Here is a 71,435-nt window from a genome sequence, read left to right as displayed (position 1 = left end):
AAAAAATCTTCCCCTTGATTTCTTCGGCCTTGGGGAGTATATGGCCGAAAGAAAGTTGAATCATCTTCTCGGCCAAGAGTTGATCAAAGATCAAATCGGCCTTAGCTATATTGAAAGTGTAAGTGCGTGCATTAGTTTTTGTTGTGCTTGTGCTTTAGGCTGGTGGTGGTTTGGCTTGTTTTGGGTCAACCCGTTCCAAAGCTTTGCACACACGGGGTTGCTTAATCACCATTTCGGCCGAATCCACTTCAACCGAGTCCTCGTTTAAATCCACTCCAAACCTGTCGACCGCATTAACGGCCTGATTCTTGTAATACGTACCCTTTGATGCTGCCCGTTTTTGAGCTGCCTCCCTCGAGATGGCATCATACCGATCAATTCTTGTCTCGAGCTCGAATAGATCATTGGAGGTAACACCCTCAAAATGTTCTCTGAATTTGAAGCTCAAACCAGCTACAGCCATATCTACAAACTCTGATTCAGGCAATCTTACTCAGCATCGTGCTCTAGCTAGTTTGAAGCGGCTTAAGTATTCTTGTGCAGTCTCATGACTCATCTGCGATGTCTTGGCCAGGTCAGCCAACCTAATCTCTTGTTGTGCTCGATAATATTGGTCATGGAAAGCTCGTTCCATTTCCCTCCAATTATTGACTGAGTTGGGCGGGAGATTGATGAACCAAGTGAAGGCTGGTCCCGTGAGGGAGTGGACGAATAGCCTTAGCTTGTTGTCGTCAGAGCTAGCCTCTCCGCACTGGGCCTTGAATCGGCCAATGTGTTCTATAGTGGATTGATATGCATCTCCAGAGAACAATGTGAATGAGGGAATGCGATATCCTGCTGGGTACGGGATGGTATCAATATATGCAGGATATGGTTTAGCATAACTTGGTCTTTCTACCCGTCTTGGTAAGACTCCTATAAGATCTTCAACTAAATTTTGAAACTCATTGAGCCGAACTGGTCGGTCTTGACCTCCTCCTTGATGATTGTTCTGCTGATGGTTTTGAGCCACATTGTTGTTTACTTGATTCGGCTGAGGGATGAATCCTTGGCCGAATCCCATTTCGGGTGGCATGCCATAAAGCGGATATGGCATCCTTGGCTGCTGTTGCATATTCATCTGGTTTGTAGCAGCCATGTTGACTTTGAGCTTGCCTGTTATGCTGATGTCCCACGATTTCGTGCGCTCCATTATTCCCGTTAGCTAACAATTGTTGGTAGATGAGGAGTATGGTGTTATTGAGATTTCCCATTTGGGTACTAGTGTTATTGTTGATGCTTGTTGCCAAGTCTCGACCCAAACCATCTACTGAGAGCCTTAACTCATGGACAGTCCTCCTAGACTCATCGGCCATCATTCGAGCAATCTCCTCAGCCGAAGGGTTGAAATTTGGATAAATCCCCCATTGGTTTTGTCCAGACTGTGATAAGTTTTGATGCGAAAGAACCATTTGTCTGGAAGACATTCCAAATGGTGTCACCGACGTAGATTCGGTCTGAATGCTTGGTACGATCATGGCCATACTTGACATTCCTATGGTTGAGGTGTTGGTAACCCCTAGGACTGCCTGGGTTGCGGCCGTAGTTCCATGACCAGTCGTGACCGCAGACGTGGCCGGGGTTAAGGTACGTGATGGTGTCACACTACCTGACGTCCCTGGTCCACTACTCATGGCTGAAGTTGTTCTTGTATACTTTCGCTTCGGACACTCGGTCGAGGTATGGCCGACTTCGTTACACTTAAGACAAGTATTTCCCCGATATTTTGAGTATGGATTGGGGTGCATCCAAAAATGACGCCTTAGTGTTTAAGTCCCACTGGGCCTGCCAAAAGATGTTTGCCTCAAAATCGTCTCGGCCGAAATAAGGGCCGAGAGACCTGTGGTTGAATCGTCCTTCTGAAATTGCACGGGCGTGCCAACTCGCGGCCGAATGGCCGAACGAGGTTCAGATCTGATTTGTGCTTGTATCTGACTTCTTATCAAATGATTGTCGGCCGAGGAAGGAACCCTCTCGGCCGTTGAGTTCTAATGCCTCTGTTGCAAGGACTTTGGTTAGGCGTCAATCCTGAACGTGATTCACTTCTTGGGTAAACTCAAAGGTTTGGGTGACAAGAGAGAGATCTATCGGGTGAAGGTACTCGCAAATCACGGTGAAGACGAAGGTGAAGTGGACTCAGTTGTCAAAGTGTTGTGAGATTATGTGTGTGTGAACAGCGAATCACATCGACCCAATCCGGACTGGCCGAAAGAGATCAATGGATGATAATTCTATGTTACGAACTACTCCTAAATGTGAAAACTAAAGTGCATATAAAATAAATGAACAAGAAAGCAAGATGCTTGAATGTAAAGTACTGAATTGAAATAGAAAACTAGAAATGAAAACAAATTATGAAAGTTGAATTGAAGGTAGAGTACCTAAGAGAAAAGTTTGAGAGTAAAAGTTGTATATTGATTTGTTTGTGTGGTGCAGGACCTTTTTACAATGAGTTACAATGTGCTATATATACAAGTCAAAACCCTAGCTAACTTGTCCTCCAAGACGTGGAATTGAAGTAGGATTCTCCTTCCTTCTAGGATTGATTCGTCTCATAAAATCCTAACTTGGCTGATATCTGAAATCTTCACAATCGAAATCCATAATTGATTTGAACTCCTTCCTTGTGAGGATTCCTTTCTAGAATGAACTCTTCGGCCGACGTTACTACTTGGGTTCGGCCGAACTACTCCACTCTGCCTCGCAGCCCAATTGTATAGTTACTCATGTGGACTCAGGCCATCTAACTTTATGTCTATGAGATCCGTTTTTCTTCATATTTTGGGTCAATTGACCCAAAAACTCAAACCTCCATCGGCCATCCATCTCAACCATACATCTCGAAAACTTCTAATCTCGGCCGAATAGCTGAACACTACTTTTATTTCGGTCGAATGACTCAATGCCTCTCTGATCAAACCTCAAATCAACACACATGGGAGTTGCTAAAATCAAGTCCAAACATTATCGAGGATCAACAAGAAAAGCACTATATTTTCCTCATCTATCGGCATCTATCGGCCAATTGATTTACGGGCCGGTTTACCAATAATAGGTACAAACATAGCCCCCCTAGTTCCTTGAGCCTCGGCTTGAGCCAAGTGGTTTTAAGGAACTAGGGAATAATGTCGGCCTCGTTGTCAAGTGAACTCTTGTGCAAGAGAAGAAAATTACTCTTGGCCTAACATCAAAAATATTTTCCAGCCATAATCATAGAGAACCATGGCCTTTTACGGCTGCCGAATCACAAGACGGCTGCCGAAAAACAATTCTTTCTCCTCTTGGTGGTATGCTTATAAATGTTTAGCTCCAAAACTTTCAAATTTACAAATGCTTGCTGCATGATAGCACTTTTGCAATTGAAAATTAAAATGAGATTCATACCTTTATTGGCTACATGTCTCCATTCCACAATTAATAAGCCATCAAGGTCACCATTCACCTTTAAATATCGGCTCTAGTTTTGCAGCAGCATGCTTACTGTTTTTACAACCATGCATCACCAACTTCTCCTTTTTATAAAAGCTCTCGGCCGCTTTACTCTCTTTTGGCCGTAAATAATCGCTTGTATATATATATATTTTTTTTTGGGAAATGAAAGCAAGAAAACATAACGTAAAAATTATCGTGGCCAATTTGGAGGAGGCCAACGATGTTTTACTGCAAACTTGGAATTTCTTTTGTTTGTGGCCTTTGATTCAAGCAAATGGAGGCACTGTAACATTGAATTTGAATAACTTATATCTTCTTGATCTTCAACCACTACGTAGGCTGAACGTTGAAGCTCACCAAGTGTATTTAAATGACCCACTTCGGCTTTCATTTCAAACTTGGCCGATTTTGATTTTTCTAGGTCGGTTTTATCTCCGACAATCATGTCAAAGTGTACAAGCTCCTCACTTAAATAATCTACTTCTTGATGGTGCATTAGCCCTCCAAGTGGATCAAAGCTATGAATTCCGTCATCTTCATATGTCTCATAAATAGGCTCAATGTCGAAATTAAATTTGGGCTCACCATCTGGAGGAAAATCAACCTCCTTGTCAAAAATGCAACAATATTGAGGTTGCGTTTTGGGTGTTTGTAAATTCCATGCGGCGTGGCTATTGAAATCAACAAAACTTTTGCACGCAGCATAATTGTACCTCCCATTAACACCATATATTGAACTTGAGCCGTTTGAATTCGGCTCAAAGAAACTCATTGTGAATACGCCTAAAACATTAGTATCCCACCAGGCGTGCCAAAAGATGTTTGCCTCAAAATCGTCTCGGCTCAAATTAGTAGCCGAGGGATTTGAAGTCCAATTGTCCTTCTTGATACGCAGGAGTGCCAACTCGCGGCCAATTGGCCAAGTGAGGTTTTGATAAGATTTGCGCTTGATCTGACTTCTTTCAAGTGACTGTGGGCCGAGGAGGGAACCGTCTCGGCCGCTGGGTTCTCTTGCCTTTGTTGCAAGGACTTTCGGCGTCTTCACCGATGTTGCTTTTCTTTTTTTTCTTTTTTGATGTAGGTTGCAGAAACTAAAGTGCGAAAAGTGAAAGAACAAGAATCTAAATGCGAATGAATTAAATTGCATGAAATTTAAAGAGACTGAAGAGTAAATTGTAGGAAAGATAAAGTGCAGAAGGTAAAGAAAACGATACTAGAGAAAGAATGAAAAGATTGATACTTATGCATTTACTTCTTACCTACCTGACACTCTTTCAACATTAGTACATTGACTGACTAGGCATCGGAGGAGCGAAGACCGTGGAAACGATCTCCCTCTTGACACTGGTGTATTACATTTGATAGGTGACGGCAACATACTCCTTCACTAAATCAGCTGAGACACCAGACCCCTTCCGCGTTAACGAGACCAGACAACATTTAAATCTTGAGTATTAACAAATGTATTGAGCTGACATTTGATGCCATGCTGTTTGGCAGTATACATGAGTCCTGTTCCGTCCTAAACTTTGTGGTAGTCATAAGTCATAACAACTTTTCCAAATCTATTTTTCAATGCTAACACTAAATCCTTTTAATGTAGTCCAAATCCCATTTCCATGTTTTTTGGGTTAAGTGAGATATTCAACAATTTCATGTCCATAAAAAGAATATGTTATAAAAAAAAAAATAAAAAAAAACACCTAATTTGGTTTTTTAAGTGACCTCATTAAGGATACGTTCTCAATTCTCACATTTCATTTCCCTATTGATCAACACGTCAAAGACTCATTGTCCCACCAAGTTGATGTTTGGATCCATCTCTGCAAAGAGTACAGAAATCTCATTATTCTTGTTAGGTTCTACTTCCAACGTATATCTAAACTTGGATGATCGGTTACGCGATTTGATAGATTGCTAATATATAGGAATTAGAGGCTAGAGAAATGTTGGAGGTGAGTTGTAGATAAAGATTTCCCGATAGCATTGTCTACGCTAGCTCCAAAATGGGTCTCCTCCCCGTTCATCTGCTCCTAAAGAAGACTCGTACTTTTCATCATCCGTACCAAAGTTTACACGAACCATTCCTGTGGGTTGCGCTTGGTCTATCGGGTGTTATGAATTTTGATGGACTTGGTGAAAGGTAGCCCTGAAATGGCTGGATCCTTATGAGGCCATGACTAGCATAACTGGTAAAAACAAATCGTCATCGAACTTGAATCGGTATAAGTGAATATGAAATAAGCCTCAACGAATGAAGTTGCAGCCTTCACGCTCCACACATGCTTAAGAGAAGTGACTCAATAATAATGCTGAGAAAAGGATTAAAAATTGACCGTGTATTTTTTGAATGACCCGCTGCTATTACGCGAGCCGATATAAAGTTATAAACACAGGTGGGCTCCCCTTAAATAATCTTGGGTTCGAGGTGAGTTGACCTTGTTACTCTAAATCAGCATATGCCATTCTCGTTTATAACTTGATATTAAACTTTTGTCATTTCATTTCGCCTCTCGCTCTTTCCCTCTCTGAAAAGAGCTTTCTTCTCTTCGTCTCTCTTCTCTTTCTTCTCTTCTCTAGTCGCCTCTCTTCTCTTATCTTCATCAAGAAGGACCAGATCGGGTTGATGTATCAATCCTCTTCTCTGGGTCATGGGGTTTCGTTTGAAAGCTCAGTATGGTGCCATGGTGGTTGAAGTGTGAGTGCGACCTCTGCCACTGTAAGGAGGATCAGATCGATTTATTTTTCTGAGACTTTGGGTATGATTAAGCATGAAGACTCGCGCTTGATCAGGATCTCAATTGGGGGTGAGCTTTACACACTGCTATTAATACTTTAGCTTATACAAGAATCTTTGTTTGTTTTTTGAAGAATCGTTGCTTATAAGAATCTTTGCTTATGTGGTTTTGATGCAATTGTTTTTGTTTGGTGTTTTAGATAGGTTTACTGCTTTAGTCTAAAGTTGATAGTAATCTCAGGAACTATCAAAAGCAAAGCAAAGCTGTCCCAAGCTCTTAACCAATTCTCAGGTAATCAATATTCCCAAAACCTTTTCTTTTTTTCTCTCAATTCCTTATAAACTAAATTCTACAACTCTGAATCGATATACTGACTTATGATGACGACGAAGTTATAATATGGATGAAATTATGGAGCTTGGTGACTAAAGTTTGATCTTTTTGGTGAATAAATTGGTTCATGTGCTTCTTACAGTACCTAACTTCAGATCTGGCTTGCATTGATTTTCTGTCCTCAGATCTGAAATTTTTTGGAATTACTTTGTTCAGAAAGCATTGATGATTGCTGGTTCAAGAGGTATTGATCTCGTTGCGTCTATTGTTAAATTATTTCTTTGTTAAGATAATTAACAGTATACTTTTCAACTTACATTGCAAAGGATGCCGGATAATGTTTAAAGTTTTCTAAAGTTTATTGTTTTAATGCTGTAAATCCGAGACACTGCATGCTAGAATTTTTCTAAAGTTTATTGATTTAATACTGTTTTGATTATCTCGCTCTTCATGTTTTGTTGGTAATTAAACAAGGATAGTAGCGACCCATCATTATATACAAGTTTATCTCATAAGAACTCAGAACTGAAAGAAGTCAAAAGCTGCAATAATGGGTTGTACCAAAAAAAGAAAGAAAAAAAACAGAAGCTGCAATAATGGGATAATGGGTTGTACCAGAAAAAAAAAAAAAAAAGGAGCTGCAATAATGGGATATACAATATGAATAACTCTACAGACCCATGCATTTTCCCAAAACAACAAAAACTAGATGGTAATAAATCCACATAAAATGAAATTGTACACACCCCGCGAGTATAGTCATTTTATATTTATTTTTCCTTTCAAAAAAAAAAAGTCTTTTTTATTTTCTTTGCTTCAGTGGGAACAATAATATGCAAGAAAATAGAAATTGCATATGCTTGAATTCTTGGGCCTCAAAAGTACTGTCGTGATATTAAGGCCAATATTATGTGCTCTCGATAATTATAATTGCATATAGGTAAACACACGGCTGCATAGTGCTTTAATTTTCAGTTATTAAATAAGTATTTGTTGATTTTGGTTCCAGCTAATAATCTTTGATCATTCTTGATCGTGATCAACCATTGTAATCACAACAATAGATCAAGGGGAAAATCCGAAAATGGAAGCAAGTATTCAATTAGCTGCTCCAAATGACATAGATAACGGGTGCACGTCAGCATTAGAAACTTCGATGATGGAGAAGTTAGATAAGTTGTTTGCTATGTCTCCTTCGCGTTGCATCTACCGGGTCCCTCATCGACTACGATCTGTATGTGAAAAGGCCTACACACCTCAGGTAGTCTCTATAGGCCCACTTCATCATGGAAAAGAGACCTTGAAAGCCATGGAAGAACAGAAATGGAGGTACCTACGATGTTTTATACGTCGCAACAATTTAAGCCTTAAGGATTGTATAAAAATAGTGAGGGACCAAGAAACAAGATTGCGAAGTTGTTACTCGGAGGCCATTGAGCTTCAAAGTGATGAATTGATAAGTATCATTCTAGTGGATGCTGTCTTCATCATTGAGTTCCTACTTAGGTACTCGTACCTTGAATTGCGAAATGAAAATGACTGCATATTTGGAACTCCAAAGATGATAGATGATGTATGGCCTGACTTGGTGATGCTTGAAAATCAGCTGCCCTTCTTCATTCTTGAGCACCTATTCGGTTTAAACACATTTTTAGCCCCTTCTGAGGACACCGACACACTTGATTTTGGGAGGCTTTCAATATTGCATCTTTGTCACCAGTTTTTGAATCAAGACGTAAGACGTATCGGGGGAACGTTAGATAATTTGAAGGCTGTGTCCGAAGAAGAAGTGCAACATCTTGTTGATTTCTTTAGAAAGCTTTATATAGCACCCCTATTTAAACCACAATCTGCAGGACAACCCAAACAAGTAACAGCACCTAGCATCGAAGAGCTACACCGGGCAGGGGTCAAGTTTAAATTCAGATCCACCAAAAACTTGTTTGACATAAGATTCAAAGATGGGATTCTGGAAATTCCAAAATTAGAGATATCGGATTCAACGGAGCTTATACTTAGAAATTTAATTGCCTTTGAACAATGCATTTGGAAAGGTAATTACATTAGTGATTATGTTGGCATCATGGATCAATTTGTGAACACCCCAAAAGATGTGGAGTTGCTTGTTCATTACGGAATTGTTGAACATATGCTAGGAGGTGGCAACGATGAATTGTGTACCATGATTAACAGCCTTACAACTGAGGTTAAGATTTACCCAACGAAGTTCTATTATGGTACTGTTTGTGAAGATTTGAACAAGTTTTGCAGTTTGCTGTGGCACAAAAGAATGGCAAATTTGAGACACAATTATTTCAACACACCTTGGAAAACTATTTCTTTCATTGCAGCAGTTTTTCTACTCATATTCACTGCTGTTCAAACGATCTGCTCAATTATTTCTCTGAAGCCTTAACCATAGAAATGCACCTCCTTTGTTGCATCATGTGCTCATCCTTTTCCATTACTTCAGAGGTAATACAGAAGTCTTGCTTCTCTCGTTTATGTACTCTTTTTGCATGACGAGGCTCGTCAGCTTCACTTGAAGTGAATGGAAGTGTGCGTGGGCAGACTGATATCAAGTATTGTTGAGTGATTGAATTAGTCTTCTTCATGTGTTGTAATGAGATTCGTATTGTCTTGTTTCTTTTACGTGTGTAACGAGATTCGTATGTACGTCTTGTTGAAGTTATTGATAAGTAACATAATTTGTTGTTACTAATTCAACTTGTTCATTGGTATCTTCTATATATTTCATGTCAGATGTACCTGCATCTGTATGGTACGGTCCAGATCATTAATCATTTAATATCCTTATATTGTCGTCTGATTCATACCAGACTGCACTCGAATCTTATGGCATGATGAGACTAAACTAGAAATTTAGATAGTATGATTGCCTTTTTAGAGGAAATTCGACCATATGGTACTGGCATGGTGATGGTAGAACGTCTCTAATTGTGGATTAATCAATAATAGAACTTGGAGCAACTCCAGCTGTTTACAAATTCGTGGATCAGCATAAGCTCTTTCACTGGGTTTCTTGACCGTCCTAGAGATCTGTGATGTGTGTATATTCAATCTCACTGCCTTAATTGTAAAGTTTCTTCTTGAAGTTTTCACCTAGATGAACTGAAAATCATATGACAAACACGTTTAATTTTCTAAGAATATTTGGTAGGTAGCTACCATGTATCAGACCGACTTGACCAACAGATTTTGCCAGTAAGGTGTGAATTTGGACAAGAGATAAGCCTTATAAGCACATGTTGATAGTGGTGGTTTCAGTGACCTTTAATTATCATCGTCATTAACCATTACAATCACAATAATACACCAAGTGGAAAATGGAAGGAAGATTCAAGCTGCTCCTAGTGATATAGAAAACCCGTACACTCGATCAACTAGAAACCTCGATGATGGAGGAGTTGCAGTTGGATAGCTTGTTTCCCCTGTCCCCTTCCCGCTGTATCTACAAGGTTCCTGATCGACTCCGGAGTGTACGCGAAGAGGCCTGCACACCTCGTGTTATCTCTACTAGCCTTCCTGCACGGGCGAAAGTGCAGTCGCTGCATCTACTGACATGGAATAATTCCAAATGCCCTGAGTTCAACAGCTTAATCTATTAAGCAGCAGACTTTCAAAAAACTAAAGCTTTCAGTCAAACAAACATTTACTTTCTTGCTCAAAGAGTGTATACAGTTCTTGAAGTAACAACAAATACGACCTCAATGAAAGGTTGGGTGTGAAGAGCACTCCCACCATACAATAGAAGGTGAAGTACAGAAATGTGAAATACATGAAAAATAGGTACCATAAGAATTTAGCCACAGTCCACTCAAATCTGGTGATTGCATAAACTATGACACCATAGAGAAGGGCAAAAACTTAAGGGAGCTCAATTGCAACCTGCAAAAAAAGTGTGCATCCATTTTTTAAATTGGACATGCATTTTCCAAATAAAGGAAAAAAAAATGAAGCAGAGAGTTATTGTAGAGAATGACAAAGATTTCCAACATATAAAAGCAGTAAATTTTACGGATCTACTATTTAATTTACGTTGAATTTGAATATATCATTTTCATTTTTTTTTTCTGGTCGGAGTATGCCATACATTTGCTGCTAGTCAGTTTTGCCTAGCTAGGTAGCTTGTCTCCTATTCCTCTTATGATGTTCCATTAACTAAAATAATTTGTATTATATTATATTTTTGTAGTGTAACTACTTTTCTAAAGTATTTGAAAGCTGCTCTATAGCGAAAGCACAATCGGAAACGAAGTGATTGCTACTACCCAGGTCAAAGTTTAGCTCCCCATTTCCATCATTTGAAACGTTGGCTATAACAATATTGTTGTAATGTACTTGATATTCAAATTCATATCCGAGATCAATATGAACTATATCAAGATACTCATTGGCTACAACAATCATCTAAAACAGTATCAAGCTATTCAATTCTGAAAGTAGTACAGGATATGCAATATAATATAATCACCTTAAATTGATACTACATTGGTCGAGTGAAATAGATCCACAGACATTATATGATAGTGAATATATTAATGATGATTCTACTGATGATATATCATCATATGTTGTTGTATAACAGAGCTCCTAGTGAAGAAGAATTAATGGTTGATAGTGGCTAGAATTATGACCCAAGTTAATTAAATTATAAGATAATCTATGTTGTTCGGTATTTTTGACGCTCAGATTCAATCAATAAAATTCATAAATTGGGTTTATTCTTTTTCGACTTCTACTGTGAGTTATATATAGGGTTTTTTACTTCAAGAGTGTCTGAACTCTTCGAGGACTTTTGAAATGATACCTGAACTCATTTTTTTGTATCAACGTCGTACCTGCGGTCGATTTCCGTCACAGAACCGTTAACTATGACCACGTGCCCAGCACTTGAGGCATAAAATAAGGGTAAAAATGACCTTTCCCAGTTCCTTTAGTTCTTCACGAGGTTTTTTACTTCAACAGTGTCTGAACTCTTCGAGGACTTTTGAAATGATACCTGAACTTTCAAAGTTATCAATGTGATACCTGGACTCATTTTTTCGTATCAACATCGTACCTGCGGTCGATTTCCGTCACAGAACCATTAACTATGACCACGTGCCCAACACGTGAGGCACTTAATGAGGTTAAAAGACTAATTTACCCTCAAAAGTATTGTTTTTTATTTTTTTTGCTTTCTTTCTTTCTTTTTTTCTTTCTTGTTTTTCTTTTTCGACGTCTTCTTCCCTCTGATTTGTCCCCTTCGATTGGAAGCCATGGCCGCAAATCAGATCTCACCTTCTCTCTCAACCACCCAACACTTTCCAAGCACTACCTGACTACAACCACATTGAACTCAGCTAGATCGATTTGGCTACCTTGCAAAAATTCAAGCTCCTCGCACCTCAATGCCCCGTCGTCGCCTGAAGCCCCACGCGCAGCCCATTTGCTAGCCCCGTCATCCACTTCCGCCGCCGTAAAACCCTCAGATTGTTCCTCACCCGCCCCGACCGCCGCCGTTTGCCTCGCCGGAGTACCTCGTCCGATGCTCCCACTAAGTACTGATATTACAGCTGCAAATAACCAAAGGCCGGTTCTTTTTTGGACAAATTGATTAGAAGCTGGAATCAGTGAAATGATCATTGCCCCATTGTTCGATAAATCATATACAGATAGATATAGTTAGTTATACACAGACACGCAGTCGCGGAAAAATCAGTTTTGGGTTTTCTCCCATCATCACCATCCTTCGCCTTTTCGCAATTGTTGAGAGAGAGAAAGAGAGTTGCAGAGAGAGAAAGAGAGAGATTCTCAGTCTCCTTCACTTTTGTAGATTTTGATTCAATTACAAAGACACGGACTATTTTTGAAATTCATGAACTTATGCTGTGATGTTAGTTGCGGTGAGGAAGCCGAGTGCCACTACGGCGTGGCCCGCCTCCGTCATATCTCCGGCAAGCTGCACAAGAAGGTCTGGATTGCCGCCGACCATATTCTCTCTCTCTCTCTCTGATCCCTCTGTCTGAAATCTCAGGTAAATTCCAAGTCTCAGATCTGGAGGTCAAGAGTCATGAAACCGTCTACACCGTTCCGGCCTGCAATAAATTCAGAGAAGCAAAGCCGTCGAGCAAGTTGTGCTTGGAGAACTCCGACGAGATGGAGTCCCGGCGGTGTCCGTCCATCAGAGAATTGGATTCAAGTTTTGCTTTGGGTTTTGCATTTTTCTAGGAAATGTCATCATCCATCTGATTGCATTTTGCAGATGAAAAAGGAAATAGAAATGGAGAAGAAGAACTGAAGGTACGACAGGACACATGAAGAACTAAAGGAAGTGGGAAAGGTCATTTTTACCCTTATTTTGTGCCTCACGTGCTGGGCACGTGGTCATAGTTAACGGTTCTGTGATGGAAATCGACCGCAGGTACGACGTTGATACGAAAAAATGAGTTCAGGTATCACATTGATAACATTGAAAGTTCAGGTATCATTTCAAAAGTCCTCGAGGAGTTCAGACACTGTTGAAGTATATACTTTTGAGGGTAAATTAGTCTTTTAACCTCATTAAGTGCTTCACGTGCTGAGCACGTGGTCATAATTAACGGTTCTGTGACGGAAATCGACCGTAGGTACGACGTTGATACGAAAAAATGAGTCCAGGTATCACATTGATAACTTTAAAAGTTCAGGTATCATTTCAAAAGTCCTCGAAGAGTTCATACACTGTTGAAGTAAAAAACCCTTATTTGTTATTTTTTACTTATCTTTTTGTTTTTTAACTGTTGTCTTATTTTTTTAGAATATTTTTTTAAGTTAGGTAAGTGTAATGAAAAATATGATACTTATACAAATGTAGAGTAGTGCAATTGGTTTTGTCTTTTTTTTTTTTTTTTAAGGGAAATTTTTAAGAACAGTACATGAACTCAAGGCCACTCCGAATTAAGGTGCCCAACTTTTATATAACCCAACATAAGTACATGGGCTTTGAAACCCGACCCAACTTCCGTACATGCCGTTACCTCCTCCGTTACGGAGGGTGCCAGCTGTCTACTGAATTGCCCTTGTAAATATGACACGTGGCACCTTCCATAACGGAGGAGATAACGGCATGTACGGAAGGTGGGTCAGGTTTCAAAGCCCATGTACTTATGTTGGGTTATATAAAAGTTGGGCACCTTAATTCGGAGTGGCCTTAAGTTCATGTACTGTTCTTAAAAATTTCTCTTTTTTTAATATGGTTGTGGTCCTGGGTTCGATGTGTTTTTTTTTTTCCCCTTTCTTTCTACTGTATAGTATGTACTGTGTTTTGGTTTTTTTTTAGAATAAACAAAGATATTGCTTTTTTTTTTGTCTGTATATAGAAGTTAATTATGGTTGTGATTCCTTAATCACGAGTATCGTTTTCTTGATTGATATATAACTAGCCCCTTAACATGTGCTCTGCACATGTCAATTGGTTTTTATTTTTATTTTTTTAAATTAAAAAAAGTTACAGCAATTTCTCTCCTCATTTTGAGGAAGTTTCTCCTTTTTTCATGGGAGGAATTGCAATCTTTTGAAATATAATATAGTCAATTGACTATCTTATTTTCATATAGAAATAATTTATAAATTTATTTATTAATATCTATATTATGTGAGGGCATACATGGTAGTTCAAAAATTTAACCATTCCCTCAAGAATTGGCTTAATTATATAAGATTATGGTTTTGATTATCGTTTCCTAAATCTTTTAAATCTAATATTTTTTTCCTATATTTTCTCTATTATCTATAACTTCGTTAAAAAGCAAAAGAACCCAAAATATAAGAAACTTGCATTATTTTGAAAAGTATTTTCTTTTCTTCTTCTTTTCTCTCTTTTTTGTTCCATCTTGATCGAAAAAGATCAGCATCAGTTGTTTTTCTTACTATGTTGTAATCATAAGTTAAACAATATATATGTATACCGTAAACAAAATAGATTCGATCGTACTAGAAACAACAAAAACAAAGAGAAAAAGTTTTCTTAGATTGTAAATTTTACTCACAAAAGTTTACAAAGATGACAAAAATTTACAAGAGACTACTTGCTAATTTTTTATGCTTTATCTCGCAAACTTTGACAGTAGATAAACTTTATCTTTTGACAGAAACATGGGTTGCATGGTTTCAAAACACTCTTCGAACTTGTCGCTCAAGGGGACAACCGCTCTTGCTTTTTTCCACAAAGAGCGCATTGTAGTTGCAGTTGACTCCAGGGCTTCCAACGAAGAGGATGAGCTTGAAAAAGAGCTTGATGGTAATCTTTCTCGAGTTTAGATTCGCCCGATGAGTTTGTAATTAATTTAAGTTTTATTCCTAATGGTTGGTATTTTCAGTTGTAGACGACGAAGTCAAAATGCATCCAATATCTCTTAAAATAATTTCCTTACTTGTGGGGGGACGTAATTACTGTCGAGTGTTGAGCTTTCATATACAAAAGAAGTTTCCATACTGGGTAGGGCACCTATATATAACCATGATCTAAAGTTTGATTTGAATTTAGAAAAATATATATAGCTTAACCACTTGCTTGACATATCAAGGATGAATATGCTGGCAATGAACCTAGAGTTTCAGATGTAGCAGAAACAATTTATAAGTATTTAAATGGTCTTCGTGGCGAGAATAAAAGGTTTGGAATCCTGGTCGCGGGATGGGATGCAGAGAGGTAATGAAAACACACTTCGTCACTTGAAAATTTTCGTTAATTTTTCTTTTACTCATTTAGCTTCTACCTTTTGGTTATTGCAGGGTCACGATCAAATTTATCGTCTGTTTATAAGAGATGATGTTGTTGTGAAACAAAAAGTAACTTCCTCACGATTTGGAGTACTAGGATCTGGGCATGTCTATGCTGCTACTGGTCTTAAAAATGAGAACCGGTGGTATGTACTTCTACACTCTCTAATTTCTATTTACTGTTTATACAACAGTAACAGTAACAGTAACAGTAAGATTTGCATTTGATGGTTTCATATAGGGGTCGTCAACGGGCCGGGCCGGGCCTTGCCATATTTTTAAATAATTGCGGGCCGGGCCGGGCCGGGCTTTATTAAAAATCAAAGGATCCAAGCCCGTCCATATAAAGCGGGCCTTGCGGGCTTTTTCGGGCCGGGCCGGGCTTGGCCTTGCGGGCTTTTTTGGGCCGGGCCTTGCGGGCTTTATTTATAAATAAATATTTAAAGACACAAGTTTTTTTTTTTTAATCAAGCTTTGGAAATTCAATGGATAATGATCAAATACAACCAAAGATAATAGATCTATATAACTATATTGTACCAAAAAAAATCTATATTTATATATAGATACTAATTTATTGATAAATAAATTTTTAAAGACACTAATTTTTTATAAACCTATATTTATATATCATACACTCCAAAGAGCAACCCCTATCAATTCAAAGAAAATGGAAAAACCGACCGTTGGATGAGTTTATTACAATAAATTATGAGTATGGTAAAAAATTTAGCCAATTTCACCATATTTTAGAATCCGATCGGATTGGTCAACCGTAGTCACTTATATGTTTTATTGTTTGACCGATGGCGTGGCAACCGCGAAACGTGCTTATTTTTTCACATCACGTTTGTATATATTCCATCGATGGATGTGCGTGGACATAAGATAAAAAAAAATTAATTTTAATTACAAACACATTGGTGTATACCAATTTTATTCCTTTAGTTGTATGACTTATACATTGCATTTAAATTGTTTAGGTTCATTCTAAAGCAATCCATGAAGTAGAAAATGAATTCGGAGAAACCAACCGCTCGATGGAGAGATTGTAATGTTTTATGGTGATTGTAGAAAATCTAGCCAATTTCGTTATTGTTTCGAATTCGATCAACTAGGTCAAACGTAGTTACTCTTATAAACCTATATTTATATATCATACACTCCAAAGAGCAACCCCTATCAATTCAAAGAAAATGAAAAAACCGACCGTTGGATGAGTTTATTACAATAAATTATGAGTGTGGTAAAAAATTTAGCCAATTTCACCATATTTTCGAATCCGATCGGATTGGTCAACCGTACTCACTTATATGTTTTATTGGTTGACCGATGGTGTGGCAACCGCGAAACGTGCTTATTTTTTCACATCACGTTTGTATATATTCCATCGATGGATGTGCGTGGACATAAGATAAAAAAAATTAATTTTAATTACAAACACATTGGTGTATACCAATTTTATTCCTTTAGTTGTATGACTTATACATTGCATTTAAATTGTTTAGGTTCATTCTAAAGCAATCCATGAAGTAGAAAATGAATTCGGAGAAACCAACCGCTCGATGGAGAGATTGTAATGTTTTATGGTGATTGTAGAAAATCTAGCCAATTTCGTTATTGTTTCGAATTCGATCAACTAGGTCAAACGTAGTTACTCTTATAAACCTATATTTATATATCATACACTCCAAAGAGCAACCCCTATCAATTCAAAGAAAATGAAAAAACCGACCGTTGGATGAGTTTATTACAATAAATTATGAGTGTGGTAAAAAATTTAGCCAATTTCACCATATTTTCGAATCCGATCGGATTGGTCAACCGTAGTCACTTATATGTTTTATTGGTTGACCGATGGCGTGGCAACCGCGAAACGTGCTTATTTTTTCACATCACGTTTGCATATATTCCATCGATGGATGTGCGTGGACATAAGATAAAAAAAAAAATTTTAATTACAAACACATTGGTGTATACCAATTTTATTCCTTTAGTTGTATGACTTATACATTGCATTTAAATTGTTTAGGTTCATTCTAAAGCAACCATGAAGTAGAAAATGAATTCGGAGAAACCAACCGCTCGATGGAGAGATTGTAATGTTTTATGGTGATTGTAGAAAATCTAGCCAATTTCGTTATTGTTTCGAATTCGATCAACTAGGTCAAACTTAGTTACTCTTATAAACCTATATTTATATATCATACACTCCAAAGAGCAACCCCTATCAATTCAAAGAAAATGGAAAAACCGACCGTTGGATGAGTTTATTACAATAAATTATGCGTGTGGTTAAAAATTTAGTCAATTTCACCATAGTTTTGAACCCGATCTAATTGGTCAACCGATTACCGATATGTAGAATATATATATATATGCACATATTCTATATAGAATAATAGAAGTATAAGAACTTCCACACACACACACACATATATATATATATATATATATATCTCTATATATATATATCTCTCTCTATATATATTATTATATTATATATATAAACACACACATATATAAATATATATACATATATATAAACACACACACACACATATATATATCTCTATATATATATTATATATATAAACAAACACACACACACATATATATATATATCTCTATATATATATCCTCTATATAAACACACACACACACACACACACATATATATATATATATATATATCTCTATATATATATTATATATATATATATTATATATATAAACACTCACACATATATAAATATATATATACATATATATAAACACACACACATATATAAATATATATATACATATATATAAACACACACACACACACATATATATATATCTCTATATATATATTATATATATAAACACACACACATATATAAATATATATACATATATATATATAAACACACACACACACACACACATATATATATATATATAAACACACACAAATATATATATCTATGTGTGTGTGTGTGTGTGTATATATTTATAAACACACACACACATAACTACAAATATATATATATATATATATATATATAATATTTTACGGGCTTTTACGGGCCGGGCCTAGCGGGCCTTTGGCGGGCCGGGCCTACGGGCCGGGCCGGGTTTTTGCGGGCTTTAGGCGGGCCGGCCCTCGGCCCACCAAGGCGGGCTTTTGCGGGTTTTTTGACGGGCCGGCGGGCCTCCATCGGCCCACTTGATCCGCGGGCTTTTTGATGAGGCCTAGTTTCATACTACTAATCTGAGGTGTTTGTTGCTAGTTACAACTACGACATGTCCACCGACGATGATACTAAGTTGGCGCTAGAAGCATTATTTAATGCAACCGTCCATGATAGGTTCAGTGGTGGACTTTTACGAGGTTATCTCTTTAAATTAATACAATATACAACATCACGTATACTTTTGTCATTCTCACTTTTATCTTATGTTTTTTATCCAGTTTTTCACGTGAATAAATTTGGATGGCGCCCCGAAACTGTCCAAGATCCTTTAGAAGCCTACTCAATATATTACGAACATTATGAAGAAGAGAGAACGCTTTTCTTAGTTGTTTCTTCTCCTTCAAAAATCTCCCCTATTCCTGCCCAGAAGCTTATACGACACTTCTGGTATAAATCAACATTTTTCCGTTTGAAGAGCATATAAAATGTTTATTTGTTAATTAGTTTATTTATTTTTTTAAATAGGAAAACATATAAAAGGGAGTAAAAATATTTGTCTTGTATAATTTTTTTTTTTTAAATGTTTATAGGCAGAAAGGTATTACGGTAACAGCAGCCCATTGTGTAGCCCATCGTGTATTGAAGGAGCAGCATTGTGTAGCCAATGCTGTATTGGAGGAGCAGCGGTTATCCTTCCACCGCCTTATATTCATTTTATTTATCATCTACTCGTCGATACAAGCATTTTGATATTTAATACATATTTTTTGGAGTTCATATGATTTTGTTAGGGTTTTCACCGTTTTCGATTGTCTTGGTTTTCGATTCATGAGGACCCGGCAGTTCGATCGACTTGTACCTTTGACATATTGATCATAGGAGTGTTCCGAAGACTTTGGTGGTCTCGGACGAAGTTTTGCCTCGATTGACGTATTATTCAATTTATAGTTCAAGTGCTTCGAATTTAAGTGTTTGTGTACTTTGTGTCGTATTGAGTGTGACCTTGATGTGATTAGGTGATTGAATGGAGTTTGATGATTCTATGTTTGTCTCGGTTATGTGTGAAGACGCAGCGGGATTTTGAGGTGAGTAAATCTCACATTGTTTTGGGTGATAAATTAGTTGAGTGATAGTTAGTAGAATAAATTGTTAGCTGTAAAATCATATATGTCGCAAAACTTATTTTGAAATATATGAACTTGATCGTCAACGGTTCGTGGGTAAGTAAAAACAAGGATTTGTTACAAATGATTTTCGGTTTGAGTAGATTATGAAATATAGTTAATTGTTTAGAGAAGTAAAAAACATTATTTTGCGTGATTTTATCACTATTGGGTTGAGTGGTGATTTTGAAGAAAATAAATGAATTTGAAAAGGGAAATGACGGTGTTGTTAGATTTATGTTTTGAAAGGAATATGCACGATTAGTTATAATGTTGTGGTGTGCAAATAATATTTTGAAAAAGGTTTTCGATATTGTTTTGAGAATGGTGAAAGTTGTGTTTGAGAGTGTGATTAAATATATAGTGTGGTGTAATAGGACCTGTGTGGTGATCTATGTGACGATTATTATGAAAAGGATATGGTTTATTATTGAGTAATTGATGTTTGAAATTGGTGATGTGGTGTTTGGTGTTATCAGTAGATGAATGTGTATTGATTTTCTTGTTTATTCTTATTAATGAATTGCTTGTTTTTCTTTTGTAATCTCCTGAACTACACTATATGCAAAGATTACTGTTTTCTAAATTGATTGGTTTTAATGTAATCTCCTGAACTAAACGATATGTAGGGATTACTATGAATTCTATTGATTGTTTTAATGTAATCTCATGAACTAAATGACATGCAGGGATTACTATAATTTGCTTGATGTGTTTTTGATGTGATCTCCTGAACTAATTCACATGCAGGGATTACTATGATTTGCTTGATGTGCTTTTTGTTGGTATACATATACCCGGAAGCACAAGGCTCGTCTAGCTTTCACAAAGTAATGAAAGAGCTCCCAGCCAGGGATTCCGATACCCCTTGGGGCAGTATCGGGAACCTAAACGTCCCACACCGAAGGAAAGGAAACCAAGCTCCTACAAACCCACTACATAAAGGTCATCTCCAATGACCAAAAGAGGTAACTGTTTACTATCACTTTCCATTATCATTATCTTATAATGATACTGACTTAGGCATCGGAGCGTCGAAGGCCGGCACACCCGGTCTTCCCTCTGACCTTCGTTTGTTTTACAGATAAGCGAGACCGATAGCGATAGTGCAGGTTGAGACTCCCCGTGGTTTAGCTGGACTGAACCCCTCTCGAGACAGCTGAAACACTTTTGATGTGATCTCCTAGGGATTACTATGATTTGCTTGATGTGCTTTTGATGTGATCTATTGAACTAATTCACATGCAGGGATTACTTTTTACTTGATTTTAAATTACAAGTGCTTTATTTTTTTGAGAAGTGGTTGTTGAGATTTCAATGATTTTGAAATGTCACTGAGGTGACAACTATTCGGTTGAGATAAAAGGATCATGATTTTGGATTATTAGAGTTTTAAATGTCTTACAACATTACTGGAGTTTGATTGATAGTTGTACATTTGTGAAATTAATTGCATCAGTTGAGAGTCAAAGCATGTGAGTTTTAAAATTTGAATTAACGTATGTGAGCATGGTATGGTAGGATATGAACTTGATGTTTTTGTTATGATATTTGTATAACGATTTTGTTAGGTTGAGATGGTTTAAGCATGTGTTTCTTCTTTATTGTTTTGGGTTTACTCACACGAGCTTTCATAAGCTTACCGGGTTTATTATTTCAACCCGGTGCACTATTCAATGGTGTAGGAGTCTATCCTGTAGGTTGGGGTGAACGTGATGGAGCTGTGGTCCCTTTCTGTTGCAGTCATGAATTTAGGAACTTAATTGTTATACGCACTTGATAGTCTTCCACTGTGTAGTGAGTGGGGTGGGGCTGTTTACTTATTGAATTGGTATTCAGTTTAGTTTGTAAACTTGGTATAATGTAATATAAGACTCTAAAGAATGAGTCTGTATTGACATGTGGGTTCAGGACATCTTTAATTGTTGTTCTTTAAAGAAAAATTTTCCTAGTGTTTTGTATTGATGTCTGAACTATCACGCCGGAGTAATTGTGATTGTTATTTGTTTATACTACGCAACCAAATATGCGTAAGTGTGAAATGTCAGGCAATGGTTGGCTAGCAGAGGGTCTGCAACGAATAAGTAAAGCTGCGTGCAATACTGCATAACCCCAGGCATATTTAGGCAAGTTAGTGCGCATAACTAGTGCCTTATCCACCATTTGTAGCCTTTTGATGGTGGTTTCTGCGAGCCATTTTGTGTATGCACATGGAGTACAGGATGCTCTACATCGATCCCAATATACATGCAATAATCATCAAATGCTTTTGATGTAAACTCTCCAGCGTTATCAAGCCTTATAGACTTGATAGGGTGATCAGGGTGGTGAGCCCTTAAACCTATAATCTGTGCTAGGAGTTTTGCAAATGCAGCATTTCTTATGGACAATAATGCGACATGTAACCAGTTGTCGAAGCATCCACCAGAACCATAAAGTACTTGAATGGTCTACATTCTGGATGGATAGGTCCACATATATCTCCTTGTATCCTTTGTAAGAATGGAATGTTTTGTTTTGTATCTTTAGCATAGGAAGGTTTTTGCTAAAGAGCAGGCTTTGCAAAACGAGTGATGTGCCTTTGAAATAGTCAATGAGGCATAATGGGAGGGAGGTAGTGCTTCTGGTACATCAGAAGGCAATGGCTGCATTTGAGCAGTACTAGGACCGACACCTTTCAGTGTGGCAGATTTTTGTCCCATTTTCTTTTTCACTCGAAAGAAGGGATGTCCGTGTGAGTTCTTTAAAACGGATCATTATGTCACGACCAGGGTGCCCTAGGCGCTCATGTCATAGCCTGTATGAGTCAGTGTCCTAAATTTCATTGTTGGGGACAACATAGGATTCAATGATCGGAATAATAGTGAGGTACAGTCCATTCGATTGACTCATTAGTTTCTCTAAAATACGTTTCCTTTCACATTCATTAGAGGTAATATAAAGGTATTCGGTTCCATTCTCACAGTGGGTTTCTATATGATAACCGTTGGCACAAATATTTTTGAAACTTAACAAGGTTCAATTAACTTTTGGTGCATACAGAGCGTTTGTGAATTTAAACATTGTGCCGTTAGGCAGCAAAAATTTGGTAGTTCCTCGCCCTTTTATTGCTTGTAATAATCCAATCATCGTAGTCACAGACAAATTATAGGCTATTTATTCAATGAATAATTGCATATTCCTTAATATGGTGTGGATAGTCCCCCGATCAACTAAGCACTCAAGTTCTCCTCGATTCATTCCTACAAGTAAATGAGAGGTATTATTAAATAATTCGGAAAAAATATATCTCATATTCTTTTTTTCTTTTTTTTGAATTCTTTAGAGTATATCGATTTAGGTAGAATGATAATCTTTTCATTCTAATAATTTTTCTTGATTTTTCAAGATGTATTGCTTTACATCTTTATAGTGCCACTTCGAACCATGTATATATGTGTAGTAAATAAAATCGAATAAATTCAATGCTTCAGAATAAAATCCGAAATTTATTAATAAGCCAACGATAATCAAATCAAGGTCTTGCTAAGAAACCTAATTCATCAAACCATTATTTTAAAAAACTTTAAGACCAAGCAATAGTCTAATTAAAAAAAAATGAGGCATTATGCCTTCACAAATGTCTTTGGAAAATAAAATAAATAAATAAAGCAGATCAGTCATAATCTGGAGCATCCATTGACTGAGCAAGTTCCTTGTTGCCATTGAAGTCTGCAATTGTGAGTTGATGTCTAGGTCATGGCCTCCTTCTTCCATATAGTGAGCCTCTTGTTCTTTAGACTCCCTATACCTCTTATAAGTGGCTGCTACTTTGTTTGCTTGCTTGGCAATTCTTGTACCAATGCCTAATAATTCCACACCTATAGCATGGTTCATTGCCAACTCTTTCCTTTTTTACTGAAGGGTTCATAGGTGCCTTTTGTGTTGGTATGTATATACCTCCCAGGCACAAGTACAGGAAGCACAAGGCTCATCTAGCCATCACAAAGTAAGGAAAGAGCTCCCAGCTAGGGATCCCAATACCCCCTAGGGCGATATCGGGATTCCAAATGTCCCACATTGAAGGAAATGAAACCAAGCTCTCACGAAACCACTACATGAAGGTCATCTCCAATGACCAAAAAGGGTAACTGTTTATTATTGCTTTCCATTATCATTATCTTATAATGATACTGACTTAGGCATAGGAGCGTTGAAGGCCGGTGTTACGTCCCGAACCTAGAATTAACGATTTACTCACTAATTGGACGGTAATTGTCGAATACTTTCAATTTTTACTTTTTATCAATATTTTAGTGGCCCTAAAAGTTGACTTTTTGTTCGGGTCAAAATTTGAGGAAATGTTCTTCATGAAAGTTGTAGAGGACTTTAAACCGAGCGCGTGCATATGTGGTGCGTAAAAATTGGACTTAGTATGTGAGAGTTATGGCCAAAAATGTAGAAGTTACTGTTCATGGTAATTTATATATATATAGAAGTTACTGTTGATAGATTTCCATTTTCGGAAATTCTACCTAGCCCCCCCGGTAACTCTCTCTTCTCCTTCCCCGACTCTTTCTCCCTTTCGGCCCGATCTTTCCCCTTCGATTTCTTCCTCCTCCTACCGACCCACGACGCAATCCGGCCATCCCCAAACTTGTCTCCTTCCCCTCGTCACGTCTGTGGAGGTATTTGGCGGAGATTTGGCCGGAGAAGCTCGATTTTGAGCGGGGGAAGTTACTGTAGCAGTTCGCCATTATTGTCGATTTCCGGCGATTCCGGCCATCTCCGGTCACCATATCGGCGTCGAAGGCTCGGTTTTCGATGGAGATCATTTCGCCCCTAGCCTCGAATCAAGATTTCCCGTGTAGAGGCCGAATCGATAACCTAGGGTTCTTGAATTTCTGGGTTATCTTCGCCGGCCGAATTCGACCGTTTCCAGGTAAAATTGGGAAGTGTTGTAGTTGAGAAAATTAATCAGTGGGTTGAGTTGTAGCTGTATATGGAATTTGGTAGCCGGTGGTGGAGGTTGGTACCGGCGCGTGGGTGCCACGCGCCGCCACCGTTGGTGGAGCGTGAGACAGTATTTGGCCGGACTTTAACTTCTGTTGTTGAGATAATTAATCAATTATACATCTAGTTTCATAATTGCAGCTTTGTGATAGAATTGGAGATGGAATGAATATGGATTTTGATCTTGTTCAATGGTGGAATTGTTAATTGAATTGCGAGGAATCCATCCATCGGATTTCCTTGATTCGGCCCTAAAGTCCATACATTAAGGGAATAATATTAGTGAAGAAGATTGGGAGGTTTTGGGCAAATAATGTTAATGTCAGGTTTTGGTTTTATTTATCGTAACTTAGTTTTCCATCTAGTAATTATGGGTTTACGAACGTTATATTGTACAGGACGTGAGGAGGATTCCCTCGAGGAGGGTTCGGATCGACGGCAGGCTTAGCCGTACACTGTGAGTGGACTTTTGTTTTCGAATAAGTGATGCATGCATTTATTTATTAAAGCATGTTTTATTTAATTAACATATTATTTTCCGAGCATAGGAATTTGATTATGATTTATCTCGTGGATTTGATTCCAATAATGATTTTGTGAAGTATTTATGATTTACACCGGTTGTGAGCTTCGGTTATTAAGTTGTTATGCTCGGATTCGAATTTATATTCGATGTTGATTTTATTTCGACGAATTATTTTTGTTGTGATTTCTGGATTTATACCATTTATATTATATTTATATTCGTCGATTTGAGACTTTATTTGCAAATTGAATTTTGTTGGAGTAAATCTCCATGTCTATTTATCGATTTTCGATTTTGGCATTGGGAATGCCTCATTGACAATCTACTTATTTCTGTGGCGTGTGGGACACGCTGTTAGTTTATACGACTTTACGAGAATTTCTGGGTACGGTTGGGAATCGTACCCGTGTTTTCTGTATTCGTGGGACATGAGGCTAGCACCACCTTTGCCCTCTATCCTCAGTAGGTTATTTATTAACCTACTTTATGTATTATATTTTGAGTGTGTTCTTTAGATTGCTCTGATTACTTTAAAAAGGGTGGATTTATACATTTGTATAATTATGAGTGTTTGGGAGTTGTATAATGTTGGAGAAAGTTGAAAGATTTGTTTTGCTGGGTTGTAATTTATATAAGTGGTTATGTTTGTGTAGTTCGATGTTTATACTTAGAAATTGCGGATTGTTGCTTGGAAGCAGGGTGGCTTCAAGCATGGAAATTACTATACTTAGAAGTGTTTTCAGCAGGTTAGGGTTGTCCACTTTTAGGGAAAGTTCTATTGGATTTTCCCGAAAAGTGGGCCCCGCAGGTCCATCTTGGAGTTAGGAGGGTAATTCCGGGGTCGGTCCTGACAGCCGGTACACCCGGTCTTCCCTTTGACCTTTGTTGGTTTTACAGATAAGCGAGACCGATAACGATAGTGGAAGGTCGAGACACCCCATGATTTAGCTAGATTGAATCCCTCTCAAGACTGCTGAAACATTTGAGTATGAAGGTTTGAACCGAGACAAGAAGAAACTCACCCAGGATCACGAGCCTCTGATCAGCTTTGCAAGAGAAATCACACAGCCTTTAGGATCCTGCAACTTGCGCATAACACTCGGTGGAGGCAATCCTATTGTCACCATGACAACACACTTTATCATTGTTGACTGCCCCTCATCCTACAACGTTATCCTAGGGCAAGACGCCATTTGGGGACTTCAGTGCTTAGTTGTAGGGTACATGCTAATGATGAAGATACCTACCCCGGGGGGCATCCTTACCATCCGAGGCGATAAGGAGTTGGCGAGACAGTGTAACTCCTTGGCTGTCTTGAGAGGGCATGGCAGACAAGAAGTACTCCTCACCATGGACCTACCCTTCCCATCCAACAAGCCTGACGACCCAAGAGAAGACCCCGAGACCTAGGACGATTACGATACACGTAGTAAAAAGAAGGAAGATAAGCGGAAGCTCAAACACCCGAGGCCAGATGCCTTGGAAGACTTGATATATGTCTCCATATCCGACACGAAACCAGAAAGAAAGGTCAAGATTGGCTCCAAGATAGACCGACACTTTCAAACATAATTAATTGCCTTCCTCAAGTCCAGACATGAGGTGTTTGTGTGGTCATATGCTGACATGCCAGGGATCTCACCAGAATTGCTGACCCATAAGCTCACCATCTCACCAGACGTTCCCCCTATCAGGCAAAAAAGAAGGGCCTTTACAGAAGAAAAATACAAGACCATCCAAGCAGAAGTCAAGAAACTCCAAGATATCGGGTTCCTCAAAGAAGTATCCTACCCGTCATGGCTATCAAATGTTGTGATGGTAAAGAAACCCAATGGCAAGTGGAGAATGTGTGTCGATTACACCAATCTAACAAGGCTTGCCCAAAAGACAGTTTTCCCCTGCCAAGAATTGACCATCTTGTCAATTCCACCGCAGGCCATAAGCTCCTCGATCAGCTTTATGGATGCCTTCTCAGGATACAACCAGATCGATATGGAACCCTCCGATCAATAACACACATCTTTCACCACCGACAAAGGCTTATATTGCTACAAGGTTGGTGATCTGGCCTTCGTGCTTCATTGTTTGTTTGTTGTTTGTGCTTCTTGATACTTTTGCCTCGGAATGCATTCTTGCCTTTTTGTGACAACGTGTTTGAGGGTCAAGAAAGGTTTGTGGGTTGGTTTTGGCGTTTTTGGCAGAGGGTTGATGGTTGATGGTTGTAATACCCCGAAAATTCAAATTATTTTCCGAGGACATTTTGGAAATGATTTCGTGGCCATGGGCGAAAGTACGAAGCTTGGAGAAGTTGTGGAATTAGTTCGTACGTTTTAATTTTCGAAACGTGCGTTATTAGGGGCACGCGGAAGTTGACTTTTTATACGTACCGAATTTGGGAAAATTTCCTTGATGAAAGTTGTAGAGCTCGTCGATACGATCGCTTGCATATGCGGAACACAAAAATCGGAGTTCGTATGAATTTATTATGAATTTTGGAAGAAATTTCCAGTTTAGTATAAATTTCCATTTTTGGGAATTTCCAAAAATATTATTTCCAGCCTTCCATTTCGGGAAAGCCTGAAACTCGATTTCTCTCTCTCCTGCGCGCGTCCGAGCCGAAAGGAAAACAGAGCAAAAGTGCTCCGGCCGAGTTCTCCACCCTCCGGCCACCAAACAACGCCAAACCACCTCCCTTGCCTTCGCCTCTACACCGCCTACCTGCTAGACTCGACTGTTTCCACCGGAACGGCCTCAAATCCGGCAGATCGGAGCTACAAACTTTGAAACCAAAAACGGTCAACGCCGGTTTTCTTCTAGCTCCGGCCACCAAAACTTCCTATCCTTAGCTCTATGAACTCGCCTCAACCTGATGATCATCATACTAGAAGGATCGCACCTGGAGTGACCGGTTTCACGTTCGTCGGAGCTCGACCGGTTTTCGATCCGAAACCAAAACCTTTCGATCGTGATATCTCGAGCTGTAGTGCATCGTTTTGATTGATTCTTGAACCAGTGAGTTCGCCTTGATGTTCTTAACAACTCTCTAGAAGGAATCGAAGCCTGAAATTGAAGTTTTTACGTCGAAATCATGGCTCGCCGGTTTCTGGAAATTTTCCGGCCACCTTCAAACTGTTCAAGGTAATTTTCGACCACTTCTGTTCATTTTCAGACTTCATGCTAGTTATGGAAATTGTTGGGCTTGATGAGATGAAGAGGAGAAGCCTGGGCCCGACACCATTGACGGTGGTCGGCGGCGGCTCTGTCCAAATTCCGGCGACCATTTTCCGGCCACCTCCGGGGGTCAAAAATGTGATTTCTTTACAGTTTTAGATTCTACGTTTCAATGCGATCGTTTGCATATATTATACGCATTTTTTGGATATCGTATGATTTAGTTATGAATTTTACGGTTTTTAATTAATTTCGATGGTTCGATTAATGATCTGTGAAGATCGGACCGTCCGATGGACTTGTAGTTTTGATATGTTGATCGTACGACTGTCCCAGTGACCATGTGTGGTCATGGGCGAAGATCCGACCGTTGGATCTTCGTATAATTGCTAATTAGTGATTCGGAGTGCGATTCGTGAGAATCCGACCGTCGGATTTTCATAAAATTTTGTGGAGATGTTTATAAGGACGATTCAGGAAGATCCGACCGTTGGATCTTCGTGATAAATTAGGAGGATGATCCTAAGGGCGATCCGTGTGGATCCGACCGTTGGATCATCATATAATTTCGATCCGACCGTTGGATCGTCTTTATTTTAGAATACGACCGTTGGATCGTCTTTATTTTAGGATCCGACCGTTGGATTATCGTTTAATTATGTTTTTGAGTTGTTGGCTATGTTAAGATCACATTGGATTAGGTGATCGATGGATTGATTTGGCGGACGATGGTGGATCGTTGATTTGGCTGTTAAGAAGACGCAGCTGGATTAGAGGTGAGTAAATCTCACGTGGTTCATATTACGAACCGAATACTTTTAATTTCTTTATTTTGTCGTAATTGTGTGAAAATATTTACGGAATAAATATTTGTTTTAAATCATATGGACTGGATCAACTACGGTCCATAGGTAAGTAAAATGATTTTAATTATATAAATGAATTTCACGATTTTTATGCTTGAACTATAGTTGGTATTAGTGATTATCCCTGAGAGGATAATTATATATATATATATATATATATGTATATATTTACGTGATTTTATATAGAATGGTGTGTCATTGAGGAGTGTGGAATTGTGATGATTTTATATATAATATGGACTGAAATGTATTGTGCCATATTTATATATGATGATTTTGGATGGATTAATTCATGTTCGAAAAATCATAGCTGACTTGATGGGTTGTATAGAAGTCAATGATGTGGGGTTCTGAAGACCAAATGGTCTAAGGTCCTTCGGTTTAATAATAAACCGGAGTGCACGTGTTTGAGGTTGTAGGAAAGATCACATGCGATGGGAATAACTGTAGGTTGTGGGAATGACCACATGCAGTGAGGATAACTGTAGGTTGTGGGAATGACCACATGCAGTGAGGATAATTGCAGGTTGTCGGAAAGACCACATGCAAGAGGAATAATTGTTGAAAAGACCACATAGGTGATGATGAGATTAGGGGATTGTGGGGATGTATTCCTCGTTGTTTTCTGTAAGTTGGTTTGATGTTTTCTTGTGAATGTTGAGATTGTTGGTTGTTGCATGAGTTAAAAGTATTGTGATATAATAAATCAACAGTTCCTTCTTGTTTACTCACGAGCTTTGCAAAAAGCTTACCGGGTTTTGTGTTGTTGCAATTCCCGGTACACTATTCAAACGGTGTAGCGGGTAATCCTACAGTACAGAAGAATCAGGAAGGCGATCGGGCTGTATAGAGTAGCTGCATGCGATACTCTGATTTTCTATTGAGAGGTTTGTTATGCACATTTAGAGCTTTACAATCTTACTTGTAAGAGTGAGTTGTAATAATTAACTCGAGGTTTTCGAGATTTGAATTTTTGAGTGGCGTGTGGTGTCGTTGTTTATGAAAAAAATTCTGAACGTTTATTTGTTGTAGTTGTTTAATCCATGTTTCGGATTTGAATTTGTTATTCAAAATTCGGGGCGTGACAATGGTTGTGAGTTTGCTAGATGGTCGAATCTGGGTTTGGAGGGGTATATGTTGTTTTTTGTTTTGGTGTTTTCTGGGTTTTCTTTCAACTTTTGTTCGTGGTGTTCTTGGATAGAATTTGACATAGGTGTAGTTTAGATCCATTTGGAACTAACTTATTTGGGTTTTAGGGTGTTTGTGATGGCTAACATCAAAGAGATCTTGAGTAGTGAGGATTCCGGGTCTGACGTGTCGCTCAGCGGTTCAGATATGGTTTTTATTGGCTTGTTGAGTCCGTTTTCCCCGCAGGAACCTCACTGTCCGATCCGCTAGATATCGAATCACTGCGTACAATATATCCGACTATGGCTGGAGATGTGCAAAGCGGTAGGGGACGAGCGGAAACTGCTACGTCAGCCGGGGAAGATACCGTCGCTAGCCAACGACGAGAGGAGCGGTTGGCCAGTCATGGTGTCGCTAGCGGTTCGCATGAGGAGGGTGGTAATCCCGCTGATGAAAGCGCTGCTGTATCGACATGGAAATTGTCAGATGGGATGCCGGTGGATGAAGCGGGCGACCCGATGTCACAGGCAGCAATCAATAGGATGAAGCGAGTGTTCAAGCTTCCTGGGGTGGCAAAGCTAAGGGCGTTGCTGAGAAATGAGCCAGCATCGTCTCTGCCAGCAGGGTACGCGGCTGTACACGAGGCGGTGCTTCGCCAGGGGGTTCGATTCCCACTATTGCCTAACCTCCAAATATTATTGTGCGAATTCGACCTCGCTTTTGGCCAAATCTGTCCAAACATGTGGAAGCTTCTAATTGGGTTGAATGGGTTGTGGAGGATGTCCGGCTGTGAAGGTTCGACTGTGGCCGAGGTTCTGCACTTCTACGAGTTAGTGTACGTGAAGAGGAAAGGGTGTAGTGGCCAAGTGAACCTGAGTCGGCGTACCGGGGCGCCTCGACTAGTCGAGAATCCTCCGGACTCTATGTCCCCCTGGCGGGCAACTTGCTACTTCACGACCGAGGGTTGGGAGTACGACGCGACCCTCAATAAAGAGAGGCCAACCCATAGGATTAAGTCGAAGTTTCAACCTATCCGAGGTTGCCGCTGTTTGCTTTTTTGATTTTTTTTTTTTTTGTTGCTTCCATTCTGCTATATCCAAAACTAACACTTCCCTTCTTCTTGAGTGTGTAGCAAGGTTGCACTTTGTGTTAATGCCGGAGGAGGAATGTCGCGTGGCTAGAATTACCGATTGCTGGAAGAACCGCAACTTGATCTACGGCTATTGACCGGCTAGGAATTGTTAGCGCATCTGAACTTGACTCGAGTTCCAGGTAATTACCGCTGAGTATACTTCGTTTTTTTTTTTTTTTGGTTTAGTTTTCTTTGTGTCTCCACTGTTTTATCAGTTTAACTTGACCCTGGCCTTGTAGATCCCTTTCCTGACAACAAATTGAGCCGAGCGGCCTTCGACAAAGCCATGGACAGCATTGGCCTTGACAACTACCTATAGAGCATGTTTGCGGCGGCCCTGAATGTGAAGAAGACCACCGTCGATCCCAAGACGAAGGAGGTCAGGCCTTCCAAGCAAGAGGTTGTGCTGGAGATGCCCCATCATTCTCATCTCCCTGTCGTCGGGGAAATTGCTGTGCGACCGACCGCCACCCGATCGGAGCTCCTGGTGGCCGAGGGCAGGTGGTAAGAGAATGCCGCGGAGAGGCCTGCTGGAACGCGCCGTGTGGTGCAAAAGGAACAAGCAGCGTCGCAGAAAGATCCTGGCTATGGTGAGGCCGTTATTATAGCCGGTCTGGAGCCGGATACCTCGGCGAGGGTAGTTATCGCTGTTGCTGCCCCGGGTGCAGCCCTTCAGAGGAAAAGGCGGCAAAATGATGGCGAGGAGGACGATGTCGCGGTGGACTATATGCCGCTCTCCCTGCGCCAGCAACAAAAGAGGGCGTGGAATGATGGGAAGGCTGTTGTTGCTGATGCCGGCGGGGAAGTGCCATCCGGTGACCTCGATTCCTTCGCCTCCTACACCTAATTCCTCACCAATAGCGAGCGGGAGCTGCTCTTCAGCATCTGCGAACGGTTGGGGTTTAGGGGTATGGACGGCACCGTTCAGGACACCCCTCTGCAACAGTCGCCCTTTAGCTCGGCCTTCGGCCATCTTGCCGTTGGCCTGAATGAGTTGTTCCTGGCGGTCTCCAAGCTATCCGCCACTGAGGCATAGCTACGCGCCGAAGTTGATAGCCTCCGCAAGGAGTTGGCGGGTGTGAAGAAGTAGCTCCAGGAGTGTGAGCAGCAACTCTCCAAGGCGGAGGTGGACTTGGTGGCTGCGCGGGGCAAGTTGGAGGTTGCTGTCGATCGGGACGTGCAGCACAATGTCGAGGTGGCGGAGCTACGACAGGAGATTGCCTGCATTGGCGAACAGCTGTCGGCCAAAGTAAAACGGCTTGACATCGTGCAACTGGAATCTGCTGCTCGGGTGGAAGAAGTAAAGCCCCCCAGTAAACTTTATCCCCCCTCTCCCCAAATAAAATTTATTGGTGGGGGTAATAAAAGTCTCCGGCGACCTCTTTGAGGACCTTCGGCTGTGACCGGATTCCCGCGATCGAAGTTTGGCGTCCGGTTTTATTGCCCCCTAATAAACTTTTTATTGCCCCCAATATGATGCAATAAACTTTTTATTACTCCCCAATAAATTATTTATTGCCGCCAATAAAAATTTATTTGGGTGTAGTAGTACTCTTGGAACACCGATAGGCATTAAGTAAAAGAAAAATTAAGTACTATATCTCACTTTGAACGGTGATCGGAGTCCCGTGTTTTGTTTTATTGGCCCCCCCCCCCCCCCCCCCCCCCCAATACCACAATAAAATTTATTGGAGGGTAATAAAAGTCTCCGACGACCTTTTTGGGAACCTCCGACAACTTCGGCTGGTGAAGTCTTCAATGACTTTTTAATTATTTCAAGGGCAGACTTGTCTTTTTGTATTTAAATTGGGTAAGCGGCCACATAAATCTTTTAGTGGAGTAAGTTGACATTTGTTAGGTCTAAATTGAGTAAATAGTGAAGATCCCTGATAGAAGTCAAACTTGGAAACAAAATATAAGTCTACCAGGATTAGAAACATAATCTAACTAGGAATAAAATACATTATGAATCCTTTATGAATTGGGCCGAAACAGATTTAAGCCCAATGATGAATCCTATTACGAACTAAAGAAGGAGTAGTCCAGTTCCCTCTAAGATCAGGAGTAAAGGCTTTGATGTATAAATATACAAACAAAGGCCCGAAGCCGAAAGCAAAACTAAAAAAACCAAACATTTCCATGTCGCTCAAATCCACTCTCAACCTAGCCAACAGAGCCAGCGATGGCGAAGAAGAAGGGCGTCATCGGCTTCGACGCTGCCGTGAACCACCGCATCATAAGGCCGATAAGTACAGGAGGTCTAAGAAGAAGAAGAGAAGTGAGAAGCTGAAGTTGAACGAGGAGGAGGCTAAGAAGTCTCTGTACATATGTCACATTGAACACCACCCTGGAAAGTGGGTCGCTTATGTTGTCCGCGCCATCAAGTTGTCCGATTTGTTATCCTCCTCCTCCTCCGATGATGATTTGAAATTACGGCAAGTGGGTTATAAAGCCGGGGATGAACTCCCCGGTTCTGTGGGTTGCGGTGTGTGGGGCTCCCGGATTGTTTTCGCCGCCGGCATGAAACCCTGCGGCCGTATGCCTTCATTCGATCGTCCCGACATAGTTTGGCATAGAAATGTTTATGCCTTTGAAACTGACCCCAACAAGCAGCCTCGTGATAATAGTAGAATTACCAAGATGGATGGCACATTAGTTGAAGCCAAGTTTCGTCCACGGATGGAGGAGCTGGGGGGCAAACTGTATGCACTTTCATATAGGCTTGTGGCTGATCCTCCCGCATTTGAGGTATTCGACCCGAAATTGGGGAGTTGGGCGCCCCTGCCAGAGCCTCCATTCTTCAAACGTCATGGTCAGTATAACCGCGGTGGCAACCTCTCTTATGCAGTTACTGGCACCAAGATGTTTGTGTCTCAGGAGAGATGTCCTGTGTTCTGTTTCGATGTGTCTGACCCAGACAGAGAATGGAGATTAGTCTCTTCTATGTGCCAACGCGGCCCTTTTCCTTTTGGAAACAAAGCTTTGGTCCTGGACCTGCCGGCTGATGACAAGAAGAAGATAATGTTTGCCTATACTATGGGTCGTTGGTATCTACGAGTTTATCTTATGTCCTTGGAAGAAAATCAAGAATCTATCACACCGATTGGTGATTTTAAGCTGCCAAGGTTGCCTCAGGAATATGAATTTGCAAAAAGATGTTATTTTGTTCATATAGGAGGTCAGAAAGCCTGCATTATTGCCCCCGAATTGGTTATGCCTTATAAACAAGGACCTGATATTAACGAGGCTGGGACTCATAGGACACGGGGTGTTGCCATGCCATTTCAATTTGAAGTTGATATCACCAAGGACGAGAAGAATTGTTTGACCCTCCAATTCATGCCTACTCGTATCTTCAAATTCTGTACCAACCCATCCACTTTTCCTGATCCTGAAGCATATGGTTGCTTTGTGCTGTAATTAGTTAGTTTGTTGCATTGCTGATGATAATTTTCGTAATATATTGATTGAGTAGGAGGAGGACCTTTCAGCGTCTTAGAATCTGTTTTTTTTACTTTTTTTTCTGTTCTTTTCAGTATTTCATGTTCTGTATTTGTATTATATCTGCTCCTTAAACAGATATATGTTTCAGTCAATGATAACATTATTTCCCTCTCCTGATTGTTTTCCCTCTCCTGATTGTTTTGTATTATTTTACAATTATCCTATGCGCTGTCAAGAAGAATATAATCTGCATTGGTTTTCTGTACTGGTAGTTTCTATATCTGGTGCACAATATGGTTGTCTAATTCTTAATAATCCGTGTTGTGTAGTGATTTGTGGAAATAATGATCATTCAACTATAAAGGCAGTATACAGATATGTTATGCATGTCTGTTCTTGCAGGATGGTGCTTGATTAATACTGCTATGTATTATAAGCAGCCATTTGCATGTCCAAGATTCAAAAGGCTTCAATCTGTGCCAGCAGAATAATTCAGTTTGCAGGCATTGTTTAAGTTTTGATGAAACATTTGGAACTTTTTGTTACAAAAGCTGTGATCTCCATGTTTATCTACGAACTGAAGCGAGGAAGGTATTTTTTTATGAATGACAGGGTAGTGGTGTTAATTTTAGGAGTATATTTTGCAGTACAAAAGGAATCGGATACAAGCAGGAGAATCCCCTATTTACAACAGCAGCAGCAGTGATTTCTGCTTACAGATATATAACAGTGGACTTGTTTGAGGTGGATCAGAAGTCTGAAGGCTTTTGTATACAATGTTGATTGTATTCATGTTCCTAATCAACTAACTGGAGCAGACTGACTTAAAGAAGAGGGACTAGCAGAAGCAGTCCATAGTGAGGTTCACCAGGTTTCCTGATGCCATCTGGTGTGCAGTGCAGGTGCCCTTCTTACATCAAATGATGTGTTTGGCACTTTAATTTTGTTTGGCTTGCTGGCTAAGTGATTTCTTTTCATAGAAAAAACAAGTAGGTGGCATAAACCCAAGTTTAAGTGTAATTGTTGGGGAAAAATAATACAGACACGAAGAAGATTATGTTTCTATTCACTTGTTGTGCTTCTTGAGTTTCTTTTACCCCATTTTCTGTTATAAAGGAGGTGATATGAGTAATCCTAGGGTTCAAGGGTTGAAGCTATAATTAGATTCGAGTTCCAGGGCTTCTAAACCTAGAGGAACAATGATGTCTCTTTCCAGTGTAGTTCAAAGTTTTGTGTGAAGTTTGTGTGGCCCTGTAACATTATAGGATCTGTATCTCGCTGTCTATATTGAGTATGCGTGCAATTAACTAGGTAAGATATCCTGTTTAAACCCAAGCTTGCGATTAATCTTGTTAGGAGTCAAGCTTGCAAGCAAGGTGGTTCTTTTCTTTGCAAAAGCCAATAAGGACAACTGGTTAGTGGTTCGGCCAAAACTATAGGTACAAATGGTCTGAGCAAGTACCGAAGACATGGAGAAGAGGAATAACTGTGATGTGTATCAGTTTTTTAACTCTTTTTTATCGTTGTGGTACTTGGTTTTGGTTTACGCCATTTTAAGTAACATAATAGAAACAGTGCCTACTTGAAGATTCGAGGCAGATTATGTTTCTACCAGTATCAGAAGGCTTTACAGACTACTGTTGGGTTTGTACTTTAAAGCAGCAGAAGCTATAAGCTGCTGGGTAGAGGGAGTTTACCTTCGAAGTAGCAGCTTTAGTTCTGACGGAGCTCAATACCCATATAATACCCATTTAGACCTTTCAACTCTTTCTCGCTGAAGAGAACAGAAAATAGATGATGATGGAAAAGGTTTCTCATACAGACGGTGAAGAAAGAAGACGAGGAAGCATATTTTTTTCGGTCAACCAAACGACATCTCCCTTTTATGAACAAAGTTTATGAACTTCCGAATACTCATCACGGAATCAAAGGTAGTTACTAAAGATAGATCCAAAGCAAACAAGACACAACCACTGGGAAAAATCTGCATTTTTTTTATTTATTTTTTATTTTTTAAGGGAAAAAGTTTGCAGATTTATAAGAAGCCAGATGACAACAGTCGGTATGAAAAATTTCACAAGAAGATATAAGGTACCCCTTTCTTTGAATTTACAAGGTACCCTTATTAAAAGCAAATGAGAACTACTGAGAAAGAAAATGTGGATTTATTATAATCCAAATGGCAACAGATATAAGGTACCCTGCTTCAAATATATGAAAGAAACAACAACAGTGAATATGAAAATATCTAATGATTACATTCTACAGCTTGAATAACCAAGATAAGGTGACTAAGTTTTCTCAACTAGTAACTGGAATCATTTAGCTGGACGAATCTTGTCCCATTCCCTAACTTCAAATTCAGAAGAGACCCAACTGACGTTGTAGTTTCAGACTCCCTCATGGCGCTAGAATTAATTACTTCAATGAATGGGATTCTCTTTCTTAAAACCTGCACTCTGGTGAATCACGCTTTTGTGAATTATCTTGACACTAATCACTTTTGGTGACCCAAGTCGCCATTCTCAGCATAAGGCACAACTAGGCTCTTAGTATGTCATTCTCTACTCTTGTAATACCAGAGTTTGTAGCCCTTGATGTCATCAGATGACGCCAGACATTTTGAGCAATATAATCACAACAGATGGTGTTTAATTCTGCAAAAAGAGACGTGCAGGCAGCTCGAAGTGAACCCTCTGAAAAGGAAGGAATAGACAGAAGCACAAGCAATTATTCAGGTTTCCCATGCAAGATGATTAAAGGGCAAGTGGAAGGATAAGAGACAAAATGGCACAGTTTCCTACCTCTGCTTGGATCTGCATTGGCCAACCATTCATCAGCTATCTCAATTACAAGAGCAAAATTTCAGCACATCACCAGCAATAGATAGTCTGCTGACTATCCCAGGTACCATCATTCCAGAATCTCCATTCACTGATTCCACTTCTATCTCAAGATTAGTTTTGGCTTCCTTCACAGTTTCATAGTTCTTTGAACCATGAAGTCCCATCCAGAGAAGCCTGTTACTTGAGCATATCCTATCCCAACGCACACCAACACGTCGAACATCTTTTGCTATTAGTGCTTCTTCCAAACGCTGCCACTATTGATAAAATCACATTAGTCACCAGCCAAGTCTAGAAACTTACTAGCAAAACACAGATTAACATGCTATGGTTGCTTGTTAGTTTGGGTAATGTATGGTAGTAACTATATTCTTTGCCAAGGTACCTCCTTACAGAGGGGAAATAAATGGTTTTTTTTATTTTTATGAAGTAACTATAAATTGACAAAGCCATCATTTTATATAGACAACAAAAATGTGCAGTGTAACTTGAAGAAAAAAAATTATTAAATCACAAAAGACAAAAAAAAAAAAATCACTCAAAACTGGAAGTGATTTACATGATGCCGCAGTAAAGCACAATTCAGTCTTCACACCTACGTACTTCCATAGGCGGACAAAACCAATATGTCAGGCTGGGGAAAGGAGAAATAACAACCCAGTAATTAGAAAGGGAAAGAAATAACAATGCTTGTAAACTTGTAAGAACTCACCGTACTTTTATAACAAGAGAGATGAGAGGGGCAATGCAGTTTAATGGTGAGGCTTTTATCCTTCTTTCTACCCTTTAATGCCTAAAATATTTAAGTGCATATAAACTAAAATTCCAATGGTTTAAATTGGTGCATGCTTAATTCTTTTTCTAATTCCAACACAATGTAAACACTCCTACGTATCATGGATTGCCACATTCCTAATTGGTTTACTCAACAACCTATCAGCAGTACTTCCATCTACAATAATTTAAGTCAAAGAAAATCTAAATATTGAAATAAATGCAGTCTATGAACATTTATCGGGTCCCACTTCACAGCAGTAGAGTTCTATGCGTCTATCTGAAAAGTCCAACCTGAACCTCTCCTTCCTCAGGAACTCCAAAGCAAGAAAGCAAGACATTCAATAGGTAGGCTTTTTAGGGTTGTCGGATCTACATAAAAGACAGACCATAAGATTTGAGAAGTTTCAAAACTAATTTTGTTGATTCTCAAAATCTTAAATTGCTGCATTTGGATTAAAAAGTATTTAGTATCACAGAACTATACCCAAAACAGAATAACAAGATCGATAGAATGTAATTGGCTCATCTACTGTCGTCTTTGTAATATTTTGAATAAATAGAAGAAGAAAAAAAATGAAGCTAGATGACCTACAATAGCAGAACAGAGGGTGCATTTGATTCTAAGGAGAAGCATAATTATATGCTATTACATGAAAAATGAGAGGGCTTCCTATCTGTGACAGACTGAATTGAAACTATAACTAATGCAACATATGTGATTCAAAACCTTATATCATGCACTACTAGAATAATGTCATTAGACATCGCCACTATTAAATCGGTCAGGATTGCACCTGATGTTAAAAAACGTGTTAACATCAGTTTGTGAAAAAACCGATTTCTATTGTTATTATGGACATCAGTCACCAAAGTAACCGATGTGAAAAGTTTCGTTCGAAAAATTTAAAAAAACGCGGAGGGACTAAGTTGAAATTTTCAAATATGCGGGGGGACCAAAATATTCATTTCCCTGACACTTAGAATTTTTTCACTTTGTCTAAAACTTACAAACCCTAATTACTAACTCTCACATTGACTCTAGCGCGCGCCTCCTTCTTCGCGTCGACCTCGTTCTCCAACCTGACCCGCCTCGAGCTCGTTCTCAGACCTGAGCGGCCTCGAGCTCGTTCTCCGACCACCACCAGCGTAGGTCCTCTCTCTCTTCTCCCCACCACCAATACTGATTTTCTATATGGTGTTTCATTGTCTTTTTCTTGTGAAGAGAGAGTGAGATGGGAGCGGAGAAAGCAGAGGCATCGTTGGATTCGTTGATTGCCGGGTTCAACAGTCAGATCTCAGAGCTTCAAGAGCTCGTTATTGCTCGAAATAGTAAGACCCGACCTGATTACCCAATCTTAAATTTATGAACTTTTGATACGGCTCTTATCATCTCACATATTCTTCCTATTAGTGTTCAAGCTCAGATATATGGGTTAATTTCATTTCTGGTGGCTGGAGAAAACTGAAAAAGAAATTAGGGATCATATCTCGATTTGTTTCAAGCTTTTCAGAATGAGTCTACGGATTATATATGGTGGCAGGTAAATGGGTCTAGACTTTGTTTATAGCATGATTTTGATGTTTTGGCAGGGATTTGGGTATTTGTTTCTGGTGGCTGCAGAATATTTGGTTCAGGGCGATGGGCTACGGTAATACCACTCTAGATCTGGTTTTTCTTTTGGTATGAGTGTGGAGTGTTAACTTGTTTAAACTTTATTTTGCTGAAATTGAGATTATTGGAATAATTGACTTGAATGGAAATTCTCATTGACCTATTGAATATCCCCTATGGGTTGTTTCTGGTTTTTCAATTTTGTTTGCTTGAAAAAATCTCTCTTGAATGTCTGGGATAGTTTCTGATCAACAAATCTCTCTTGTTTGGCCTTTTTCTTGCAGGACATCTTTTTGTAGAAGTACTTCTTTTTGCAGTCATTGTTTTTCTATTCTCCCAGAAAAGTTACAAGCCCCCTAAGAAGCCTTTAACAGAGAAGGTTTGTGTGAAAGTTTTATGCCAGTACTTTTTTCTTGTGGAACAATACACTCTGCTTGCGCACCTCCTTTAATCCATTGAACCGCTTTTTATATTCATAACTTAACAAAACAAGGAGTCAGAAGTGTTGAGGCATTGTTGTAAATTGTAATTTGATTATACTTCCTCATGGGATTTGAAAGAAAAGATCTATGTGACCAATTTAGTTGTCAACTTTTGTCTCAATGAATAAAGTTTTTAGTTATGCTACTATTTGCATATCACCACATATGAACTTGCTAAATGTCTAGTTTGATTATATGTTATTTTTTTTGGAAGAATAAATAATTGGTTATTGCAATTTTCTTCAGTGTTATATCTTGGAGTTAAAATGATGTTGTCTATGGGTAAATATAGAACAGTATTCCTTGTTCTAAGGGATTTTGCTAATGAGTATAATTTATTCAGTGCTGCAGGGCCACATACAATAGTCAATGGCAAAGAAGTAGTGAACTTTGCTTCAGCAAATTATCTTGGATTGATAGGACATGAGAAGTTGCTTGTAAGAGATAACTTTTCATATTACTGATATAATTTTCCTATATGAATGAGAGCATGAATAGCGTATTTATAGCAATGTATAATCTCAGGAGTCATGTACATCTGCATTGGAGAAGGAGTCATTTCTGTTTAGACATGAATTGATATATAAAGTGGTTTTTGTTTCCTCTTTTTTAGGGATGAAGGAGTCCATTGGGGAATACAAAATGGTCTTCATCTTTCTAGAAGCACAATTGTGTATTTCAAGCATAATGACATGGAATCATTAAGGAATACTCTGGAGGAAATCACTCTGAAGAATAAGCGGGCTAAGAAACTCCGGCGCTATATTGTGGTTGAAGCTGTGTTCCAGGTATCTATGTCTATGCATTACAATATATCCTTTGCAATTTCTTGGGGCATGTTCTGAGTTCTTTGAAAACACAACTAAACATCATCCAATTTCATTATAGAGGTTGCTAATACTATGCAAAATAAATGTGAGACTTCCATTCCTACATGAATTTCTGCTAAAGAGCCATTGTCAGCAAGAGGACAATTGTACTTAAAAAGCAAGAGCTTGCTTTGTCACTGGAAAGTCAACAAGATGACCTTTCATCCTTTCATAGTTGCCATGTTAGCAAACTGCCTCCATTTTTAATGAGAATTGAATAACTTGTTGATTAGTAATTGTAGGTGAATTGACTTGTTCTGTTGTCATGTACTCTGTTCCCGCTTTCTAATGCTAAGTATTTACCTATGTTATAGTTGTTTTATTACTTTAACTAATGTTGAAATTTTAGTAAAACAGAATGAAAGCCCCTCTTTAGCTCTTTCTATACTGTCAGATTATAACATACAATTGCTCCTCCTTCCCCTATTTTCTTCGAATTAGTTAAAGAAATTGCTTGACTGGTTTTCTTTATCCTAAAATTTGCAGAATTCTGGCCAAATAGCCCTCTTGGGCGAAATTGTTAAATTGAAGGAGAAATATAGGTTTCGTGTTTTATTAGATGAGAGCAACTCATTTGGTGTCCTTGGAAAAGCTGGACGAGGTCTCACTGAATTTTGCAGGGTTTTGGTATTTTTCAAACACCCTTAAAAAAGAAAAAAAGATCAGAATATATTGATTCATAGTTAGTTTGTGATTTTCCAGTGGTGTGATATCTGTAGGTTGAAAAGATAGATATAATTACTGCTGCAATGGGACACACCTTAGCCGCAGAAGGAGGATTCTGCACTGGAAGTGCTAGAGTTACTGATCACCAGGTATGGTCATTATATTCAGTGAAACTGATATGATTAGTGATGTGTGTATCAATAGAATGGAATTCTAACAAGAATTTTTTTGTTATGTTTGTTTTGTCATGAATTGATCATTGATCATTGATTTTTGAATCTTGCAGTTGTGTAGATACTTTTCACGAAGAGAAGAGCAAACGTGAAAGAAGAAAAGAAAACAAAGCTTTGACTAAGGAATTGTTGGTTGTGGCATATTCATCCCTTGTAGCCAAAATGGAGGAGATTATATATAGGTTGGTCATGCTGGAATTTTCAGCCAAACAAAAGTATTCTCTTGCTTCTAATTCAACTTACAATGTGGAAGAGGCTGGTGATCTGTAAGGCATAAATGGAGGAATGTATAGATTTGATAATGGAAGAATTAGAGAGAGTTTGTAGGAGTTAGTGAAAAAATTTGTGAACCAGCTTTTATGATATGTAAAACGATAGCATATTCGGCAAACATTATAAGATTGTGATTACTACTCTTATCGCCTAAACCCGCAGCATCGCGCGGACGTACTTTCTAGTATGATGTCTAGATATAAAGTTGAAATCAGTTTTAACCATAAAAACTGATGTCTAGTAATACAGATACATCAGTTCCAAAATGAAAATCGATGTTACTGAAATATACAGACATCGATTTTTTGTCGAAAACGATATGTTACTGAGTACCAGACATCAGTTCCAAAATGGAAATCGATGTTACTAAAATATACAGACATCGATTTTTTGTTGAAAACGATATGTTACTGAGTACCAGACATCAGTTCTAAAATGGGAACCGATGTCTGTAACAATATCAGTTATCGGTTCTTAAATCAATAACGATATTAAAACGCAAACTTGTGTTGTGTAATCTATATTTCTTTAAGCATTAAATACAATAAAATGTGGAACCGATGTCTACACGAATACTAGACATCGGCTAAAAACCGATGTCTGCATTTTCTGGATCTTTCTCATTACCCACAAAGACATCGGTCGGGTTTTTGTTTCTCATCAGTTTTTGGCCGATGTCTGGGGCCATAATTCTAGTAGTGATGCAATGAATCAGATCATCAGGACTCCCAGTAAAGTTGGACAAACATATCATAGGAGCATATATAGGAACTTCATAATTCATATATAAGATAAGAAAATACCATTAGCAAGAATATATCTTCTCGGTTGCAAAAGAGCATAGTTTAAGCACATCACCAACAATAGACTGCTGACTATCCCACGGTACCACCTACCATCGTTCCATAATTCCATTCATAATCCACTTCTGTCTCGAGTTTAATCTTTGGAAGTCGAAGCATATCATGTCTTCAAATTTTCGACCATGTTGGAATATAAATAGCGGTGATATCACAATAAATTACGTTCAGGCTTATTATTTTCTCTGCAAGTAGAAATCCCAATTGGAAATTCTAAGAGAATTCATCCTAGTTTTGGAAATCCTAATTGTTTTGATTTAAACTATTGGTCTATAGTTCTTGCTACTCATAGTTTAAGCACATCACCAACAATAGACTGCTGACTATCCCACGGTCCCACCTACCATCGTTCCATAATTCCATTCATAATCCACTTCTGTCTCGAGTTTAATCTTTGGAAGTCGAAGCATATCATGTCTTCAAATTTTCGACCATGTTGGAATATAAATAGCGGTGATATCACAATAAATTACGTTTAGGCTTATTATTCTCTAGGCAAGTAGAAATCCTACTTGGAAATTCTAAGAGAATTCATCCTAGTTTTGGAAATCCTAATTGTTTTGATGTAAACTATTAGTCTATAGTTCTTGCTACCCATAGTTTAAGCACATCACCAACAATAGACTGCTGACTATCCCACGGTCCCACCTACCATCGTTCCATAATTCCATTCATAAGCTACTTCTGTCTCGAGTTTAATCTTTGGAAGTTGAAGCATATCATGTCTTCAAATTTTCGACCATGTTGGAATATAAATAGCGGTGATATCACAATAAATTATGTTCAGACTTATTATTCTCTCTGCAAGTAGAAATCCTACTTGGAAATTCTAAGAGAATTCATCCTAGTTAGGGATGGCAATGGGGAGGGTAGGGTAAGGGGATTAAATTACCATCCCCATACCCGACTTCATTCCCCATCCCCTTACCCGCCCCAATCCCCGTTAACAATATTACTAATTTATTATATAAAAATTCATTCAAATAATTATCTATTGTAAACTATGAAGTTAAAATCAAACGTCAACATAAAATAAATTTTTTTATTTCAATCAAATAAAAACAAATATAAGTCTCGCTTAAAAATAAAAAAAATAAAAGTTTGCATTCGACAAAAAAATTCCACAATCAACTGCTTAGTGTAACCTAACAATAGACTGCTAACTATCCCACGGTCCCACCTACCATAATTCCATTCATAATCCACTTCTGTCTTGAGTTTAATCTTTGGAAGTCGAAGCATATCATGTCTTCAAATTTTCGACCATGTTGGAATATAAATAGCGGTGATATCACAATAAATTACATTCAGGCTTATTATTCTCTCTACAAGTTGAAATCCTACTTGGAAATTCTAAGAGAATTCATCCTAGTTTTGGAAATCCTAATTGTTTTGATTTAAACTATTGGTCTATAGTTCTTGCTACTCATAATTTAAGCACATCACCAACAATAGACTGCTGACTATCCCACGGTCCCACCTATCATCGTTCCATAATTCCATTCATAATCCACTTCTGTCTCGAGTTTAATCTTTGGATGTCGAAGCATATCATGTCTTCAAATTTTCGACCATGTTGGAATATAAATAGCGGTGATATCACAATAAATTACATCCAGGCTTATTATTCTCTCTACAAGTTGAAATCCTACTTGGAAATTCTAAGAGAATTCATCCTAGTTTTGGAAATCCTAATTGTTTTGATTTAAACTATTGGTCTATAGTTCTTGCTACTCATAATTTAAGCACATCACCAACAATAGACTGCTGACTATCCCACGGTCCCACCTATCATCGTTCCATAATTCCATTCATAATCCACTTCTGTCTCGAGTTTAATCTTTGGAAGTCGAAGCATATCATGTCTTCAAATTTTCGACCATGTTGGAATATAAATAGCGGTGATATCACAATAAATTACGTTCAGGCTTATTATTCTCTCTGCAGGTAGAAATCCTACTTGGAAATTCTAAGAGAATTCATCCTAGTTTTGGAAATCCTAATTGTTTTGATTTAAACTATTGGTCTATAGTTCTTGCTACCTATAGTTCTTGCTACTCATAGTTTAAGCATATCACTAACAATAGATTGCTGACTATCCCACGGTCCCACCTACCATCGTTCTATAATTCCATTCATAATCCACTTTTGTCTCGAGTTTAATCTTTGGAAGTCGAAGCATATCATGTCTTTAAATTTTCGACCATGTTGGAATATAAATAGCGGTGATATCACAATAAATTACGTTTAGGCTTATTATTCTCTCGGCAAGTAGAAATCCTACTTGGAAATTCTAAGAGAATTCATCCTAGTTTTGGAAATCCTAATTTTTTTGATTTAAACTATTGGTCTATAGTTCTTGCTATTCATGGGAATACAAAGCTTAAACCTAATTGTTTACAGTGAAAAAGTCATTGGGTAGGTCAATAAGCTGGCAGCCCACCTTCACCTACCATTTTCTTCTTACAACTTTTAGCATAAACTTAAAAGTGTTTGTGGAATTAGGTTTGCCCATTAGTTTAACCACTACAACATAGCGCTACTCAAAATCAAGCTTATTATGAACTTTCTTAGAGAATTGATGACAGGACCCGCCCCTGGATTTCACCTTCAAATCCGAAGTGGCCATGCGGGGTCTACATTAGAAGAAATTCTTCCAAAAATTTGGCAGAACTTCCCCTAAAATGGACTACCCAAAACCTGAAGAAATGAAATTTACACTTCTAAATTACTCATCCTTATTCTCCTGGAGCCACCCTGCTCCCCAAATCACAACATCTTCCAATTCACATTAGGGCATCTCCAACAATAGAGTCAAAAGCCAAAATGACTAAGGGGCTTTTTTTTCACCATCTCCAACCCAAATCAAAAGGGTGTCAAAATGGCTTTTGAGCCATACCTTGAGTCAAAATGACTAAGGAATGAAGGTAGAAAGCCAAAATGGATTAGGGGAAGAAGGCTGGGCCCCACCTTCCACTATTCAAAATGAGCGGTTCTGATTCACTCCTCATGAATTCAATTAAAAATGGAAGGCCAAGATTAATTGATACCAAAAATTAAAAAATAAATATATAATTACTTAATTTCTAATCTGACAGTCAGAAAAATGCGATGAATTAAATTCAACGGCTAATAATAGAGTAATGTAGTTTTAAACAAGAAAAACTTGAAAAAATAAAATAAAAATTTCTAAAAAAATTTTAAACGACGATATATTATATAAGATTATTATGTATGATATATAAATTCATATTGTAGTTAAATAATTATCTAAAATAATTAAAATCATGAAATGGCTATGACTTTTGACTAAAGGGGGTTGGAGATGCAAAATATGAATGAATAGTAATGACACTAGGGGTGTCAAATTTTCCAAATGACTTTGGCTTTTGACTAAAGAGTTGGAGATGCCCTTACACAAATCTCAACTTAATAACATTAATCCCACAGGTAATCAGAGCAATTCTAATAAAAATGGTACACAAGGAAAACCTAATTCAAAGGAAACCGTGGAAGCCATGCTGTTGACTATGCCTCAACTCCATGTACGCCCGATCTCAACTAATTTTGCCTGCAAACTGGGCATTTGAAACCGAAGGGCCCAAGGGAAAAGTATTGAAAAACACGTTAGTGTGAGTGGAGAAAAATAAATAAATAAGATGCTTTAAATGAAGCAAACTTAAATACTTTTCCCACTTATTTAAATTTATAAAATTTCGATGCATGCAACGTTTATAAAACTTTATTTCTTAAAATCAGGAGACTGGAAACTGTAAATCAAACCTGCTGTGTATCGTATCATCGGACTAGACCCCGCTAGCCCAAAAATAATATAAAAGTAGGGGAAGAAGATAGCCATACGAATGAGCCTCCCAGGCTCGGGTGATAGCCTCCCAGGCTAAAGTACTCCCATATACTCCCGTTATATACCCACACGCCACAAAGTGTAGCGATTAGGATACTGGGCTTTAGCATCACTATCACGACAGTAAGCAGCGCCACAAAGGCGGATGGGCTTCGGTGATCCCATCACCTCGCCACAAAGGCGGACATATCAATGCTAGCATGATAAATAATTACCCAAAGTATGGCAAAAGAAATCCGAAAACCAAGTAAATCCATAAAGCTTCCCCAACTTCTCACAGTAAGCCGAAAGTATCATCAACGTGTCCCACACGTCAAAAGTATCTCATCTCGAAAATCTTTCAGAAATCCAAAGTCGGCAATTAAAAATCTATTTAATCCCGGAAATTTTCTAGGAAAACGAATCACTGGAAACCATATAATAATCATATTCTCCAAATTGAGCATAATAAACTTTGATTTGAAAGTCCAAATAATATGGTAATAAATATTCAAATCTAATTATTATTCTTGATAAATTAAAACAATAATTTAAATCACTAAATCAATTTCGCAAATCATAATCAAGGTAAAACAATATCAATTCATATTCTCAAAAATAAATCATAAATCCAACTCCGAGCATAATAAGTTCATATCCAAAACTCATGAAAAAAAAATCAATGTCAACCTATAATCCAAGACAAAATATCATGCTCAATAAATAAAATGATAATTAAATAAATCAATAATTTCAAAATAAATGCATGCATCATTATTAAAAACAAAAGTCCACTCACAGTACTATTTAGACGTTCACGCGTACGAGTTCCTTCGTCGAGCAATAACTCGATACGTCGCCCTGTACACAAATATATTCCGTGAATAACTATTCTAATTAAATACAATTCTCAAAATCGAATCCTCATAAATCATCTCTCCAATTCTTCTCGGATTCAACCCACATTCTACCACTAATACCAATTCGTTATCTTAAAGGTTCCAAGTCAGAACCGAGAGATATCGGACGGTCGGATTCTCGTAAATCGATAATCGAAATCCTAAATTTCCATAAATTCATAATCGAAAACTTCTCCAATTCCAACCAAATTCACATATTCAACCTCTACAAAAATTATAGGATTTAACTAGCTAAAAAAATAGAATTTAAATTACTGTTTAAACACCACCACTGTTCACGCACCGCACTGTTCACGCGTGACACTGTTCATGTGGCGGCCATCTCCTCCTCCGGCCACCAAATTTCAACCACATAATCATATCAACATTCTAAGCATTTTTCATAACTGTGACAAAGTGAGAAAATACCTTGAAGTGCTCCAATTTTTCCGATGAACACAAATCCGGAAATCTCCAAACCCACCAATTTGGAAATCCTTCAAATTCACCTTCCAAATGTGGAAATTTCAGCTAGAAGTCTTGAGGGAAGATGATCAGTGACTCGAGGTGCTCCTAATAGAACAATTTCACAGCCGGAGATAGCCGAAAACTGGAGAATTTCGCCGGAGAAGCAAATTGCTATAGTAATAATGATCACTGATACCATCATATAGAGGAGGAAGAGACGGTCCAAGGACAACTGGAATCACGTCAATCGGACGCCGGACGGTGAAGAAATCTGAAAAAGAAAAAGGGAGAGCGACGCGGGGGAAGAGGGAGATGAGAGCGAGAGGGTCCGGGTAAGTTCTGAAATGGGAACTTACCTCGGTAAGTATCCTTATATATAGAGAGTTACCATGAACAGTGAATTCACCTTTTCACTTATAACTTTCACATACAAACTCCGATTTTTACGTACCACATATGCACGCGCTTGGTTTAACGTCCTCTACAACTTTCATGAAGGAAATTTTCTCAAATTTTGACCCGAACAAAAAGTCAACTTTTAGGGCCACTAAAAGTACCGAAACGATAGTAAAAGTGAAAATAGTTGTCGTTTACCGTCCATATGACTAGTAAACGGGTAAATTAAGATATAGGACGTTACAATTGAAACATTCTAGCCATGTTTACCTTGAGAGTAAGTGCAGTCTATCATCAGTGAATTCAAAGTTCTCCATCATAGTTTGCCTGTAGTGATCTACCAGATTTTTGAGAGTGCTAGCATATGTCACTTGAAGTTTTAGGCTAGAAGGAGTATGAACAGAGGAATCCAGATCTTCCATTCAAAGTGCCTCCAGATAGTTTGTATCGGCATCATATCACTATCTTTGCCGCTTCCTTATGGAAGGGTGGAGAAAACAAACGTTGGGATCCCCACTAGAGAGGTCAAACAACCAGAAAGAGTCAGAAAAGAGTGAAGTCGACAGGGGCCAATAGTAAAGGTTAGGTAACGACTAAAATTCTAAAAATTTGGGGAAGGCGCGTTCAAGCAAAAACAAGTCTAAAAAAAAAGATTATTGTTTTAGGAAAACTGAAATTAGGAGAGAATAAGTTATGTTTTTCATTGATAATAAAGGTCTTTTTATATAGAGGATTACAAGCATAAAATCTGAGTCTTACAAGAAAATTGAATCGTACAATGAATAGGATATCTCCGAGAATATCTGTAAGACTAACCCTATTACAACTTGGACAAGTAACTAGAGTTTGGGCTAGACACATAATTCAGATATACTTGAACACTTTCCCTTGTGTCGCCCAAACATGGTGCTCCTCTCGTTGCCTCATCAAAAACCTTGCTGAGTAACAAAAGCCCAGTGGGACAAAAATTACCTCAGTCGAAGGAGAAAAATAGTACAACACACCCTTCATGTTTTGAGACCATACATGTAGACATCTCCCCCTGATGTCTGCATCTCCCCCTGATGACTACAGTCATGGGAGTTCAGATAACTTCCGCAAACGATGCTACCAACATATTTCTCGAAAGTGGAATTTTAGGCAATGACTTAGTGAACAAGTCTGCTGCACTGTCCTCAGATCGAACCTAGTTCAATTTGATCTTGAGGAGAGTCTGTTGTTGCTGATGATGCTTGATGTTGTCGCCTTTGATGTAGCCTTGCTTTATTTGTTCAAAGAAAGCAACATTATCCTCATAAGTGCTCGTAGGCACATCTATGGTAGACTTCAAACCACAATTGCTTCGAACATACGTAATTATGGATCCAATCCATATACATTCACAAACCACTTTGTGAAGAGCAATAACCTCTGCATGATTCGAAGATGTAGTGACAATAGTCTGTTCTATAGACCTCCAAGATATTGCGGTCTCACCCATGGTGAACACATAACCAGCTTGGGAATGACCTTTGTGTGAGTCAGAGAGGTACCCAAGATCAGCAAAACCTTCCAAAACACTAAGGTCGTTATGGGATGGGGATAGAGGACATAGGCTAATGTTGGCGGCGTTCCTGGTATTTGATGGGTCCGAATCCATCATCTCTCTGTGGGGATAGAACAAGCTCATATTAATCGTGCATCTCAAGTATCGAAAGATATATTTTACACCAGTCTAATGGAGTCATGTTGGCGCAAAACTATATCTAGCTAACAAGTTCACTACAAATTAGATGTCCGGTCTTGTGCATTGAGCTAAGTACAATAATGCGCCTATTGTACTTAAGTAAAACACTTCTGCCTCTAGCACATCTTCGTCATCATCCTTCGGACTAAGAGAATCCTTTTTAGGATCAAGACTATGGAAGATCATAGGCATGCTTGAAGGCTTGACCTTGACAAAATGCCTAAGCATCCATCAACATGATGCTCAAGTTCAAAACTGAGGCAAAATCGTGTTCTCCTAAGATTCTTCATCTCAAACTCGGATTTCAAGTGTTTAGCGGTTTTCCTTAACTCTTTAAGGACTTCCAATGAAGATCATGTTACCAACATGAACAGTGATAGAATCCGAAACTTGTCATAAAAACGCGCGGGCATATTCCTTCCCAATCAAGTAGTCACTTTAGTAAGCGTTTCAACCTCATTGCAAAGGTGTTCCGTGGTCTAGAGCCACTTGAATTGGGTAACTGAAGTCCACCAGGAATCTTCATGTATATTTCGTATCTAGATCTCCATAAAGATACGTAGTAACCACATCGGTAAGCTGCATGTTCAGCTACCAAACTGACAAGGTAGTGGAGTGCAATGACATCCATTACGGGACAATATGTCTCCTCGTAGTCGATTCTAAGGCGTTTTGCGGGAAGCCTTGCATCATAAGGCGAGATTATCATATCTTTTTCTCATCATGCTTTCTAACGAAGACCCATTAGTCAATAGGTTTTATGTTAGGAGGTGTTGGCATCACTGGCTCGAAAAACCTTTCTCTTCATTAGAGAATCCAACTTAACCTAGATTGCATCTTTCCATTTAGGCCAATTCTCTCTACGTTGGCATTCATTCATCAATGGAGCGTGGTTCGATATCATCGGACTCAACAAACTCATGCGCAATGAAATACGCGACTACATCATCAATCATGATGGAGTTTTTATCCCATGTCTCATGTACGCTAGTGTAATTTTCAGAGAGCTCTATACTTTCAGGAATAGGTTTTGACGTTGAGGCGTCCCCTAACGATAACCATAATCCGGAAGATTCTCATGTGACGGATTTTGAGTGTCGATGATCAAAGAATTGGGTTGTGCCAGAGTATATATCCTTCGAACCCACAGCCTCCCACGCATCCTAGCTGGGGCCATGGCCTGTAACGCCAGAGTGTCACTCTCTATGGCGTTGGTGCCATGCCTACCTCCGTGTAGGGTGGCGCTACGCGCGTCCTCTTGTAGAGACGTCCATCTTTGCAGGCATGTTTGCAGCAGATTTTTGTGGTCTCGTCACTATAGTGAGGATCAAGATGAGACATAGTGGGGACAGACCACGACAATTCCTGTCATCACTGTCTCATCAAAGTGACAATTCACAAGATATGCGGTAAAGAGATCGCCTGTCAAGGGTTCCAAATAGCGAATAATATTTGGAGATTCGTATCCAACATAAATACCTAATCATCTCTGAGGGCCCATATATGTGCGTTGTATTAAGTGGCGGACGATTGTTGGAGTCTCATATCTAACGTACTTGCCCATTCGTCTATGAGGACCCATCGCAGTACGCTGTAGTGGCGCAATAGGCACATAAATGGTGCACTCAAATATGCGTAAGTACAAGATACTTGTACCCAGTCACTAGCTATAATGCGCGCAGAGATAGATTGAGTGGCGGTAGGTCGTAGACGAATTAACATAGCTGCATGCGATATTGCATCACCCCAAGCGGATATAGGGAGATTGGTGTGTATTACCAATGTCTGGGCTATCATCGTAGTCATTTCCGCTAGACCATTTAGGTGTGTACAGGGGAATATGATGTCCAACATCAGTCCCGTGTGATGTGCAATAATCATCGAAAGTCTTCGATGTAAACTCTCTAGCATTGTCAAGTCCAATTGACAAAATAGGATGATCTGGGAAGTGAGCCCGTCGCCATATAATCTGTGCTAGGAGTGTAGTATAAGCAGAATTACAAGTGGACAATGGCACAACACGTGACCAACGTGTTTGAGTGTCAACCAACATCATGAAATATTTAAACGTTCGCAAGTTGGTTGAATCGGTTCACAGAATCCCCTCGGATTCTATGTAAGAATAGAATGAGTATTTTCGTATCCTTTGCATAAGACGGTCACAGTCCTAATTTCCCTAAGGAACATGTAGAATGAGCAAGAGGCCTTAGAAGCAACCAATGAGGATTTTAGTTGGCTTAAGCATCTGAAACGCTATTGGAAGCAAAGTTGGTGATTATAGTATCACCTGGGGCGCCATCACCATGATGTACACCATCCATGGCGTCATGGATATAGACTGCGCTAGCCCTAGGCTGGCGGTGGACGGCGGCGGCACCAGAGGCAGCAGCGGCGGTCACACTTAGTCCAGAAATCAACATTTGATTCGTGCTTCGTTTTGCTCGAAAGAATAGATGTCTGTGTGAATTCTTTAGTAGACGGATCATCATATCATGCCTAGGATGACCTACCATATCATGACAAAGCCAATATATGTCTTATCCAAGAGATATTCTCTCATAACTTGATTGGATTCAATAGTTCGAACAATGGTGACATAAAATCCATTAGAGAGACACATAAGTTTCTCTAAGATGCGCATTTATTCACAATCATTAGAGGCAGTGCAAAGGAACTGTTTTCTGTTCTCTACATGCGTTTTAGCATGGAAATCTTTGGCTCGAATAGCTCAAAAGGTTCGATTTTCCCTAGGAGCGTAGAGAGTTTCTGTGACAGTAATCAAGGTGCCATTTGGCAAGAGGAATTTGGGTCATTCCATGTCCTTGAACTAATCTTGATGGCCCAGCCATCATAGTCACAGAGGAATATTCTCATAATTAAAATCGAATCATAATAGAAAGAACTCGAAATTTTATTCATGAGCCAATAGAGTACATCATTTGTTTCTTATCCATTAAGAAAATCTAATCCAAATACTAGCTAATGCAAAACAATGGTAGTAGTTTGACTTATTTCGGTAACTCCAAAATAAATATGACTAGGTGAGTAGAGAGATGTTGGTGAAGCAAAGCTCGCTTAAGTACCACTTATCTCAAAACCTTCCTAGACATCATACTCACTTTGGATGAGCCTAGTTGAAGAAAACTAAACCAACGACATTTAGTAGAAAATATATGACAATTGTCTATTACATCTCTTGGAAAAATAAAGACTTAAACAGAATTGGCGATCTATTGATCCCAGCCAGATTTGAAGTCTTCAACTCTTCACTCTAGATCACCTTCTTGATCTTCTTGTTCCACATAGTAAGCTTCTCTTGCTTCACAATATGCTTTGTAGGTGGTGATAATATCTTCACGAGCTCTACAAATGTGTGCCCAATGACGGATGCTCCACATCAAGAACATATATCTTTGTGCTCAGACTCCGTTGATTGAGGAGCTTTGAAAGTGTCATAAGGATGGCTCTTAATGTTGGTGGCGCCACCAACATGGCCAGAGGCGTTGCCTCCCTCTCTTTCCACGTTGACCTCTTCGGTTCCATGTCCGCCTATTTTGGCGGTTATCTTCCTCATTAATTAGAGAGAGAATATGGACCAGAACATCCAAAATTGTCCCTAGATTTAGGGTTTCGCTCTTGGTGCCCTCTCTTAGGGGTGCGACTATAATTGGACTCCAGAATAGACATAGTTCCCATGGGTCTCGAATTATAGTTCTTCACTAGGATGTTGTCATGCTTTTTAGCGACATTCATGGCTCCAATTAGCTCATGAAACCTTGTAATCTGTCATGCAGTAACATCGATTCGATAGTTCTTAGCAACCATCAAAGCAGAGACGGAGGAGGTAGAGAGACAATCAATATCTCATCTGTGATATCTTTTCCACAGAATTCTATTAGGGATTTAATGAGAAGTGCTTTTGAGTTGCAGTCAAGAACTTACTTGAAATCACAGAGGCGGAGATTATGCCATCTCACTTTTAGGTCAGGAAGCAGGGAGTCACGGACTTTACCAAAGCATATATTCTTCGAGTGAGACCCACAGCCTTCTGGGGTCATCTTCGTTCATATACTTGTACTGGAGCGAATCATCCATATGATGAGTCATTAGGATGATAGCTTTCGCCTTATTTGCCTCTAAGGCTGCTCTAATTGCTTCCAAAGCTTGAGCTTGCTCAACAGTTAGCACGTCTTGCCTAGGCTCAAGAATCATATCCAGGATTCCTTGGGCCTTAAAATGCTGGCAGACATCACGAACCCATTTGTGATATTTAGAGCCAGTTGTTCCCAAGGAAGCAATGTCCAATTTGTTCAGGTTACTCATCTTGAAAGAGAACAAGAAAAAGGGTTAGTTTCGGAACGGAAAAAGTGACCACGAAAACAATAGAAATTTCTGAGCGTAATTGCTCCCAAGAAATTAGGAATTTCTGAGAGTAATTGTTCCTAAGAAATTCAATTCCAAGAGATATTGGATTAGATCGAAATAATGATGTGTGTGGTTGATCATATATTCTCTATAAACTCTAAGTTTGGAGATCTAGACAAGCTCTAAGCTTGGAGATAGCATGAACCCCCACAGTTCGACTTAGGCCTCCTTATGATAGAAGAAAGAGGGGTGGGTGGGGGTTAGGAGAAGGGAGGTTGCAAGTCCCCGAGAAAAGAAAAGAAATTAAATTACTTGAAAGCGGCAACTTTTATAAAAATTTACCTCGAAAAGTCGTCGGAAAATGGCCAGAATTCGCCGATGGCTGGGCACTGGCCGGAGCTTGGCTGGTAGCGAGGTTAACCATGTGCAGGGGCTGCACGTGGGTGTAAGGGTGCTGTGCAGGGTTGTTGAGGCGAGGCTAGTAGCTGTTGAAGCGAGGCTGACTGCTGCCGAGGACTAGCGAGGCTAGCGTGCGCGGGGGTGCTGGTGAGGCGAGCTTGCGCTGGGGCGCTGCGCTGTCGAGCCGAAGCGAGGCTAATGCGGGGCTGCAGGAGTGCAGGGCTGCGGGGCACTGGGCAGCAAGCAGGCGAGGCTAGCAGCTCACGTTGGGGAGGCTAACCGAAGGCAAACGAGGCTAATCGGCGAGGCTAACAGGACCAATTCGAAACTTTCGGTGGCCGGTTCGGGACTTTTTCGGCCGGTTCTAGTGGTTCCACAGCTGGTTTTGAACTCCTGGGATCGAGTGCTTCAAGGTGTGAGGCGGTGGAAGCTAGGGTTTGAAGGTTACAAAATTAGGGTTTCAGGGTTAGAGTTTTGTGCTGATAACGTGTTTTAAGAAAACTAAAATTGAGAGAAAATAAGCTGTGTCTTTCATTGATAATAGATGCCTATTTATATAAAGGATTACAAGCATGAAATCTGAGTCTTACAGGGAAACTGAAATCGTACAATGATTATGATATATTCAAGAATATCTTCAATAATATCTGTAAGACTGTTACAACTTGGACAAGTAACTAGAGTTTGGGCCAGACACATAATTCAAATATACTTGAATAATTATATATATATATATATATATTTTTTTTTTTGAGTTTTTGGGTTTTAATTTAATAATATTTCTAAAAAAAATAATAATATGTTGAAGATACGTGGAAAATATAAAATGGGTCATTTAGTGGCAGAGATTTTTGGGATCTCTAGCATCACTCATTCATTTTTTTGTCAGTGATATACTCATATATGTCATTTCAGCAATTTTTCAACGAAAAATCAAAGGTGTCTGTCTGGATCTCTCTGAGAAAAAGAAGGACGAAGAAGGCGTAAACAGGGTTCTGACTTCTGAGGAAAGCAGTGAAAAGTTGCATCCGGAGGAGACGGAAAGAGTTAGACCCAATAAATATCTCATTATGCTTTTTATGAAACTGTCCGGGTGATCTTAGGAACTCTGAGGTGAAGGTACTCAAGCTTACTTTGTGAATTTATTTGACGAGTTTTGATTCAACTTTGAGAGTTTTTGGATTTTCTTTCATCTTTTTCGGCTTCAGCGTCTTCAGCTTTTGGAATAGCTTGTTTTTTTGGCTATCCATTTAGATTGGACTGCTACAGTTAGTTAATTAGCTTGCTACCTTGTTTTTCTCTGCTTGGTGTTTTTGGTAGTCTTGTGTTCCTAGGAGATTTTGTCAATTGTCCACTTCTTTGTAACATTTTAAGTAAAAAAGATTCCATTTCTTATAAAAAAAAAAAATTAAGAAAAAACATAACACAAGTGACTTGCTGAGAAAATTCTACTTCTGCTTGTGGAGTTATGTAATATATGCCACTTAAATTAGAGCCTCTCTAATCCATGAATCCTTTCTTGTAGGTATGATACCATAGAGGCTTGAATTGACATTAAAAGGAGAAAGTTGAATTAGTAGAAAGGAGAAAGCTGTTGCAGGCTTAGAGACAAAATTCATGCTTATATTGTGGACTGCCAAAGTATGTAACGTTTTTCATTGTTGTTCTACTTTTATTAATACTGGGAGTCAATATTGGATTGCAACTGATATTCTTAATGGTCCATTTCAGATGAGGACCATGCAAAACTTGGTCCAAATGATTGTATGAACCTGCAATGGTAATTTGATAACAACAGGAATCTCTTAACCTTAATTCCAATCAGATACCAAACGTATGTGCCAGGTAAGTTCTCATCCTTGAGAATTTAATATAGATAGATAGATAGATAAAGCTTAGCAGTATTTTTGTTATTAAAATCTTTGAATTTTAAATATGGAAAGTTTTTACTTTGACTCTTACCCAAATCTTTTTTTTTTTTTTAAATAAATTTTGGAAATACACTCTTGCCTAAATCCTTACAAAATGAGAATGTACCATTGTTCCGTATTTATTAGGCTGGTGTCATGGAGAGTGAAACGACCTTCATGGAAGTATCAGAACAATTGCTGCATGATTCAGATAAGTTTAGAGCCATTCAACCTGTGGAGAGCGATTCAAACCCTGAATGGAAGGACCAGATCACAATGAGAGGGCTGGTGGTGAGCACGATGTTGGGGAGTCTTTTCTGCATCATCATTCACAAGCTCAATCTAACAGCCGGGATCATCCCATCCTTGAATGTTGCTGCGGGGCTGCTAGGCTTCTTTTTCATCCAGTCCTGGACTGGCTTCTGGTCTAAGTTGGGATTTAGGGTTACCCCCTTTACAAGGCAAGAGAACACCGTCATCCAGACTTGTGTCGTTGCTTGCTATACCCTCGCTCATACCGGTATTATAACATCTCCTTAATGTGATAGTTGCTTGTTTCATCAGGAAATTATTACTGATCAATGTGCTAGAGATTTTGTTTTAGTTATCTACTTATCTGTGTATGACACTCTTTTTTGTTTCTGTAATCTTGTAATGGAATAAATGAAGGGGGATTCGGTTCATATCTGATAGCAATGGATGAGAAAACATATGAACTCACTGGAGCCAATCACCCTGGGAATCGGGCACAAGATGTTAAAAATCCAAGCTTGGGGTGGATGACTGTTTTCTTGTTTGTTGTCAGCTTTGTTGGCATCTTTACTCTTGTTCCACTTCGTAAGGTAATACCTCCACTGTTGATGCTTTATGGGTTTGGTTTGAGCTTATGCTGCTGTTTTCTTTTCTAATTGAATTCCAATCTAAGTCAACTATTGCTCGTAGGTTAAGTTGGTTCTGTGTTTTTTGTCCTTCTATTGATGCTTTGATGGAGGTTGTGGGTTTCCATTCCAGTTGCTTGTTAGTTGCTTTCGAACTGTTCTAATGATTTATCTCTAAATTTGTGTCTCAATGTAACAGAAATAAAACACCCTTTTATATAGGGATAAGCTTAACATGCCTGCTGGCTGCCATGATTGGCATCTTTGTGCAGACACAAACATGCAAAAAGGGCTAATGTGTAGCCCCTCCAATATATTACATCACCGGCAGTATATGAGATAAAGATTTTCCACACCTTCTAATTCTCAGAGTGTTAAGGTGGATTGAAATTACAACAGTAGGGAGTTGTTGCATAATTATACCTCTCGTGAGTCAGATTAGCATCTCCACTTTCGTACAAGAATCTGGGATGATACAACCACTTTTTCAAGGCTAGTTCTCATCTTTCTTAGGTGATCAATCATAGGTGTTTACAGTGTGACTAAGGAAAATTTTGACGTTGTTAGTAGTTCTTTAATTAGATTAGCTGCAACTGCAGATTTTGTCCATCTATCAATGCTGCTGAGACTAAAGACCTTAGGGAGTACTGGCTTATTCCACAGTTAGAGAAATAATTGCTTGTTAGACTCTATGAAAATCAGAGGCAGAATTCAAATGCCTAGAGGAGAAAAAAAAATACTACTATTATTTGGAGTGGTGGTAGGGAAGAAGCTGGGTTGTTCTTCCAGCCTTTACTGGCTAGTTCATGTTTGGGGTATTTTTTGTGTTTGGTGGGGGGGTTGGGTGGGGTGGGGTTGGGGTGTTGGGGGCATTGATATATACCATTAGTCTCGACTATTTTTAAAATAAATATAGACATCTGCCTAATTTCCTTGAACCATTACAAGTTAGTCACTAGAATCAGTAGGTAACTAACATGAATTTTCATATACGAGCACCAAGTATTTCTCACAAGTCACAACAAAATCACTATTGTAATTATGAAATCTGCTTCTCTGTCCTTTTTCACTGAAAAGGTTTCCTTGTTGCCACATCTATGCATATGATATCAGGTTATGATCATGGATTACAAACTTACATATCCCAGTGGGACAGCCACAGCAATGTTGATAAATAGTCTTCAAACTAAAACTGGCGCAGAGCTTGCCCGGTAAAGTCTGTCTCATCTTCATGAAATATTTAAGTGTAGTGCACTTCATCATCACTGAAATGGTGTTTGTAGTAGATCTAGAAACACCATGAGCCCTTTTATGGGTTTTTATTAAATAAGATGCACCCTGTTCTAGTTCTATTTTTTCAACTCAATATCTTTTATATATCTTATTTTTGCAGGAAGCAAGTACGTTCTCTTGCGAAGTATCTAAGTATAAGTTTTGTATGGAGCTGTTTTAAGTGGTTCTTTAGTGGTATTGGAGATTCATGTGGGTTTGACAACTTTCCTAGCTTTGGACTAACGCTATTTAAGAACACGTAAGGTTTTTGTAATTTTGGTTTTCTTTTGTGATTATTTTCTTCAGTCCCAAGTCCCACCTCATCTAACATGGACATAATAAGAAGCCTAATAATAGCGACACTAGGCAGTGTATTTTGTGCCATAACCTGGATTTATAGTTGTTATAATATATGGAATTGGTATCAAAGGGATCTTTTATTTTATTTTATTTTATTTTTATTAAGTATTATCAACAGTATATTATTTTGAGTGAAGTTGCTTATATATTCATGACTGCTTTATGCAGGTTTTATTTTGACTTCGGTTTAACCTATGTTGGATGTGGTCTTATCTGTCCTCGCATAGTCGTTTGTTCAGTTCTTCTTGGGGGTATCATATCATGGGGTTTACTCTGGCCCTTCATATCCCAACAGGCAGGGGACTGGTATCCAGCAGACCTCGGTAGTAATGATTTTAAAGGTCTTTATGGATACAAGGTATCGTATAACCCTTTCCACTTGAGGCCCCTTATGATGTCTAGTTTCTCTCATGCATGTGTGTTTTCTCAAAAGCAACCTTTCCTTTTACTTGTTGCAGGTCTTTATTGCTATTGCCCTCATTCTTGGGGATGGTCTCTACAATTTAATCAAGATTATAGGCATGACTCTTAAAGAAATTTACAATAATATTAGCAAACAGAGCAACCTTCCTGTTGTTAAAGAGGTACTAAGTGAGTATATAATATGGTCTCGGATATTCTTTGAATTTAATTTTGTCACTTCATATTGAAATCATGCGTGGAAAGCAGGAATTCACTACACACACATTATATAATATTTTTTTTCTTCTAGTGGTTATGCTTACACACACACATATTAGTAATCTACTGTTACTTGTTGTAACTAGCTGAGATGTTATTTCCAAACATATGTAATGCTGGGTGAACCACTTTTTTAGGTATGAGCTACAAACCACATTATGTGGTCGATGATGTGGCATAGCCTTTCTATGGCACATCCTATAATAAAAGTTTCTGATAAGGGTGGTTTTCTATGCCACATCAGCTGCCACATAAGATGGTACCTAAAAGGTGGTTAGCTTAGCATTATTCATCCATTTTTGGCTGTGGGTATTTTGACTAGGAACTTGAGAGTAAACTTTTGGCTTAGATTAGCAAAACTATTTATTTGTGGTACATGCATATTACTGAGTGGTATATCTGCTATGGATATTGAGAACTTCAATTGACTTCTGATTTTTTATTTGAATGTGGTCTTGGAGAAGTCTACTTTTTTTTTTTTTGTTTAGGTTTTTCAAACCAAAAAAAATTATTGGCTAGTGTGATAGATTATTAATAGTATAGAACTAGATTTATCTGTTGTCAACCAGGTATACATTTGGCATGGTCTGAGTGGAAATGGGAAGTTGCGCATGTTTCTTAGTTATAAGGTTACCTGTTTTTCAGCTGAATAATAGTTGTTGATATGTGCTAATCAGATGGTGAGAGTTCTGAAGAATTGATGGAGCAAAGAAAAAGAGATGAGGTATTTCTCAAGCATAGAATACCAACTTGGCTTGCTGGTTCTGGATATCTCGTCCTAGGGGCATTATCGGTAGCAACATTGCCCATCATCTTTCCCCCTTTCAAATGGTATTTGGTTCTCTTCTCATACATCCTTGCTCCTATCCTTGCCTTCTGCAATTCCTATGGCACTGGCCTCACAGACTGCAGTTTACTTTTTACATATGGGAAAATTGGTCTTTTTGTAATTGCTTCATTAATCGGAAGTGATGGTGGAGTTATAGGCGGTTTAGCATCTTGTGGGGTGATGATGTCCATTATTGGTACAGCAGGCGAACTCATGCAAGACTTCAAGACAGGCTACCTGACTCTGTCCTCACCCAAGTCAATGTTCGTCAGTCAGCTAGTGGGAACAGCCATGGGTTGTGTAATTGCTCCATTAACGTTTTGGTTGTTTTGGACTGCCTTTGACATTGGGGCACCTGATGGCCCATATAAAGCACCGCAGGCTGTGATATTCAGGGAAATGGCGATATTAGGTACTGAAGGCTTCTCTAAGTTCCCAAAACACTGCTTGGCTTTGTGCGGTGGGTTTTTCATGGCAGCTCTGGTTATAAACCTCCTGAGGGATGTGATTCCCAAGAGAATATCACGATTCATTCCTATTCCAATGGCCATGGCAATTCCATTCTACATCGGAGCATATTTTGCCATAGACTTATTTGTTGGGACAATGATATTGTATATATGGGAGCAAGTGAATAGGAAGGATGCGGAGGATTATGCAGGGGCAGTTGCTTCAGGTCTAATGTGTGGTGATGGGATTTGGACGATTCCATCAGCAATCCTGTCTATTTTTAAGGTGAATCCACCTATCTGTATGTACTTTGGGCCTTCTTTGAGCAGTTGAGTGTGGCAATGACAACTTGGAAGCATGCAATTTTCGGTGAATTTGTGGATAGGGGCCCAAACCTCTATCGGTCACCCATTTAGTAGCTACTTGGCGAAAAACTGCAGCTTCCTAGTACATCGTAGGAGTTTAAGAAACAAAAAAAAACAAAAAAAGGGAATGAGGAAGAAAAAGCCTCTTTCTCTTTGCTAGAAACTCTGTTTGCCTCTTTCTCTTTGCTAGAAACTCTGTTTGATCTGAACTCTAGACCTAGGCTCAAATATGAAGTTTTACTTCATTTTGAAATGTTTTTCTATACCAATTAGATGAATGATTGGCAAAGGCTTTAGTTAAAATGGACATGAAGTAAAGTGGATCTCATCTTGGAAAAGTAGCTAGCTTATATGTTTCAAGGCTATTACCTTAAGCTTCCTTTTATTCTTTTTATATATTTTGTTGTACTTCAGTAAACATAAGAAGTAGCCTAGTACCATTTGGTCTAGTGATTTAAGTCTTCTACATTGTGATTAATAGAGCTGAAAACCGGCACCGAAGTTACAGGTTCAGTGCGGTTTTGAGCACCGATGTTCCGTTTCGGTCTGATTTTGGTTTTCTCGCCGGTTTAGTGCGGAGTTGATCAGTTTTTGGTGTTTCGGTGGCCGAAAGTTCACCCCAATAGTTATGACTTGTTGATGTGATTAAAAACAAAAAAAAACAAAAAACGTAAAGTGAAGTGTATTTATTTTTCGATGAGAACTGGAGAAGTAAAATGTATTCACTTCCTTCTAGCACTTCAGTTTTTGTTGAACCAAAGTAAGTAATATAAAAATTTAGAATTCTTGCATGACGACTCCTTTTGACTTTCTAAATGACAATTAGTTAGTATAATAATTAGCAAGGTGACAAATTCTCATGCATTCCATTTGACACATTGCAGTCCTATTTCTTCAACGCTGTCAGTTGAAAAGCTGCTTGTTAATAACTGGTGCCGGGGGCCGTTGCGTTGGCCTCTACCATCATATATATACCTTGCCAGGATCTTCATCTTCTCCAACTTGCCCAGCTTATTGCACTCATTTACTTATGGCTTTGGTTTCTGGTTTGATCTTGGTCTTTTTAGTTGGTAGCATTTGTTTGTCGGAGGGCCAGTTTAACAGGCTTACAGTCGGTTTCTACGACCAAACATGCCCCAATGCCGAGTCCATTGTTCGATCCGTTGTCCGGGAAGCTGCTCTCTCGGATTCCACCATTCCGGCCGTCTTGCTCAGGCTTCATTTTCACGACTGCTTCGTTGAGGTACTGACCTCTATCACCTTAATTCTCCTCTTTGATGGATCATAATCACACCACTGCTGGGTCCATTGTATTATGTATATGTAGGGCTGTGATGGTTCAATCCTTATAGACAACGGTGAAAGCGCAGAGAAAAATGCGTTTGGTCACCAAGGGGTTAGGGGATTTGAAGTGATAGACAAGGCAAAAGCACAGTTGGAGGCTACATGCCATGGCGTCGTTTCCTGTGCAGACATTGTGGCCTTGGCGGCTAGAGATGCCATATCGTTGGTACTCCCATCAACCTCCTTCGAGTTATGGTTGATTTATGTATGATGCTAACTTTTTTGTTGTAATATTTGGAGGCGGGTGGGCCGAGTTACGAGGTGCCTGCGGGGCGGATAGATGGAGTCGTTTCAAATCTGTCCCTGGCCGGTGATATGCCGGATGTTAGTGATTCGATTCAGCAACTCAAGGCCAAGTTCATGAGGAAGGGACTCTCAGAAAAGGACCTCGTCATTCTCAGTGGTATGTATAGTGTTTTGTTCTCTCTCTAATTCTCTCATGCAAGTTGAGTGATGGTAAAGGTTGGTTGTACATGCAATTCAACAACATGAGGAGATTCACATTATTCCATTAGCTAGTTATTACATGACAGAAAAGACTAGCTAAGACTTAAGTCTTTAATTCCATGAATTATTTGGAAACATAGATTGAATATGGCTACTCTGCGTACCAAATTGGTAAAACTCATGCCAACTGACGTGAAACTCTGTCATTTATGAACAAGTCTGAAAATTCTCTCTAAATTTTAGACAGTATAAACACATTTGGATTCCATTTAATTCTTAGTCATTTTGTGATAAGCATAAAGCTTCTTTTAGTTCAAAATTGATGTTGATTCTGTTACCTTTGGTGATCACTGTTATTACTATTATGCAGCTGCTCATACAATTGGGACAACAGCTTGCTTCTTCATGACCAAAAGGCTCTACAACTTTTTTCCAGGAGGGGGATCTGATCCAACAATCAACCCCATTCTACTCCAAGAACTCAAAAGAAAGTGTCCTGAAAATGGTGATGTTAATGTACGGTTGCCGATTGACCGAGGAAGCGAGGAAACATTTGACATTCACATTTTGCAAAATATTAGAAGTGGTTTTGCTGTGTTAGAATCCGATGCCAAGCTCAATGATGATGAAACTACCAGTAGTGTAATAGACTCCTACTTTGGTTTTTTCCAGCCACCTTTTGGACCTTCGTTCGAGGCAGATTTTGTCGAATCAATTATAAAGATGGGCCAGATTGGTATCAAGACCAGTTTGGAAGGTGGGGTTAGGCGAATTTGCTCTAGTTTCTCATAGAAGAATAATACATGAGGACTAATATGCATAGAACTGAGGTGATGGATGATCTACATGTCTGAAAATTTTTTTGTTTCTTAGATCTTTTGATCATTTTCACCATTGTCTTGGCATGAATTTCATACCCTTCAATTGTACAACTCCCTATTGTTTCTCATTCAATTCCATAAAACCATAGGAATAAAGAGAGGTCGTCGGTCCCTGCTATACCGTTGAAAGGGTGTGTTGTTTGACTACATATCTGACATGTTATGTAATGATCAGTTGCTTTGCTTCTTTAATCTGAACTGGATATCCAACTTGCGTTGGATCCTTCTGAACTCAAAGAATTAACAAGATCTTCATGCTCTGCTTTAGGCCTTTCGGGATCAAGATCAGTTTCTCATGAACATTTTGCAGGCTTTTGAAACACTTCTCTATATCTTGTTCAGGACCATTCGACTAGCTTGTTTACCCAACTATCCATAGCAGGAAGTCTTATGTGCAGAATCATTCTCGCTAGCAGGATCATTATAGTTAAATGGTTGTGTGGCTTCATTTCGTTCTCATCTAAATCTATTTGCTCGAGGAGAGTGTGGCGCATGTAATCTTGTGAGACAGAGGGTCTCTCGTCTTAGGAGAACAATTAATAGTCAGTAGGCACTGGAGACCTCACATTCCTCAAGTGTCTCTTCCCAGATGAGACTATAGTAGGGATGGCAAAAATCCCCAACGGGGCGGAGCTCCATTGGATACCCGCCCCTAATGGGGGGAGAATTTGGGGACAAATGGGGAATGGAGATGGGGATCCCCAATCCCCGCTATCTAAGATTGGGGATGGGGCGGGGATGGTATTGTGATCCCCATCCCCAAACCCGCCCCAATAATATATACATATATTTAACTAATATATATATATATATATAAATTTATTTTTTATAATATAAATCACAAATATATACATTTACTACTTTACTTTAATGGCTACACAATTACTTTAATGGTGTTTTGACTTTTGCACTCACTGAATTATGATTTATGAATTTAATTTATTTGTTGTGGATTTTGATTTTAAAAAAGGCAATATGAGAAAAAATTATTTTATTTATTAAATTCTTATTAGGGATTTGGGGCGGGTTTGGAGGTTTAGTCCCCAATGGGGTTGGGGACGGGGAATCCCCAATATATTTTTATTGGGGATTGGGGCGGGGATGGGGGTAGAAAATGACCCCTGGAATGGGGATAGTATTGTGATCCCCATCCCCAACCCGCCCCATTGCCATCCCTAGACTATAGCTTTCCAAGAAGGAAAGTGTGTTAAAAACCATATACATGCTCACAATATATGCACACAATCATAAAAGGGATTAAGGCTTACCTTCAGCAATCACTGGCATGGATTCCATCTTATGCTACAAATACGAACACTGAATATGGCCTTCTGTTACTTACCAACTTGCTTCTCAATGGACAGAACAATATCCAAAACGTCGGTAGTAATCAGGGACCAATTCATCTTATTTATATAGGTGACTTAAACCTCAAGAAGCTTCCCATTAAAGCTATCCATATCGGTTTAGGTTTCCTAGTTAGATTCTTAATGTAACACTTCATTGTAGTCTTTCTTGCAGACTAAGAATAGGATTACTTACCTTAATAAATAGATACACTGCTTCATTAAGTTACAAGTATTGATTTACAGTTTGTATCCATGTTAAACTAGGATTGATATTAAGCTAATCATCAATTACTTTATGATGATATGTGTTATGTCCATATTTGATCTTACAATCTCCCCCTTGGACTCACACATATCATGCTCGATGATTTGCACCAGAGAACATCAAAACCTACTTAACTTACTGAAGTGCGTGCCAGATAACAAACTCAAATCGAAAATCCATTCCAACATGGTCAGATCACAGTTACTTATGCAGAGCAAGAAACAATATACATTTTAACAAAAATGCAGAGTTTCAAAACCACAAACATAAGCTCTTGCAATCCACATATGTCAAACCAGAAGTGATACAATATATGTTAATGTGTATCAACAAGTAAACATATATTAGGTCCTACTTTATGTTTCTAAAACCAAAAACTCAAGCAAATTTACTGAACACTGATGGCTTAAAATTATTGCTTGAACCTCAACAACATCATGCTATACATGATTTAAGCCATCTGATAGCAAGTATAACTTTAAACACAAAATCGATAATTTTCAGAACATTCAACAAAAACTGCAGTAATAACCAAAATCTGAAAATACCTCAAAATTTATTAATAATAAAATCTGTCATTACAAACAAGTTGTGATAAACAAAATAAAAGATCACAACTAAAACACAAGAACTCAAAAAACCTTAGAATTTTAAATGCTCCAACTGGACTAACTCTCTACTGAACCAAAGCATCTAAATTAGCTAAAATTCCAATGCTTGCTGTATGTTTCTGGAATGCTGCTACTGACAATGCCTTGGTGAAAGGATCTGCTAGCTGTGAATTTGTGTCAATACTCAAAACAGCTATTTCACCATGCTTTACTCTTTCTCTAACACTATAATACTTTAGATCAATATGCTTGGAATTATTTGACCTTTTACTGTTCTTGCTAAAGAAAACTGCAGCCTCATTGTCACAATAAATTAAAAGTGTTCCAGCCACAATGTGACTCAATACTTTGGTCTGCATGAGAAAATTCCTAATCCAAAGTCCTTCACACACAGTTTCATATACTGCAATAAATTCAGCTTGCATAGTAGAAGTTGAAACAAGTGTTTGTTTCATGGTTTTCCAAGCAATAGCACCTCCTGCAAGCAAGAACACATATCCACAAGTGGACTTCTTAGAGTCTGGATAATTCCCTGCAAAATCCAAGTATGAGAATCCAATGAGTTTCAGATCCTCCACTTGCCTATAAACTAGCATGTGGTTTTTAGTTCTCTGCAGGTATCTCAACACTTTCTTCCCAGCTACCCAATGTTCATGGCCTGGATTAGATTGGAATCTTGACAAAATCCCTACTGCAAAAGACAAGTCTGGCCTAGTGCAGACTTGTGCATACATGAGACTTCCTACAAGTCTGGCATAAGGCTTTGATTCCATATTTTCCTTTTCAACATCACTATTGGGACTTTGCTTCTTGGTTAACTTATCTCCTTTGGACATGGGAACTTCTCCGGCTGCACACTTCTCCATGCCAAATCTCTTTAAAATTTTGGTAACATAATTCTGTTGAGACAAACCAAGTAGTCTCTGTGCTCTATCTCTTTTAATTTCAATGCCTAGTACATAGGATGCTTCTCCTAAGTCTTTCATGTCAAAATTCCTTGACAGAAAACTCTTGGTATCTTTAACCAATTTAATGTTACTGCTAGCCAAAAGTATATCATCCACATAGAGTACCAGAAAAATAAAATTGTTCCCAACTGTCTTCAAATAAACACACTCATCAACAAGATTTTCTGTAAATCCAAAAGTAGAAATCACAGAATCAAATTTCTTGTACCACTGTCTAGAAGCTTGTTTTAGGCCATAAATTGATTTTCTTAATTTGCACACTAAGTTTTCACTACCAGCTCGCACAAAACCTTCTGGTTGCCTCATATAAATCACTTCATCTAGTTCACCATTCAAGAAAGCTGTTTTAACATCCATCTGGTGCAGCTCCATATCAAAATGAGCCACTAAAGCCATGATTATCCTAAACGAGTCTTTTGTAGAAACTGGAGAAAAAGTCTCAGTAAAATCAATGCCCTCCTTCTGTGTAAAACCTTTGGCAACTAATCTTGCTTTATGTCTCTCTACATTGCCATTTGCATCTCTTTTGGTTTTGAAAACCCATTTACAACCTATAGGCTTTTGGTTGGGGTCAGGTTCAACTAATTCCCAAACTGCATTTTGACTCATGGAATTAATTTCTGCTTCCATTGCTTGCTGCCATTGATGAAATTCACTACTTTCAATGGCCTGATTAAATGTAGTTGGATCATTGTCCTCTGCACAGTCCATTTCAATTTCTGCTTCTTGCAGATAAACAATGTAGTCACTCTCTTCCCCCCCATAAGTTGGTTTTCTTGCTCTCTGTGATCTTCTAGGCTGAGCCACTGGAGGATGGTGAGGTTCAGTTACTTGACCAGTTACGTGGGCAGTGACTTGACCAGGCACAGTTACTTGGTCAGTGACATGGGCAGTGACTTGATCAGTGACATGGTCAGTGACTTGGTCAGTGACATGGTCAGTTACTTAGCCAGTTACTCGACCAGGTACAGTTACTTGATCAGTGACATGGTCAGTTACGTGACCAGTGACATGATCAGTTACATCTTGTTCTAAAGGCAATGCTACACTTATATTCTCATCTGACACAATTTCCTCAAAATCTGAGGTTAAATCTTCAAGGTTTGTATTGTGAACTTTTTCACTTAGAAACTTTACTTGATGTGTTTCAAAAATTCTAGGTGAATGATGAGCAGAATATAATTTATAGCCTTTAGATTTATCTGGATAACTTATAAAATAGCAACTAACAGTTTTGGGGTCAAGTTTATTCAAGCTTGGATTATAAATCCTAGCTTCTGCATGACATCCCCAAACATGACAGTGATGAAGACTAGGTTTCCTGCCACACCAAAGCTCAAAAGCAGTATTTTTTATGGCTTTGGTAGGTGTCCTGTTGCAAATATAATTTGCAGTTTTTAAAGCCTCACCCCACAGAAATTTAGGCAAACCAGTTGTACACATCGTGCATCTAACCATGTTCAAAAGAGTCCTATTCTTTCTCTCTGCAACACCATTCTGTTGTGGATTATAGGGTGTTGTGTATTGAGCTTTAATTCCATTGTCTTGCAAAAACAAGGCAAATGGACCCTTTTGTTGGCCGGATTCAGTGTACTTTCCATAGAACTCTCCCCCTCTATCTGACCTCACTGTTTTGATTTTCTTTTCTAGTTGATTTTCTACCTCAGACTTAAAGATTTGAAAGGCTTTCAATGCTTGTGCCTTTTCTGAAAGTAGATAAATATAACTGTATCTAGAAAAGTCATCAATGAATGTGATAAAATACACATTCCCACAGATAGTTTGATGCCTAAATGGTCCACATATATCAGTGTGTATGAGTTCTAATAAATTTTGGCTTCTATATGCAGTTTTCTTTCTAGTATTAGTTATTTTTCCCTTAAAGCATTCAACACAGTCTGTTAGATCAGAAAAATCAAGTTCATTTAGGATGTTGTTTTTCACCAAAATTTTCAGTCTCTCTTTTGGAACATGGCCAAGTCTTCTATGCCATAAAAATGCAGACTTTTCATTTAGTTTGGTTCTTTTAACACCTGTTAAAGTGCTAGTACTGTTTGTGTTATTTTCAACAAGTAAAATTTCTTGTTGAGCCATTGAACAATTTAACTGTAAATAATCATTCATAATAACACCAGAACCAATTTGAACAGAATTTTTAGAAATAAGAATTCCATTACTATCCATAACAAGTCTACCAGATTTTACTAAAAGAGAAACTGAAACCAAATTCCTTCTCATGGAAGGTACATAAAAAACATTGTCCAAAACTAACAATTTTCCTAATCCTAAATCGAGCTTTAAGGTTCCAATAGCCTTGACTGCCACTCTCATGCCATTGCCTACACACAGGTTCACTTCATCACTTTTTGGGATTCTCCTCCTTATGAATCCCTGCAAAGAATTAGTAATATGAATAGGTGAGCCTGAATCTATCCACCAAGACTGTGGTTCAACATTTATAAGATTAAGTTCTAAAGAAAAAATTGTATTAGAAAAAATCTTACCCTTTTTGGCTAACCAATTTTTATAGCCAGTGCAGTCCTTTTTCATGTGTCCTACTCTTTTGCAAAAGTAGCACTTGAACCTAAATGGCCTGTTTTCCTTGGCCACTGCAGCTGTTGAACTCTTAGTTATGGCTTTGATAGGCTTGAGCTTATTCTGGGGCTTTTTCCTTTTAGGCTTCTCAATGAGGTTAATGGTTGTAGCAGGTTCCTTTTCTTCCTTGATCCTAGATTCTTCATCCACACAGATGGATATAAGTTCATCTAGAGTAGTTGTAACTGGTCCTAAGATGACTAAAACTGTTAGGCAAGGAATGTAGTGCATAATGCACTACCTGCTCATCCCTAACCCCCATCAAGAGCTCCCTGAGTCTGCTATTTATATTGATCATCTTCATAATATGCTCTCTAACTCCCCCTGAACCCATGTACTTCAAATCATGAAACTCCTTGGTTAGCCTAGCAGCTTCTGCCTTTTCACTTTCTTTAAACTTAGCACCTATGAGTTCCAAAAAATCTGATGCTAGCTCAGGTTCTTCTATACTTCCTCTGACAGTCTTGGACATAGAGGTACGAATGAGGTTCTTAGCCATTCTATTGGATCTATGCCACTTCTTGTAAAGATCAGTTTCCTTCTTAGTGCTCTTTTCAGTTAACTCTTCAGGTTTGTCCTCAGTGAAGCAATAGTCTATGTTCTCAT

General features: G+C 38.7%; 6 protein-coding genes and 2 long non-coding RNA genes across 14 annotated transcripts; 6 read left to right on the top strand and 2 right to left on the bottom strand.

Moving 5' to 3' along the window:
• Positions 1-493: 493 nt before the first annotated feature.
• LOC112178051 lies at positions 494-1,192 on the bottom strand. Its single transcript, XM_024316267.1, has one exon. The coding sequence runs from the start codon at positions 1,190-1,192 to the stop codon at positions 494-496; it is 699 nt and encodes a 232-aa protein (XP_024172035.1).
• A 4,722-nt stretch (positions 1,193-5,914) lies between these two features.
• Positions 5,915-9,264, top strand: LOC112180674 (UPF0481 protein At3g47200). 5 transcript variants are annotated; one of them, XM_024319238.2, is made up of 4 exons: positions 5,915-6,278; positions 6,450-6,500; positions 6,728-6,786; positions 7,607-9,264. In XM_024319238.2, exons 3-4 carry the CDS (start codon positions 6,768-6,770, stop codon positions 8,956-8,958), a joined length of 1,371 nt encoding a protein of 456 aa, XP_024175006.1. In that variant the 5' UTR covers positions 5,915-6,278; positions 6,450-6,500; positions 6,728-6,767; the 3' UTR covers positions 8,959-9,264. The 5 variants fall into 5 exon arrangements, with proteins under 5 accessions (XP_024175006.1, XP_024175005.1, XP_024175004.1 ...); XM_024319237.2 differs by having other exon boundaries at positions 6,413-6,500; XM_024319236.2 differs by having other exon boundaries at positions 6,409-6,500.
• Positions 9,265-27,733: 18,469 nt separating this feature from the next.
• LOC121050751 lies at positions 27,734-35,082 on the top strand. Its single transcript, XM_040511806.1, has 4 exons — positions 27,734-28,306; positions 30,006-31,371; positions 31,466-31,605; positions 31,705-35,082. Exons 2-3 carry the CDS (start codon positions 30,636-30,638, stop codon positions 31,558-31,560), a joined length of 831 nt encoding a protein of 276 aa, XP_040367740.1. The 5' UTR covers positions 27,734-28,306; positions 30,006-30,635; the 3' UTR covers positions 31,561-31,605; positions 31,705-35,082.
• On the top strand, positions 33,416-35,972 carry LOC112178147. Its single transcript, XM_024316340.2, has 2 exons — positions 33,416-34,943; positions 35,350-35,972. Exon 1 carries the CDS (start codon positions 33,542-33,544, stop codon positions 34,883-34,885), a length of 1,344 nt encoding a protein of 447 aa, XP_024172108.2. The 5' UTR covers positions 33,416-33,541; the 3' UTR covers positions 34,886-34,943; positions 35,350-35,972.
• Positions 35,973-37,052: 1,080 nt separating this feature from the next.
• Positions 37,053-43,532, bottom strand: LOC121050356. Its single transcript, XR_005802754.1, has 4 exons — positions 43,471-43,532; positions 38,824-38,901; positions 37,714-38,012; positions 37,053-37,566 (listed from the first exon to the last, which is right to left on the bottom strand). It is a non-coding gene; the product is annotated as an uncharacterized LOC121050356 (long non-coding RNA).
• On the top strand, positions 39,999-41,084 carry LOC112178050. Its single transcript, XR_005802755.1, has 3 exons — positions 39,999-40,181; positions 40,429-40,523; positions 40,970-41,084. It is a non-coding gene; the product is annotated as an uncharacterized LOC112178050 (long non-coding RNA).
• Positions 43,533-56,489: 12,957 nt separating the features above from the next.
• On the top strand, positions 56,490-63,409 carry LOC112176737 (probable metal-nicotianamine transporter YSL6). 3 transcript variants are annotated; one of them, XM_024314795.2, is made up of 11 exons: positions 56,490-56,743; positions 57,150-57,265; positions 57,356-57,469; positions 57,682-58,054; positions 58,204-58,376; positions 59,526-59,623; positions 59,806-59,943; positions 60,213-60,402; positions 60,503-60,635; positions 61,403-62,289; positions 63,254-63,409. In XM_024314795.2, exons 3-11 carry the CDS (start codon positions 57,461-57,463, stop codon positions 63,278-63,280), a joined length of 2,028 nt encoding a protein of 675 aa, XP_024170563.1. In that variant the 5' UTR covers positions 56,490-56,743; positions 57,150-57,265; positions 57,356-57,460; the 3' UTR covers positions 63,281-63,409. The 3 variants fall into 3 exon arrangements, with proteins under 3 accessions (XP_024170563.1, XP_024170562.1, XP_040366792.1); XM_024314794.2 differs by lacking the exon at positions 63,254-63,409 and having other exon boundaries at positions 56,491-56,743; positions 61,403-62,754; XM_040510858.1 differs by lacking the exon at positions 63,254-63,409 and having other exon boundaries at positions 56,492-56,743; positions 60,503-60,628; positions 61,403-61,566.
• LOC121048768 (peroxidase 43) lies at positions 63,400-65,361 on the top strand. The gene is made up of 4 exons (XM_040511477.1): positions 63,400-63,612; positions 63,697-63,879; positions 63,954-64,116; positions 64,531-65,361. Exons 1-4 carry the CDS (start codon positions 63,400-63,402, stop codon positions 64,950-64,952), a joined length of 981 nt encoding a protein of 326 aa, XP_040367411.1. The 3' UTR covers positions 64,953-65,361.
• The last annotated feature ends 6,074 nt before the right edge of the window (positions 65,362-71,435 follow it).

This window comes from Rosa chinensis, chromosome 7, assembly GCF_002994745.2.
Source record: "Rosa chinensis cultivar Old Blush chromosome 7, RchiOBHm-V2, whole genome shotgun sequence".
NCBI lineage: Eukaryota > Viridiplantae > Streptophyta > Magnoliopsida > Rosales > Rosaceae > Rosa > Rosa chinensis.
This window is presented reverse-complemented; position numbering and strand designations above follow the sequence as displayed.

Bases quoted from the DNA above. Each gene is read 5' to 3' on its own strand.
- LOC112176737 (XM_024314794.2), top strand. The intron at 59,624-59,805 runs GTAAAGTCTGTC...TTATTTTTGCAG, and splicing joins ACTGGCGCAGAGCTTGCCCG to GAAGCAAGTACGTTCTCTTG. The intron at 60,636-61,402 runs GTGAGTATATAA...TGTGCTAATCAG, and splicing joins TGTTGTTAAAGAGGTACTAA to ATGGTGAGAGTTCTGAAGAA.
- LOC121050751 (XM_040511806.1), top strand. From the start codon at position 30,636: ATGGCTGGAGATGTGCAAAGCGGTAGGGGACGAGCGGAAACTGCTACG. The intron at 31,372-31,465 runs GTTGCCGCTGTT...TTGAGTGTGTAG, and splicing joins GAAGTTTCAACCTATCCGAG to CAAGGTTGCACTTTGTGTTA.
- LOC112178147 (XM_024316340.2), top strand. From the start codon at position 33,542: ATGTATAAATATACAAACAAAGGCCCGAAGCCGAAAGCAAAACTAAAA.
- LOC112178051 (XM_024316267.1), bottom strand. From the start codon at position 1,192: ATGGAGCGCACGAAATCGTGGGACATCAGCATAACAGGCAAGCTCAAA.
- LOC121048768 (XM_040511477.1), top strand. From the start codon at position 63,400: ATGGCTTTGGTTTCTGGTTTGATCTTGGTCTTTTTAGTTGGTAGCATT. The intron at 63,613-63,696 runs GTACTGACCTCT...ATGTATATGTAG, and splicing joins TTCACGACTGCTTCGTTGAG to GGCTGTGATGGTTCAATCCT. The intron at 64,117-64,530 runs GTATGTATAGTG...ACTATTATGCAG, and splicing joins GGACCTCGTCATTCTCAGTG to CTGCTCATACAATTGGGACA.